Here is a 65,604-nt window from a genome sequence, read left to right on the forward strand (position 1 = left end):
TTTTTTTTTTTTTGGTAATTTTAGGAGAAACGGGGTTTCACCACATTGGCCAGGCTGGTCTTGAACCCCCGACCTTCAGTGATCCTCCCACCTCAGTTTCCCAAAATGATGGGATTCCAGGCATAAGCCGCTGCGCCTACCCAAAAATCTTGAATGCTTTTTCCACATAACTATTAGAATCTTGTTTAAAAATTCCAGGTACAGATATCCTCATTTGTTTTTCCTACATAACCAAGTTCTTTGATTTGCAGTTGACCAAAACTTGGTACAAGAATCTTTGTCTCTTCAAGGGAGTTCTGGAAATCCAAAATCCTGAACTGTTTTTCCAGAGCAATTTTACTAAGAGTTCGGCAGACGTTGGTGTTGCCTGAGTTTAGCCACTAGATGGTGATAACGCACAGATCCAAGTTTTCTTGTGACATTGTCAAGAAAATTAGCAGGTTAAAGAGGCAGTATTAATTTGGAATGTTTAGGCATTATTATCAGGAGTACACAGGCTAAATAGGAGGTGTGAAAGAAAGTTCTCCCTCTCTATTTGAGGAAGATACCTGGTGACTGGGTTATTTGCAGACTGTTGTGGAACTACAGTTAAAAAAAAAAAAACAGTAAAAATGAATTCCTAGACAAAGTAAGACCAAAGACACATAAAATACAAGCTCCAATTTTTTTTTAATTAGACCCAACAGAAACAGAAACACTCCAACAAATTGCTTTAAAAGTTTATAAAAGCTTCCTGTCAGTATCTGTACTTATTTCCTCACAGACTAGTAACATCTGGTTGGCAGGCACTGGTCTGAGGACCACACTTTGGTGCTAAAAAGCCTGTACTATAGTGCATCCAATTCAGTCAGCAGAACCTGGGTTCAAGACCTGACTTCATTACTACTAGCTGGGTAGCCAGAGAAAGATCACTTAGCCTTTCTAAGGTCCACTTTACTCATTTGGATCAGGCTAATTACATCTATGATTAAGCGTTCTATGAGAGCTCGGTAATAATGTACTAACCTCTCAGGAAGCACTTGAATATCAGCTGAAATTGAATCACATAATTGGTACATTTACATATTAAATGTGAATTGTTTTCTCCGATATCCACTCCATCTTCTTACTGACTGGTGTTTTATCCTTGAATAGACACGTGTTCAGTTGATCATCAAATACTTAAAGGACCTTGAAAGCTTGTCTGGCTCTAATTAAAGCACAGCTACTCGGACAGAAACCTGTCCTCTCTCGGAGATGTGCAACCTCTTCCACTGCGCTGACAGCTTTGTGGGAAGAGGGAGAACTACAGGAAACAGTGAAGAAGTCAGAAGCTGCCTGTTTACACAAATGTGTCTACAGCCATATACCTGCACACCCCGGCTAGAAGAACTGCGGAAGCACTATGCCATCAGCTTAAAGTCTAGGTGACTACCAAACCCGGGAAAGTCTGGCACATAAACTACATGAGGCAAGATCAAGGAAGACAATTTGTTCTTTGATATTATCACTGCCATTCACTGTGACCTGCCAAACATATACAACTTCCATCCTTACAGCAATCCTAAATCTTAGGATTTAGTGATGTTAGCTTGCTTAAATAACACAAGCCAGTTACTAGCTAGTTCCAAAATGCCAGCCAGAAATGTGTGTTAACACTGGATTTGCCACATCTAGAAGCACAACCACTCCAGTTACGGTTTCTAAACGAATCTCTAAAGTTATGTGAATGGACTGTAATCAGACTATACTAAACTTGGTTCCAAAAGTCATAAAAGTTGTAAAGTCAGTCTAAACTAAAGCACTTGAGTGAAAAAGTGTAACTGCCATACCAGAAAAAAGAGCTCCCATCATGAAAATGTCACTGAAGGTATTTTTTTTATTTTTGAAGGTATTTTAAAAATCTCGGCACATCATATCTATCCGTGGGGCCTTGGGTCCAAAGGTCCTACATAACTGATACGAACCATAATTCTCTGTATTAACAAAGGCTCGGAAATTGAAACCAACATCACTTAACTTGCTTACTTTGGCCAATATAGTATGAATTTCAGTTTCTTTCCAAGAGAAAAGTCCTGAGATGTTAATATGCAGCAGTTCTGCTGATGTGCATTTTAACTTCCTGCACGAAGGAAGAAAAGCTAAGAAATTCACAAAAGTAAAATCAGCCCCTGAAAAACAGATGCTGGTGATTGGCGAAAAAAGAGCAGTAGAATTAAGGTGTTTTATAAACCAGAGAGTGTTTTGTTTTTGTTAGGTAAAGGGATTTCTTCATATGTTACTTTGATAAAAGGGAATTTCATAGGTAAAAACCAATATTCAAAATTATAAAACAAATAGAACTGTCTGTGCACAATCACTGCATCAAAGATTTGCAAGAGATTCAACAGAAATTCTTTAGTTGACAAATGTGGTTTGAAGGGGTAATAAAATCTTTTTATGGCTAAACCAAGAGTCTTGTTTCCTGTTGGCCCAAAAACAGATGTTTCATTTCCCAGATAAGTAGGTTCTCCACTGTAAAGAAATATTCTTGTATAGTTGGTTTCTATGTTCTTGAACTCTGCTCCAAATTCAGCCAACTTGCTAAAGGTCCTTAACACAAATTGGGAACAGTCGTAGGAATCAAACCATGTCTCTGCCCCTTTTTCTGGGCTGGCTTTTACATTCCATGTCTCGTAATAAATTCCTGTTTCATTGTCCTGTTTCACCCACTTTGCCATTTGATTGAACATGTTTCCTAGTTCAAAAAAACAAAACAAAGTCACCTAGTGAACAAAGCTAATCATGTTAATTTTTTTTTTTTTTTTTTTTTGAGTCAGGTCTCCTCTGTTGCCAAGGCTAGAGTGCGGTGGTACAATCACAGCTCACTGCAGCCTTGACCTCCCAGGCTTAAGTGATCCTCCCACCTCAGCCTCCTGAGTAGCCAGGACTACAGACGTGGGCCACCAAAGCCAACTAACTTTTTACTTTTTTTTTTCTTTTAATTTGAGAACAGCCTGGGCAACGCAGGGTCTCGCTGTATTGCCCAGGCTGGTCTCAAACTTTCAGCCTCAAGTGATCCTCCTCCTTCAGTCTTCTAAAGCACTGGGATTATAGGTGTGAGCTACCAGGCCTGGCCTGATCATATTAATTTTAAGTAAAATGTTCTAACTTGATTAAGACTATGGATGCATGTGAGTAAACAATGGTTTTGGATTTCCACACCTGTGGAATCAAAAAAGAGCCCGCATTGCCAAGACAGTCCTAAGCCAAAAGAACAAAGCTGGAGGCATCACACTACCTGACTTCAAACTATACTACAAGGCTACAGTAACCAAAACAGCACGGTACTGGTACCAAAACAGAGATATAGACCAATGGAACAGAACAGAGCCCTCAGAAATAATACCACACATCTACAACCATCTGACCTTTGACAAACCTGACAAAAACAAGAAATGAGGATAAGGATTCCCTATTTAATAAATGGTGCTGGGAAAACTGGCTAGCCATAAGTAGAAAGCTGAAACTGGATCCCTTCATTACACCTTATACAATAATTAATTCAAGATGGATTAGAGACTTAAATGTTAGACCTAAAACCATAAAAACCCTACAAGAAAACCTACGTAATACCATTCAGGACATAGGCATGGGCAAGGATTTCATGTCTAAAACACCAAAAGCAAAGGCAACAAAAGCCAAAATTGACAAATGGGATCTAATTAAACCAAAGAGCTTCTGCACAGCAAAAGAAACTACCATCAGAGTGAACAGGCAACCTACAGAATGGGAGAAAATTTTTGCAATCTACTCATCTGACAAAGGGCTAATATATCCAGAACCTACAAAGAACTCAAACAAATTTACAACAAAAAAACAACCCCACCAAAAAGTGGGCAAAGGATATGAACAGACATTTCTCAAAAGAAGACATGCATACAGCCAACAGACACATGAAAAAATGCTCGCCATCACTGGCCATCAGAGAAATGCAAATCAAAACCACAATGAGATACCATCTCACACCAGTTAGAATGGCAATCATTAAAAAGTCAGGAAACCACAAGTGCTGGAGAGGATGTGGAGAAATAGAAATGCTTTTACACTGTTGGTGGGATTGTAAACTGGTCCCACCATTGTGGAAAACAGTATGGTGATTCCTCAAGGATCTAGAACTAGAAGTACCATATGACCCAGCCATCCCATTACTGCGTATATACCCAAAGGATTATAAATCATGCTGCTATAAAGACACATGCACATGTATGTTTATTGCAGCACTCTTCACAATAGTAAAGACTTGGAATCAACCCAAATGTCCATCAGTGATAGACTGGATTAAGAAAATGTGGCACATATACACCATGGAATACTATGCAGCCATAAAAAAGGATGAGTTCGTATTCTTTGTGGGGACATGGATGCAGCTGGAAACCATCATTCTCAAAAACTATCGCAAAAACGGAAAACCAAACACTGCATGTTCTCACTCATAGGTGGGAATTGAACAATGAGATCACTTGGACTCTGGAAGGGGAACATCACACACTGGGGCCTATTATCGGGAGGGGGGACGGGGGAGGGATGGCATTGGGAGTTGTACCTGATGTAAATGATGAGTTGACGGGTGCTGACGAGTTGATGGGTGCAGCACACCAACATGGCACAAGTATACATATGTAACAAACCTGCACGTTGTGCACATGTACCCTAGAACTTAAAGTATAATAAAACAAAACAAACAAAAAAATGTGACCCAAGTCACATAAGGAGTTACCAATGGAGGAGTTGCTGAACTCTTTTCATTACTAACCAACAATGCAGCATGTGCAACAAAATTCTAACTTTCAGCAACTTTCCAATACATCCAAAAGAAGCAAAAAATCTCAAAAGATAAAATATTTAAACTGCTCAAGAGGGCCTCAAATATAAGATCATATACATTTTGGGAGGCAATGTATCAAAGTAGTTAGGAGAATGGGCAATGGGGCGTAACTGCCAGGGCTGGAGTCCCACTTACTAAGCTGTGTAACCACTCTATGCCTCAGTTTCTCCATCTGTAAAATGGGCAAAATAATAGTAACTACCTGCAGAAGTTGTGATGATGAATGATGTGATATATGTACAGTACTCAGAACAGTGCCAGAACCAGTCTATATGAGTAGTAGCTATTATTTTTCAACATCAAAGTATCATCACAAATTTTTTCAGATATAGTTAACATATCCTTTAATCAGGCATTTTATGGATTTCTCTTACTATTTCGTTTAGAAAGTCCAATTTAATTGTACAAAATGTTTTATCATTTTATTCATTTTTATGATTGGAAAAGAGCATTTTTAGGGAAAAATTCAAAGATCAGAGATACACTACTCATCACCTACAGGTGAAGTTCTGCATGAGTAATAGTTTGGGTCAGAGTTTAGCAGTTCCACCAAAAGCAAATGTAACAAAAACAAAGATAAATAGATGAGACTTAATTCAACTAAAAAGCTTCTGCACAGCAAAAGGAACAATCAGCAGAGTAAACAGACAACCCACAGAGTGGGAGAAAAAAACAGACAACCCACAGAGTGGGAGAAAATCTTTGCAATCTACACATCTGACAAAGGACTAATAATCCAGAATCTACAAGGAACTCAAATCAGCAAGAAAAAAACAATCCCATCAAAAAGTGGGTTAACAGCTGGGAGTGGTGCTTCACGCCTTTAATCCCAGCTCTTCGGGAGGCCGAGGTGGGCGGATGACCTGAGGTCAGGAGTTTGAGACCAACCTGGCCAACATGGCAAAAACCAATCTCTACTAAAAATACAAAAATTAGCTTGGCATGGTGGCGGGCGCCTGTAATTCCAGCTACTTGGGAGGCTGAGGCAGGAGAATCGCTTGAACCCAGGAGGTGGAGCTTGCAGTGAGCCGAGATCATGCCATTGCATTCCAGCCTGAGCGACAAGAACAAAACTCCACCTCAAAAAAAAAAAAAAAAAAAAGGGTGGAGGGTTGCTAAGGACACAAATAGACAATTCTCAAAATAAGATACATAAATGGCCAAGAAACATGAAAAAATGCTCAGGAAAATGCAATGCAATGATGAGGGAAATGCAAATCAAAACCACAATGTGACACCACCTCACTCCTGCAAGAATAGCTGTAATCAAAACATAAAAAAATAATAGATATTGGCGGGATGTAGTGGAAAGGGAACACTTCTACCCTGCTGGTGGAAATGTAAATTAGTACAACCACTATGGAAAACAGTGTGGAAATTCCTTAAAGAACTAAAAGTAGAACTGCCATTTGATCCAGCAATCCCACTACTGGGTATCTACCCAATGAGGAAAAGAACTCATTATACGAAAAAGATACTTGCCCATGCATGTTTATAGAAGCACAGCACAATTTGCAATTGCAAAAATATGGGACCAGCCCAAACACCCATCAATCAATGAGTGGATAAAGAAAATGTGGTGTATATATACCAAGGAATACGACTCAGTCATAAAAAGGAATTAAAGAATGGCATTTGCAGCAACTTGGAATAATGGTCTCCAATTCCATCCAAGTGAAGTAACTCTTCAGGAATGGAAAACCAAACATTGTATGTTCTTACTCATAAGTGGGAACTAGGCTACAAGGATGCAAAGGCATAAGAATGATGAACTTTGGGAATTCGGGGGAAAGGGTGGGAGAGGGGTGAGGGATAAAAGACTACACATTGGGTACAGTGTACACTACTCAGGTGATGGGTGTGCCAAAATCTCAGAAATCACCATTAAAGAACTCATTCATGTAACCAAACATAACCTGTTCCCCACAAACCTACTGAAATAAAATAAATAAAAAATACAAATAAGAGATGAAAAAAATTCCCAAAGTTTAGTGGTTCCAGAAGTACATTTTACAAATGGCCTCTAAGTAAAACATTACTGAAATGTTTCCATAGAAGTATTACAATTTCTTTCATTTGGATTTTGATGTAATTATCAAATATTGCTATATTTTCAAAACTTACCTGATATAGTCGCTACTTTAACTAATGTCCCATTTTCCTTCCAGTGAACATCATCAATTCCTTCAAAAAAGCAGGCAGCGCCTTGATTACACCAGAAAGGGGCATCCATTTCAGGTCGGAGATGGGGAAATGTACAGTTTCCAAGTTGGAAGAGTTCATACCATTCCATTGTGTAGTTCTTGCCAGTTAATGTACTCCTGAATCCAATGGCATCATGCATAATTTTCTGTGTAAACACAATACATGTATAAAAGCAACTGTGACATAACCACGGGTCCAGGTAACCTGATAGGAGAAAATGTGGCACATCACAAATGCATATCAAGTAGAACAATTGTTCAGCTGTTCCTCCATGCTGCTACTGTCATATCCACTCTGTGGCCCCAATCTCCAGGCCCTCATCCACCCTGGCTTTGGTCACTAAGCTCATTTCAAATAGGAGGCATGCATATTATGTGGACAAGCTTGTAATTTCCTCAGAGCTTAGAATAAGTGTGAGGAGCCTCCATGCCGGTCTCCCGAAGGAGCTCTACAGACCTCGCATGGTGATGGGTTAACCTGGAAAAGTGACTACAACAAGGTCTGGGAATCAAGAGGTGTTTTCTGCCTACCCTGTCCCTTCTGGGCCTCTTCTCATCTTCCAGGAGCTGGATACAGGAGCTGGGTTCAGATTCATAATATTACAACGGATAATGGTGATTACATTTGTTGTTGTCAAGATTATAAAATCTAGTAGTAACTATTTTTGACTACTCATTTTAAATGTACTAAGAGAAACATCAACATGATCTAAAGTCAGCCATCTAAACAGTGATTACTCCCTAAAAATCAACTTAATAACCAAATCATTGAATTAACCAAAGTTGTAAGACCAAGATGCATCCTTACCAAGTGTCCCAGGAGGTCTCCATATTTAAATTCCCATACTGGGGCTTGTAATCGAAAGACTTCAATGTCATCATCACCCTCCATAACTGGGATAGGTGAGCCAGTTGGACAGAAAGTATATTTAGCTTGACAATAAGGATCAGGTTTTGGACGGGAATCAAAGCGTCTAATAAAGAAAAAGAAACCATCTACTTAGATTCCAACAGGAATTTGATTCTTCTCCCATCTTTTAGAATCCAGTAACATTTTTAGGGGACCATTCAAAGGTCAAACCATAGTTAATAAATATAAACATACATTTTGTTATCTTGTGAACAAACTTCCAATAATGTTTTTAACAGCAAATGATAAACTCAAAGCACTCTGATAAATCCAGGCTTCCCTGTTCCCTGATCCCACTGTGAAAATTTTGAAGACAGGAATCCTGTCTTAAAATTTTTATAGCTCCAGGTCATAGTAGACATGTGCAAATGTTTACAGAATAAATGAACATTTTTCCAGTGTGTTCAGTTTTACAAACAATCCATACATTAAGATTATTCAGATGATTATGAGTAATAGTATATATTTTATATTTACTTATGAATTAACATTCATTCAACCAATATGTATTGAGGTTCTACTAGGTATATAGGGAACTATAGTAAGAAGGAGGGAAACAGAAATTAAAACACTGCTGCCTTTCTCACAGAACTGTGGGTGGGAGCTGCAAAGACATTAAACAAGTGATGAGTGTGGGATGTGCTAGACTAAAGAAATGAGTTCTACAGGCACAAAGGAAGGACAAATCGTTGTTAACCAGGTATGGGATGAATGGGGTGGGAAGGACAAAGAAAGAGATGAAGGCCGGGCCTAGGTTTTTAACGTACTTGGCTAGAAGGTTAAGACAGAAAGGCAGAGGAAATGTTAAGTATTATAAGACAAGCCTGGCACATTTGGTCTCCGGTAGGTACGGAAGACTAGGATTCAGGCTTCAATGCACGAGTGGAGACAGAAGAGACTGGCAGGGGCTGTCATTCTGTCACTAGAAGAATGTGCATGGAATTCTATGCCTTACAACTGGGGAGGGCTAAGTTTAAAGGATGTTAAGTAGCAGATCTGATAGGACTGAATTTGCTATAAAGTAAACCTTATTTCATGAATTAAAAGAGGGTAGGGAGAGAGGCCAAATTAAACATGAGAGATCAGTTAGAAGGTGACCTCAACAACTCAGGCAAGAAAAGACCAGAGAAGCCCATAGCAATAGGACTCGAGGAGCACTGCAGTTGAATTCAGCTCAGCAGACACACTGGTTACCTACAATCTGGCACTGGGAAAGAAAGAAGTGGTGGTGACAACAGCTTCTATCTAAGAATCCTAGATCCCCAAGGTTGTAGCCAGATCTACTGTTTTACAATCCCAACAAATCAACAAAAATTTCTATTTTAACTTAAGAAGTTAAAATCTTTATGATGACCAAAAATATTAACAACGCTCCCAAAAGTTTCTGCCACTTGGGTACAGTGTTTTATAGGCACTTACCTGGTTTAAACAAATACATAATAATCACATACAGATTGCATTGACCCACAGCAAAATCTATTTTAGTTCAAAGGTAATTTAAATGTGACCTTAATAAACTTAAATATTATATTCAATTGAAGGGATTAGATGGGGGCATGTACTTAATATCTGAGACTTAAAAAAAAATCCACTAAAAAGCTATGGTCAACACCTTGCCCTAATGTTAAATCAAATCGTTTAGATTTACAATTCGTGTTCTATTGAGTAATTTTGACTTCTTACAAACATTTTATTAACATTTTCCAGAAAACTAGCTTCAACCACAAACTTCTCTTTCCACGTAGTATATCACACGAAACAAAAAAGTGTTGCAAACCTTTCAGTGAGCAGAACACACTATCTAGATTTGATAACAGCTGGCGTTCTGCTAGATTTAATCCTTCCAGCAAACCGGTGAGCTAAGTGCTACCACTATTCCTATTGTGTGACTCAGGGCATGTGGGCACAGAGATTCTGAGTAACTTTCCCAAGATCCCTAGTGATGATGGAGCCAGATTTGACCCGCAGCAGGCAGAACCTAAAACTCGCTCCTCACAAAGAGGAAATCCTGCCTTCCCACTCATACTGTCATGCAAAATAGCTGTTTTTATTTTTCAGGTTTGTTGTGTGCAGTTTTAGCTGTTGATTACTTATGCTGGTATGTTAAAATTATGTCCATTATAAATTGAACTAAAATAATGATGCTTTTGGTTTAAAGAAAAACAGCTGTTTTCAGAAACTGCTGGTCTTTCTCCTGCCTCATGTTGACACCATGTTTTCTCTCTCTGTGTTTAGCTATCTCTGACAGCCGGAGGCTGTGTGTCTTCTCTGTCAAAGGCTGGAATCGGCCTCCCAGGAGTGTGGGCCCTGTCCTCGACTTAGGACCGGCGTCCTACCTCCAGGCTGAAGACTGGACAAACGCGGTGACTATCTTCCCGGTCTAACCAGGACTGCAGGAGACAGGGATTCCGGGATGCGGGACTTTTGAGTGCAAAACTGGGAAGTTCCAATAAGGACTTCGGATCGGGTTTTGATCAGGTTCAAACCAGAGCGAGTTGGTCGCCCAGTAAATTGTACCAAATGTTCTGCACTAATAACTAATGACAGTGCATGATACAAATAAATGCGATAGGCAGTGTTTTTAAACTACTCAAGAAATCAGCTACTTGTATCCAGAAATCCCTCCATTAAATAACATTACTCTCCTTTTCTTCTGCCACGATTCGGGACTGTCCTGAGTCTGCCGCAAGTGGCCAGAGGAAGGAAAGGTCCCAGGGCTGTGCGTAACAAGCGGCTGCGACTCCCCAGTCCTCAACTTTGCTCTCAAGTGCTCTCCGAGCATCATCAGGCGCTGCCCAGCCACCGTCTCGTGATCCGACACAAACCACCGTGCGCGGGAGTCCCCGCGCGAGCACCCCGTCCCCCATCGGCAACGCGGACTCCGACCCCGACCCCGAGAGTGCGCGCGCCGCCGCACTCACTTGTAGGGCACCGGCCAGTGGCGCCGGGAGAGAACGCCCGAGGCCCGGGGCCAGCCCGGAACCGCCGCGAGCCAGAGCAGCGCCACGGCCCAGCACCAGGAAGCGCGTCCCCAAGCCGCGCCCGCGCCCCGCGGCATCTCGGCGCCCTTTGCGGTGTCTAACTCCGGCGCCATCAGGCTGCACCCAGTACTTCCGGAGCCTCTGGAGGCCTGCGACGCCTGAGGGAGGAGCATGCGCGGAGCCGCCAGCCCAGGACGCGGGCCGCCCTACCCCGGCGAGTCAGGCCCAGAGCTTGGCAGCAAGCGCAGGTTCCCGCGCGTGACGCCTCGCCGCACCCTGCCCACGGCGGCTGCCGCACTTTGCAGTCCAGGAAGGCGCTTTGGTCTGGCTCCCAGGAGAATTCGATCCAGACCTGGGGCCTCTTCTTTTATGAACTGACCTGTCCCTGCCCAGCAGCCACCACCAAAACCAAACCAAAACCGAAAATCTGTCACTGGGGCTCCTCCCAACACCGAACTTTTACCCCATCACACAGGGCCCGCGCTAGGTGTCAACAAACGTTGAGTGAATGAGAATGTGTATTTGGGGCTGAGGGTGCGGAGCTGGGGGTGCAGTGAGGAAGAAGAGACAATAGTGGGGAAATGGCTTGTCCTCACCCGACCTGGGCCAGTGGTAACAGCGGTTAACATTGACAATAATGTGGTCCCTCCACTCCCCAAGAGCTTAGTGGGGAAATGATTTGTCCTCACTCGACCTGGGCCAGAGATAACAGTGGTTAAACACCGACAATATGTGGTCCCTGCCACTACCCGAGTGCGGCCGAATCCACCCCCTCCCCTACCACTCCCGCCACCGGCAGGTGTTCCTTGCTTGGATCTGTCACTTAACTGGAAAGAAGCTTCTGCATCACCTTCTCTTCTCTGACTCTTCAACTACGTCAAGAAAACAATGGCATCAATTACCTGACTTTTGAGGAGCCTCTTATGGCCTGCTTTGCTGTTAGGCACAAATACTGACCTAAGTCTGTACGTAGTACATTCAAGGTCTTGCCATAGTCACTTGTTTTTACCAGAGAGCAGTTTTGCAGAGCCTTAGACCGGGACTTTCCAACTCTTTCACTTCACCCACAACTCGTGCGAAGCATTAAAATGTTTGTAAGGCTATGGGAATAAGCAAGGTGGCTTCGGTAGCCAGAGATGACCACCACAATCCATTGGAGGGTGTGTGCCTTGTGGGGGTGTCACTGACTTCCTCGGGCCCTCCGGATCTCTTGATTACAGGTGGGACTGAGTACCCTGCCCTGAACACACACTCCTTGGCCCACTTGCTGCACCAGGTGCGGGGCTTCTGCGGAGGTTCAGACCGGGCTGCATTTTACCACACATCTGTCTAAGCGTTTTGAAAGCTACCTAGCTCTCCTCCGTATACTATGGCCAAATTCAAAACTACCAAGGCTAAACTGGCTTCTTCAAAGACCTGACCAAGTAAGAGTGGGAAGCATTGTAGCCCTGAGAGCTGAAATGTAGTATCTGATTTGAAGGGCACCTGAGGTATTCCCTGTGGACCCATACTTGAGCCTGGCTTAAAGAGCAATTAGCAGGAACAGCTTAAAAACAAAAACAACAACAACAAAAAACAAAACAAAAAACATGAATTTTTTCCATGTACGGTACATGGAACCGTACACTAGAGGGCCACAGTAGAACCTCCCATTCAGTTCAAGACTTCCCAGAGCTACAAAAACAAATTCAGGTTGACCTTGTTCAGTGGTGGAGACCTCTGGTCCTGCTTCTGCTGTCTCTGTCTCCTCACTCTGTGTGCAGGGAGCTCTCATGGTAAGAAAGCACTTCCTAGTATTGGATTTATTTATTTATTTTTTTGGAGATGGAGTCTCCTTCTGTCACCCAGGCTAGAGTGCAGTGATGCCATCTCGGCTCACTGCAACCTCCACTTCCCAGGTTCAAGCAATTCTCCTGCCTCAGCCTCCTTAGTAGCTGGGATTCAAGTGTGCGCCACTTGTAATTTATTTATTTATTTATTTATTTATTTATTTATTTATTTATTTTTATTAGAGACAGTGTTTCACCTTCAAGTTGGCTCCTCAGTCCCAGGAGCACCATAGCCAGAGGCTCCTACCTCAGAATTATTTTCAGCTTTGAGAGCCAGATGTGGTGGAAGAGGCCCTCCCATGGTTGTTGGTAAACCTCCTTCAGCATTTGCTGTAGCGTCAGGAGTATCAGTAAGTGGGGGCAGAGATGCTACCCCCAAAAGCTGGAACTTCTTCACTCTTTATTTCATTTATTCGAACCAAATAGTTAACAAAGTCTCTGCCAGCATTGCTCTGTGCATCTTTTTCATTGGTGGAATTTCCTATGCCAGTGTAGTTATACCCTTCCACCTGAACCTCACACATGAATTTCTGCCTGTTTTTGTTCCCCATGCTCTAATTTCACAGGATGGGGTCATCTTCCTTTTGCCACACCAGGCATAGAGAAAATTTTTCACATCACCCATGATTGAAGTGTCTTCTTCAGATCAGCCTATGCTTCCCGGTGCGCAACTGTTAGGACCATGTGGCTCTGGCCTTCCACGGAGACAACAGAGACACACAGACACACACGGCAACTTGAATAAAGGAATCAGCAAAAATAAAAAATAAAAAATTTTAAGGAGAAAAGAAAGGACGTTGTTATGACACTTTATGATTTGCTGTGGTTTGAGAGAAATATTGTTTTCTGGTAATTTTGAGGCTGGTTTTATCAGTCCGGGCTAATGAATACCAGGGCAGATTAAAGTCCAAGCTAATTTTTAGTTTCTCACTTACAATCTCATTTTTTATTTTAGGCATTAAAAACATTATTCTGAGAAGGAGCTTCACCAGTTTGCCTAAGAGCCCCGGCCTTAGACACACTAATTTTCTACTCTTTTTTTTTTTTTAAGACAGAGTCTCACTTTGCCACCCAGGTTGGAGTGCAGTAGTGCAATCACAGTCACTGCAGCCACAGCCTCCTACCTCAAGTGATCCTCCCATCTCAGCCCCTATAGTAACTGGACTACAGGAATGTACCACCATGCCCAGATAATTTTAAATTTTTTTGTAGTAATAAGGAGTCTCACTATGTTCCCAAGCTGGTCTCGAATTCCTGGGCTCAAGCGATCCTCCTGCCTTGGCCTCCCAAAGTGCTGGAATTAAAGGCATGAGCCTGACCCTGACACAAATGTTAATGTAAGAGGTTAAGAAAATCTTGAAGGTAACCAAAAATTAACGAACCCCCAAAGTGTTTCTGGGAAACTTGGATATACTTACCTGTTGTTTACATGATTAACTGGGCTAAACAAATACATCAACTATATGTAGGTTCTATTTTCAGAGTTTTGACAATTTCACTTGCCTAAAGCATAATTTATTTGAGTTCAAAGATAATTTTATTTTATTTTCATCTTTATTTTGAGACAGGGTCTCGCTGTCTTATCCAGGTTAGAGTGCAGTGGCATGACTGTGGCTCACTGCAGCCCTGACCTCTCAGGCCCCAGCGATCCTCCTACCTCACTTTCTGAGTAGCTGGGTCTACAGGCCTGTGCTACCATGCCTGGCTAATTAAATACAATGTTTTCGGTAGAGTCAGTCTCACTTTGTTGCCCATGCTGGTCTCCAGCTCCTGGGCTCAAATAATCCCCTTGCCTCAGCCTCCCAAAGTGTTGAAATTACAGTCGTGAGCCACTATGCCCGATCCAAAGATAATTTTAAAAGCATAATTGAAGTGTGAATTTAATAAAATTAAAATTTATAATATTCACTTAAGGAAGAGATTAGAGTATGACATCTACTTATTAGGTGACACTTAAAAAACAAACTGTGGAGCCATAATGAATACCTCACCCTCATCCTACATCGAGTGATTTGGATTTATAATCTTTTGCTTGTTACATTACATTTTTTAGACAATTCTTTAATCTTGTATATATTTTTTAGTTCTGTTGTGATTGGTTTATCAATAGCCTCAAGAAAATCGGCTTCAGAACAGAAACTCTTTTCTTTGTGTTGTTAAATAAAATGTATGAGAGGCCATGGTTTTGGACTGAGCTCCTGCATTAGGTCGCAACAGATGGAACCAAAATGGGGTCACTTGTGCTAAGTGCCATGTAATCAAACTGAAACATAAACAAGAAAATTCCCAAATAGACTGACTTTTCCCCAAAACAAGAGATTTACAGCAAGCAATCAGAAAAGGCCCAGTCAGCCTGAGTCAGCACGATAAGGAAGTCCTCTCTCCTTTAACCCTTTATAGGGAAAGTAACCCGAAGTAACCTGATGTTAACTAATTCACTTTTTGTATTTCAGTTTCCCTATTTCTGTTCAAGTTACCTTAGGAAAACCAGCTGGTCTGCCAGGCTCATTGAAGCTCCCTCTATTTTGAATAGCAACTGCCTGTTTTATGAGTCACTAATAAAAGCCAATTAGACATTTTAATCAATTTTTTCTTTCTTTTTTTGAGACAGAGTCTTGCTCTGTAGGCCAGGCTGGAGTGCAGTGGTGCAATCTCAGCTCACTGCAACCTCTGCCTCGCGGGTCCAAGTGATATTCTCCTGCCTCAGCTTCCAGAGTAGCTGGGATTACAGGCATGTGCCGCCAGGCCCACATAATTTTTGTAGTTTTAGTAGAGATGGGGTTTCGCTACGTTAGCCAGGCTGGTCTGAAACGCCTGGCCTCAGGTGATCTGCCTGCCTCTGCCTCCCAAAGGGCTGGGATTACAGGCGTGAACCACCGGGCCCAGTCAAATTTTGTTTTTGTTTTTTCAATCAGCATATATCAAGGAAACTAAAGTGGTACAAACAGTGAACAGAAATACACTAGTATCAAGGTTTTGACACAGATGACATTTACTATTTTTAATCTTTCCAACAACCCTATGCAAAAGGTGCTACTTCCTACCTTCAGACTGAGGAAGTGTTGGTACAGATATTTTGAGTAACTTCTCGGGATCACATAAGGCAGTGAGGGTGGAGTGACATTTGATCTTGGGCACTCAGACCCTCACTAAGTTATCCTGCTTTTCAAATTCAGTCCTTGTCCTCCCTTTCCTCCTCATCTGCAGTGATGATGGATGCATGTGTGTTTCCCACAAGCAGTTGCTCTTTGCCCTGTCTGGTGTCGACACCATGTTTGCGTCTTCTTTCTAAATCTGGGCATCATTGACAGTAAATAGCCTACTGGGTCAAGGGCTAGAATCACCCTCGAGGATTTACAGTACTCCACCTGTCACTTATGAGCAGCAATCTACCTCCAGGTTAAGAAAGGCAGGTTTCTTCTTGAAAGCAGATGCAGGGTTTATTCGGCACCCAGGACATAAAGGCTTAGTGAATTTTTATTGGAGGAATATGGGACTAATAATTTAAAGATCCAGTAGGGAAAGTAGTGTTTGCTGGAGATTGCAGATTTCATCTTTTTATTTACTTTTATATTTTTCTTTTTTATCTTTTAAATTTTTTTACTATACTTTAAGTTCTAGGGTACATGTGCATAACGTGCAGGTTTGTTACATATGTATACTTGTGCCATGTTGGTGTGCTGCACCCATCAACTCATCAGCACCCATCAACTCGTCATTTACATCAGGTATAACTCCCATAATAAAAGAATAGTTCCTCGTTTCCCGCTGGAACCATGGAGAGTGTCAAAGAGAAGAAGAAGAAGGTTCCTGCTGTACCAGAAACCCTTAAGAAAAAACAAAGGAATTTCACAGAGCTGAAGATCAGATGCCTGAGAAAGAAGTTTTCCCAAAAGATGCTTCGAAAGGCAAGGAGGAAGCTTATCTATGAAAAAGCAAAGCAGTATCACAAAGAATATAGGCAGATATACAGAACTGAAATTTGAATGGCAAGGATGGCAAGAAAAGCTGGCAACTTCTATGTACCTGCAGAACCCAAATTGGTGTTTGTCATCAGGATCAGAGGTATCAGTGGTGTGGGTCCAAAGGTCCAAAAAGTGTTGCAGCTTCTTCACCTTCGTCAGATCTTCAGTGGAACCTTTGTGAAGCTTAACAAGGCTTCGATTAACATGCTGAGGATTGTAGAACCAGATATTGCAGGGGGTACCCTAATCTGAAGTCAGTAAATAAACTAATCTACAAGCATGGTTATGGCAAAATCAGTAAGAAGCGAATTGCTTTGACAGATAACGCTTTGATTGCTCCATCTCTTGGTAAATATGGCATCATCTGCATGGAAGATCTGATTTATGAGATCTATACTGTTAGAAAATGTTTCAAAGAAGCAAATAACTTCCTGTGGTCCTTCAAATTATCTTCTCCATGAGGCAGAATAAAGAAAAAGACCACCCATTTTGTAGATTTTGTAGAAGGTGGAGGTGCTGGCAACAGGGACGACCAGATCAACAGGCTTATTAGAATGATGAACTAAGGTGTCTACCATGATTATTTTTCTAAGTTGGCCAGTTAATAAACAGTACCTGCTCTCAAAAAAACATGGAATAACTTTTCTTCAAATATCGGGTCAATGAATGATGTTGTACAGAAGAAACTCAGGGAGCATCCTACCTGAAATTTTATTAACAAGCAACTTTTATTTAAAAATTATCACATAAAATGCAAATTATCTGCATTTTTCCTATTTATTTCCTGTGACCATATAAGAAAACTAGGCAACACATATGGCGTTTTGGACTTTCTAAGAACTTGCTAAGTTTATGAGACAAAATGTCATGAGGAGCAGCGGCATCCTAGCCAAGCTGCCTGCTTCCACTGCCCCTAGTTACAGCCCACGCTGCGTCCTGATCTCAGACTGTCCATGTTAAGTGTACTACGAATATTTTTTGCCCTCCAGCTCCGATGAAGATGCAATGGGGTCTTTTCTTTAGTCTTCCCTGTCAAAAACATCACTTCAACTTCCAGCTTGGGAACTGAGCAGTTAAAAAAAGTATTGCACACAATTAAATATTTTAAAACACTTAAAATATTGCATATCAAATATCGACATTCTCTGTTGAAATAAGTTGAATGGAAGTTACTTTTTAGTAGTCCAGCAAAGGATAGAATCCATTTTTTCCCCTTGCTCTTTCGTTTAAAGATAATTTTCAAATAAAAGTTATCTATTAATAAAAATCTAGTTTATGGCTCCCTGGCGCCCTCTCCCTTCCCTCCCAACAAAAAGGACAGAATCTCTGCAGCTTCCGCAGGGCCCGCGATGCGCGAGTTCAGCGGACAGATCTCTCTCCCACCTGGGACCCCAAAGCCAACACGCCAGCGCTCGAGGGGGGCTATGCGCCAGAGCGGGATCCGCCGCAAGGGGGCGCGCGGGCGCAGCCGGAGGTGGGAGCTGGCGGCTCTACACGCAGCTTCGGAAGTACTGGGATATGTGGGTCTGCGGGGCTAGGTCCGGGCTGCGCGGGGCTAGGTCCGGGCTGCACGGGCGTGGGGGCGCTTTCTCTTTCCTCTGAAGCCTGCGGAGTGGCGGGGGCAACCCGTCCCTAAGCTGTTTTCCCTCTCTCGGTCTTCTAATATGTTATGTTATGTTATGTTATGTTATGTTATGTTATGTTATGTTATGTCATGTTGTCTTTAAGTTCCAGGATACATGTGCAGAACGTGCAGGTTTGTTACATATGCATACATGTGCCCTGGTGGTTTGCTGCACCTATCAACCCCTCATCTAGGTTTTAAGCCCCACATGCATTAGGTATTTGTCCTAAAGCTCTCCCTCCCCAGGGGCTTCTAATTTATTTATTTTTTTAAAATGGAGTCTCGCTCTTGTCGCCAGGCTGGAGTGCATTGCAACGATCTGGGTTCACTGCAACCTCCACCTCCCCGGTTCAAGAGATTCTTCTGCCTCAGCCTCCCGAATAGCTGGGATTACATGCACCCGCCACCACGCCCTGCTAATTTTTTTTTTTTTTTTTTTTGAACAGGAGTTCACCATTTTGGCCAGGCTTGTCTCGAACTCCTGACCTCAAGTGATCCACCCGCCTCGGCCTCCCAAAGGGTTGGGCAGCGACTTACAGTCCTGAGTCACCGGCCCGGCCTGGGGCTTCTCATTTTTTAAACCATATCCAACAGGTCTCCGTCCGCACAATCCGTTGGATCTCCAGCGACCCAGCTGGGCTTCATACAAAAAACGGGCAGCAGGGATGTTCACAGTCCAGACCAGCCCGCCCTTCACCTGCTGCCCCTTTGCCAACAGTATTTTGTTTTTTGGAGGGGAGGGGTAGGGAGTAAAACATATATAACATGAGCTTTACCATTTTAACCATTTTTAAGTAGTGTGTGAGCGACTGGCATTAAGTGCATTCACAGTGCTGTGGAGCCATCTCCGCTGTCCATCCCCAGAACATATTCATCAGCCCAAACTGCAATGCAAGCGTGAAACACTCACTCCTCATTCTCCTTTCTCCCAGCTCCAGGTAGCCTCTATTACATTCTACTTTCTATCTCTAAGACTTTGTCTACTCTAGGTGTTTACTACAAGTGGAATCGTATACTCTTTGTCTTTTTGTTACTGGCTTATTTCACTTGACCTGTGTCCTTAGGGTTCATTCGTGTGGTAGCGTGTGTCAAAATTTCCTTCGTTTTTAAGGCGGAATAATATTCCCTTGTATGTATAACACATTTTGTGTACCATTCATCTGTTGATGGACATTTGGGTTGTTGCCTGTAGTGAATAATGCTGCTATGAACATGGGTGTACAAATACCTGTTTGAGTCCCTGCTTTTAATTCTTTTGTGTATATACCTACAAGTGGAATCATGGTAGTACTCAACTTCGTGAGGAACCACCACAGCCGCTGCACCCTTCTTTTTAATCAGTTAAAATATACAGTTCATTAATTTATTTGTCTACAGGACTTTAAGTTTGAAGCTGGAGGGCATCTCTGTTCAATTTCCTGGCTGAGTTTCCCTGGGAGAAAAAAATGACTTCTTTAAGGTCGTCACTGGGTAGTGACAAAGTCAGTCCTAGAAGTCAATTCTCTTTTCTCTAAAACTTAGGAAAGGAGATATCTAGCACCTGTTTCACTTGAGGGGTATTAAGATTAATGTGGGTGTTATTCATTCATCCTTTCAATTAGTAGTTATTGATTTCCTAATGGGTGAAGGGTGATGTCTTACACGCCGGGGTTTGTGAGTATTTAATGAACTCAGGTCTCTGTACGCGAGGTGAAGACCAGGAGAGGTACATGGACTTACTGTGTCTAGATTACAACCCAGTAAATGCGTCAGTGCTTTCTTATCAGTTCCAAGGGACATGCACTTGTCAAAGACGTGTTTCACTCCTTGAGCATGTTGATCTGATTATTCTGTTAAACAACTGAAGGCCAATTTGTTTGGAGAGTTCTTTAAAATCAAATCCATGGTTCTTAGCAATTTTTTTTTTTTTTTTTTTTTGTGAGCATGTTGATATGATTATTCCGTGAAACAACTGAAGGCCAACTTGTTTGGAGAATTGTTTAAAATCAAATCCATGTTTTTAGCTTTTTTTTTTTTTTTTAAACAAATGGAGTCTTGCTCTGTCACTCAAACTGGAGTGCAGTAGCACGATCAAAGCTCATTGTAACTTCAAACTCTTGGGCTTGAGCAATTCTCTCACCTCTGCCTCCTCAGTAGCTAGGACTGCAGCACACACCTCCATTCCTGGCTAATTTTTTAGTTTTAATTTTTGGAGGGGAGGGGAAGGGAGTAAAACATGTATAACATGAACTTTACCATTTTAACCATGTTTAAGTAGTGTGCAAGCGACTGGCATTAAGTGCATTCACAATGCTGTGGAGCCATCTCCACTGTCCATCCCCAGAACATATTCATGTTGCCCAGGCTCATCTCAAATTCCTGGCCTCAAGCAATCCTCCCACCTTGGCCTCCCAAACTGCTGCTATTACAGGTATGAGCCACCATGCCCAGCCTGTATCTGCATCTTTCTTGCCCTTCAGAATATTCAAAGTCTTTTCATATATGTGTGTGTGTGTGTGTGTGTATGAGATTCCAAGCACATATATGTATGTATATATGGTATGTCAGATAGGAGCTATTATTCAATTTTGTAAAACAGTATATGAAGAATGTTGAGAATCTTAGCATATGCTTTAGTGAAATACAAAGTTTAGTAACAAGAGGCTGAGTCTCTTGATTTTATGCCTCCCAGCCCTAATGCCACTCTTTCAGAGAGTCAAGGGACGTTTGATTCAGACCAACCTTGTGCACTTCCTGGTGAAGCTGACCTGTGAGTTTTAGGTTGGAATAGAAGCCAGTGAAGAAGGTGTGGCTCAAAGGCAACCCCCAATATACAGGTATCTCCCTTGAGCTTCCTCCTTTGCCTCCAAGTCCTCATGTTTCTCTAGATCAGGGCCCCTGCAGGATCCCAGGGTTGGGGATAGGGAAACTGGAGTGATGTCCTCCCCTCTCAAGTGTTTCTGAGGATGAACCGGGGGGTGACCCACAGCTTGGTGGGGCTGGATACATGGAGGTGAATCAAGCGAGAGCTACCAGATGCCCTGCTTCAGGGTCTTGGCATTGAAGCCTCTGGGGTTTTAACTCACAGTCCTGAGTTTTATCTCCCATTTGCTTTAGATTAGTGGTTGCCAGCCCTGACAAACAGAATCACCTGGGGAGATTTTAAGCTGGAGCAAGGCTCAGGCTGCCTCTTCACTCCCAGAGATTTCCACTGAATTCGCCTCGTTGGTGCCCAAGCTCACCAGGTGATTCTAACGTGCAGCCAGCTTGAGAAGCACTGCTTTGAAGGATCTCAAGGGCTGATTTAATCCTCCAGTGTTTTTGAGTCCTATATGTTCTTATCTATAAAATTATGTCCTCTTGTTCCCTTTCATCTATTTAAAGAATATATATATATATAGATATCTATAGATATCTGAAAATCCACCTCTTTGTGATCTATCTGATCTCCCTTCCTTTTGGAAGCTAATTTGTAGCTTTTTTTCCCCCTCTAGAAGGCCCCTTGCACTTTCTTCTTTGTGGTTGAGCTATAATATTTGTAGCTGATGTTGGCCCTGAAGTCATACAGAATCACTTTGTGGCTTTCGGTCTTGGCTTTCTGGTTTAGATTCTGAGAGAGAGTTGCTTGATTGTTTTCATAGCGGCAATGACATCATGTGTTTTCATTTCTATTTTTGAAGGTGAAGGTATTTGCGCCTAATGTCGAGCAGATGCTCATCGTTACTCACTTGAAAGAGAGCCCAACAGAAAGACGAGCAATGTGCTGGCGGAAAGTGCCAGGAGAGCCCGGAGGGACGTCCGAGACTTGGCAGACCTGAACATGAGCGAGCTTGATGCTGTCATTCTACCTGGTGAGTTAGCTGAAAACTGTGAGGCCAACTGTTCATTTTAATTAAGGCTCACTGACTCTAAAACCTTCTTTCCCAAGAAGTGGTGCAGGCTCAGCTGCCGTTTTGAAATCTTCTGTGCCTAGCTCCAGGTCTGTGGTTCTCAAACCGCTGTACATGAGAATTACCTAGAGCTTTTAAAAACTCCAGTTGCATGGGTCATACCTGAGACCAGCGACAGGAGACACTGTGGGGGTGGAAACCAGTATTAGTGTTTATGCTCCCCAAGTGATTTCCTAGTGCCCTATGTAGGGTGATCAGTGGGTCTCAAAGTTGGCTGCACATTGGAATCACCTGGTAGGCTTCAAAACCATCAATCCCTATGTCCCACATCCGGAGATGGTGATTTCGTCGGTCTAGGGTATGGCCTGGATTTCAGAATTTTAAAAAGATTCCCAGGTGATTCTCATGTGCAGACAAGTTTGGGAACCGCTGCTCTATGCCAGTACTTCTTTAACTTCAATGGACGCATGACTCACGTGGAGATCTTGTTACAATGCAGATTCTGATTCCGCTTCCAGGCAACAGGTGGGGTGTTGCAGGCAGATCACCCTTTGAGGCCTTCAGACTTTGAAAATTACAGTAGAGGTTTTGCCTGTTTCTGGAACTTTTCAGGGCAGAAATCAGTTTTAGATTGGTAACACTCCTTTTTCAAATAAAAGATTTAAAATTAGACTTTTATTTGACTTATGATCAGTAAAACCATAAATCAATCTTTTATTGAAATAAATTGAAATAAAAGATTGATTTACTAGGCTGGGCATGGTGGCTCACACCTGTAATCCCAGCACTTTGGGAGGCTGAGGTGGGCAGATCACTCGAGGTCATGAGTTTGAGGTCAACCTGGCCAACATGGTGGAACCCCATCTCTACTAAAAATACAAAAAATTATCTGGGTGTGGTGGCATGTGCTTGTAATCCCAGCTACTCAGGAGGCTGAGGCAGGAGAATCTCTTGAGCCCGGGAGGCAGAGGTTGCAATGAGCCAAGATTATGCAACTGCACTCCAGCCTGGGCAACAGATTGAGACTCCGCCCCACAAAAAAAAGAAAAAAAAAAAAAAAAGATTTATTTACTTAAATAAAAGATTCATTTATGAGTACAATTTTCTCAGATATTTTTCTTTGATTTCTTTTTGTTTAATTCCCATCATAAGGAATAGTATGCCCTATATATATCTTTTTCAGACTAAACGAAGTTAGTTTTATTGTCAGATTATATCAGTTCATTCACAATGTTTCTAAAGTTTTTGGAGACACTTTGGAGATGTCCCACAGTGAGAACTGGGAACCACGGTGTTGAATCAGGAGTGTGTGTTGCTTGTTGCTATCTATATGTATCTACCAAATAAGTCACTAACTGCTATTTTACATATATAGTGTTCTGGACATTTATTGCTTACATTATATGGCTTAATCAATAATTTATTATCTTTCTTGGTTCTGTGGGTTGAGTAACGTAGAGGTCAAAGGAAAGCTTCCTCTTTATCCTCTGAAGATTCTTGGAAAAATCAGCCCACGTAAGGCAGAGTAATTGGAGAAAAGGCATACAAATTTAATTAATGTGTACACCAGGCGAATCACAGAGTGATTACCCATCCCCCAAGGGAGTTCAAAAGCTTATACATCATCCTGGCAAAACAGGTTATAGGAAGGGGTGCAAGAATTCCATTGAGAGGATTTCTGGGGACAATGAATCAATGGATCAGGGAACAGATTAACTTGCACGTTATCTTGTGAAAGAGTCTGGTCAGGTATGGTGACATTCTTGGTCTTAGAGAGAGGGGGTGGAAATCTTTTGGTGCGTCTGGATCTTAGGCAGAAAAAGGAGCCCCGACACTAGCTGGGATAGCTGGACTTTGCTTGGGATGTCTAATGATGTTGCAGTGAGGTAGAGGCTGGGGCTGCAGCTATCTGATTGGCTTGGCTGGACGTCCACAACAGTGTCTTCAGTCTCATGTCTGGTGCCTGGGCTGGGATGGCTGAAGAGCTGAAGGCTGGCCATGCAGCCACGTGACCGTTCCCTGTGGCAATCCTGGGCTTCCGCATACCTCGTAGGCCTCAGGGTGGTTGGCCTTCTTCCATGCGAGTTTGGCATTCCCCAGGACAAGGATTCTAAGTGTGAAAAGATAAACTTAGGCACATTCAAATTTTAACAGTTTATTTGAATAGACAGCTCATGAATTGGGCAGCTCTAGATGTTCTTGGAAGCAAGGCAAAAAAAAAAAAACAAACAAAAAAAAACCCAACAACCCCACAAAAAAAATTTGAGTTGTTAAAGTGAAAAGTCACTAGTTAGAGGTTCATTGGCAATTTCTGATTGGTAAAGTCTCTAGTTAGAGGTTGGTTGGTGGTTTCTGATTAGTTAAGCTTAAGTGTCATTTTCCTGGGCTATGACCATGACCGTTCATTCTGAGTTGGGTTTCAGGTTGCTTTTGTAGGAACCCAAAGTGCTGAGCCCTCTCAACCTAATGTCCTCCCAATTAAGAATTTTAGCACAAAAGAATTGGGCTTTCCTCTTATGATCTAGCCAAGAAGTCTCTCTGCATCACTTCTGAAGCTTTCAATGGATCAAAAGTGAGATTCGATTCAAGGAGAGGGGACCCCAAAAGGGCATAAATACCAGGATGCATGGATATTGGATAACTGTCTTTGGAGACATGCTGCACATGATGAATAAAATGTAAGTTTAGATCTATCTACAAAACCCCAGAGACAGAAAGGACGAGGGAGATTCATTTTGAGTGGTGTTTTGAGAATTCACACTTTTCTTCAATTGCTAATATGGTTATCCTGAGAGATGTTTGTAAAGGTTATTGCTCCTGAGGTCTGGTGCTAATATTAGTGTTTTCACATTTAAGGCAGTATTATTAGCAAATTAATGTCAAAATTACTGCTACTTAAAAAATATTTTAGCACATAAGGATAGGTTTTTGTTTTTAAAATGTACGGAGTTATCTCAAAAGCTTTTTAAAAGATATGGTTCTACTTTGTTCCAAACTTGAAATATTTAGCAAAAATTAGCATCATGATAGGTGTCCCAGATTGTATCTTCAGAATTTCATACTCTTGATGCAAAATGGTTATTTATTATTATTAGGTTAATACAAGCCCTTTATGTCTATTGAGTCCACTTGCTATAAGGCTACGTTGAAGCTATGTAACATCTTTAATGATTGTGTGTGTTTTAGAATTTGTCATCGGTTTTTTACAAAAGATCTCTGAGGTATCTTGACTATTATAGGTTGTGATACTGAGACAGTCTTTGTTTGTTTTTGAGACAGACTCTCACTGTGTCACCCAGGCTGGAGTGCAGCGGTGCGATCTCGGCTCTCTGCAACCTCTGCCTCCTGGTTTCAGGCGATTCTCCTGCCTCAGCCTCCCGAGTAGGGTGCACGCCACCACGCCCAGCTAATTTTTGTATTTTTAGTAGAGACGGGGTTTCACCATATTGGTCAGGCTGGTCTAGAATTTCTGTCCTCGTGATCTGCCCACCTGGGCCTCCCAAAGTGCTGGGATTACAGACGTGAGCTGACCACGCCCAGCTGCGGTACTGACCTTTTAAAAAAAGTTAATGCAAAAGAAAAAAGCAAAGTTAATGAATTAATTCAAAGTTACCATCAACTCCAGAAGACGTTAAAGAAATACTATTTTTACATCCTAACCACATGTGTTGTGTGTTGCTCTTCTATACCCTCATTCTTTGCCCAAGATTTGTTCATCCATTCTTCTTGTCAGCTGCCTTAATCCTGGGTCGTCATCTTTGCTGGTGGCTTTGGAATAACTCAGCTGCCCTGGATGGGAAAGACTGCTCTGTCGGCAGTTCTGTGAAGGACCCTTCAAGCCTTCCCCTGCAGGAGGAAGCCCATCGCTGCTGCTGCTGCGTTTCCCCTGGGTTGGCAGCTGAAACCTTCCTGCTGGTGAAGTCACAGCAGGTCAGGATAATAATGTAGACAGAGGGAAAGAAAAGGATAGAAAGCTGTCTGCGGAGTAAGCAGGTCCTACAGCACTTACCTATTTTCCTTCCTGCAGATGAATATAGACGTGACCACTTTTCTAATAGCTTGACAAATTATTATTATTATTATTTGCTCTGTCACCTAGGCTGGCAGTGCAGTGTGCTGCAGTGGTGTTATCATGAGTCACTGCAACCTTGACCTCCTGGGATCAAGCAACCCTCCCGCCTTAGCCTCTCGAGTAGCTGGGACCACAGGTGTGCACCACCACACCTGGCGAATTTTGTATATTTTGTAGAGATGGGGTTTTGCCATCTTGCCTAGGCTGGTCTTGAATACCTGGGCTCATGTGATGCCTTGGCCTTGGCCTCCCAGAGTGCTAGACAAATTATCATTCATTACGGGGCTGCAGCATTTGGTGATTGGCATTAGGGTGGAGGTGGAGGTGGAGGTGATAAGGGGCTGTGGTTTAAGGTGATAAGACTAGATGGCTTGAATCATATGGAAGATCTATTCTTTCAAACTATTAATACATTGGCTTACTCTGAAAGAAAAAGAAATTCAATGTAGCATTTCTATTATCATTCAGCTGTAAGAATCAAGTGGCTCTTGCTTTAATTATTCCCTCTTGATCCTAGTACATTTACCCTTCCCTTATCTTACTAACTGGGTATTTAAGTGAAGCCTGATGTTGGGACAGATTTCTTATGTGCGTAATATCTGTGAGCTTTTGTTCTGAACTTTGCAGTGTTTGAGAGGCCAGTGTGAGCTAGTGATTTTAGCCTTCTTCACAGTCATGCTGCCAGGTGCCTAAGGAACATATTTTCCCCCCCTCAGTTATATCTTCTTTTCACAATATGTTTTCTGGTGATGACAAAGCCACTGCTGTACAGGGCCCTAGCTGTAAACATGGATGTGAGTAAATCCTATGGGGATGTAATCAACAAAATGACACCGACATGTGCATTCATGGCATAGCCCTTCTGCATGGTTTTTTTAAGGCAGAGGGTCTCACTATGTTGCCCAGGCTGGAGTACAGTGGCTATTCACTGATGTGATCATTGTGCACTACAGTCTTGAACTTTTGGGCTTAAGCCAGCCTCCTGCCTCAGCCTCCCTGAGTAGCTGGGACTAGAGCCACGCACTACTGCACCTGGCTCTTTGCATGCTGTTTCTGGTGGAATAGTAAAACTGGTAGGACATGTTTTACAGCAGGCTTGAGATAGCGTGCTTGACCTATAATATTTAGAAGAAATTGTTCAGGTAAAAATAGTTTAGCTCCTACCAGATGAATTACATACTCTTTCACTTGATGGTAGGTACTTTAATTATGGTCTTGACTCACAAATGAGGAGCAATTATACTGACATACATGGTTTCTAAAAAAGTACATCTTTTATTTTTTACAGTCAGAAGCAACACTATCATGCCATGCTTCTGAAAGATGGGCATTAGGCTGTTTTAAAGTTTTTATTGAACCTCCAGGTTGGCTCCTTCAAGGTGCCAGCTGTAAGTGGCATTGGTTGACTTGTTTGTAATAACCACACAAAAAGCCAGGATAACTTTTTAAGTGAGATGGAAATATCTGAATGTTGAATTCTGCATTTACAAATGTGCTGGAAGACTAAACTAATTTTATTATTACTATAAACGCCTTATTTCTTGGAAGGTGTTTATTTTGTTCTTTTTATTTTTTATTTTTTTGAGACGGAGTTTCGCTCTTGTTGCCCAGGCTGGAGTGCAATGGTGCGATCTCGGCTCACCGCAACCTCCACCTCCCAGATTCAAATGATTCTCCTGCCTCAGCCTCCCGAGTAGCTGGGATTATGGGCATGCACCACCAAGCCCAGCTAATTTTGTATTTGTAGTAGAGACAAGGTTTCTCCATGTTGGTCAGGCTGGTCTTGAACTCCCGACCTCAGGTGATCCACCCGCCTCAGCCTCCCAAAATGCTGGGATTACAGGCGTGAGCCACCATGCTTGGCCTATTCTGTTCTTTATGATTCCAGTAAAACTATGATACCCCCCACCTCGTTTTTTTGAGACAGGGTCTTGCTCTGTTGCTCAGGCTGGAGTGCAGTGGTGAGATCTCAGCTCTCTGCAACCTCTGCCTCCCAGTCTGTAATGATCCTCCCACCTCAGCCTCCCAAGTAAGCTGGGGTTACAGGTGCACACCATCATGCTTGGCTAATTTTTTACTTTTTTGTAGAAACAGCTTCTTCCTATATTGCCTAAGCTGTTTTTGAACCCCTGGGCTCAAGCAGTCCTCCTGCCACAACCTCCCAAAGTGTTGGGATTATAGGCATGAGCCACCATTCCCAGCTGAGCCATGAAACTTTAAAAAAGTTACCATGTATCATAAATTCTTTTGATGTGCCATACAGCTGCAAACTACTGGGCACCCAGGGTTTAAGCAAGAGCCCGAGTAGTTGGCTATGACGTATTCACTTGCTTTGGATGTCTTGAATTATTACTTTCTGTGAACTATTACTATGCTATTTTTTTTATGGTCAGAGAACAGAGGATGAGTAATTTTACTAATGAATAACTTTTTTAAATAAGTGAAGTATTGCAGGTAGATTTTGTATTGGGGGAAGATACTGCACACATATGTACATACTTGCACAACTCTGCTGGAATGAAAAGCAGCACATTTTGTCATGACTTTGCCCCTTTGCCCCTGCCTTGTTTTCCTATAGCTTTGTTCTGTGCAGGGAAGTCTTGCTAGAATTGACAAGAAAGCTACCTTTGTACGGTGCCACTGCTCTTTTGCAGTCATAGGTTATATCATGGCCCAGAAAGAACTGGAAGCTTTTAATTCCATTAAAGTGAGGCTCACATTCTTTGGACTCTTCTGGCCCCTGAACCTAACTCAGCACCAGAAGCTTACGTTCCTAGCAGGGGAGAGACAAAGCAAGCAGAGGCTGCCCAGAGCAGGCACAGAGCACTTTCTTCATCTTATTTAATTATTTTGCTTATTGTCTCACCACCCATAATAGATCGTAAGCTCATGAGAACAGGAGGTTTTATCTATTTTGTTCATTGCTCTATTACCTCCACTAAGAATATCCCTTGGCAGATAGTAAGCCCTCAATACACCCGTGTTAAGTTGAATGAAAGCCCGTTATTTACCCAGCATCTCCCAAAGAGTTTCCTTCACACAAGCTATCACAGTACTTATGGTGGTCCCTGGGGCCTATCACAGGAGTTATCTGACTATGATGTTTTTTAGATAAAACCTTCCAAGTGAAGTTGTTATAAAATATAATTTATAAACATTCCTTTAAAATTCACATGTTCTTATTATAAGCAGCTGGGTTAAAATCATCACAGATCTTCATTAGAGAAATACAAATCAAAACCACAATGAGATACCATCTCACACCAGTCAGAATGGCTGTTACTAAAAAGTCAATAAATAACAGATGCCAGCGAGGTTGTGGAGAAAAAGGAACGCTTATACACTGTTGGTGGGAGTGTAAATTAGTTCAAGCATTGTGGAATAGAGTGTGGCGATTCCTCAAAGACCTAAAGGCAGAAATACCATTTGACTCAGCATTCTCATTGCTGGGTATATACCCAAAGGAATAGAAATCATTCTATTATAAAGACATATACACATATATGTTCACTGAAATATTACTCACAATAGCAAAGACATGGAATCAACCTAAATGCTCATCAATGATACACTGGATAAAGAAAATGTCATACATATATACCATGGAATACTGTGCAGCCATGGAAAGAATGAGAGCTCTTTTGCCTGCCGCCATGTAAAACGTCCCTTTGGTCTTCATCTTCTGCCATGATTGTGAGGCCTCCCCAGCCATGTGAAACTATGGAACAGAGGTCAGAGGCTCCCATCAAAAGCCATAACAGCGTGCGAATCCTGCGCCAGCAACTGAGGTGTCCAGGTTCTATTATCAGAACTGACTAGGTGGCTGGCATGACCTATGGAGAGGAAGGAAGAGCAGTGTGGTGCGGTGGCCCACTTGAGAGCCACATGGGTCGGGGAGCCCCCACACCCCAGCCAAGGGAGGTGATGAGTGAGCATGCTACCTAGCCTGGAAAACAGTGCTTTTTCCTCAGAACTGTGCAACCCATGGATCAGAAGATCCCACACGTGAGCCCACTCCACTGGGGCTTAGGGTCTCAGCCATGGAGCCGTGGAGATTCTCAACAACCACTCAGCTAGAATCTGCTTAAGCCTGCCAAGTTCCCAGCTGAGGAGTGGCCAGCACCACAGCTGTGGCTGCCTGCTGTCTGAGCCATTTGAGCTCCTTGGAAGAGGCGCAGCAACCAACACTGGGACTGCTAGCTGCCTAACACACTAAGCTCTCAGGGTAGGGGAAAGGTAGCAGCCATCACTATAGCTCCGGGCCACGCTTTTCTCCCCGCTAAAGCCAGGGAGGCTGGATGGGTTGTTCCCAGGAGATAGTCCCCACAGCCCAGTACATTGGCTGTGGCAGACTGCTGCCATAGTGCCTCTACAGACCTGACCCTGGCCCATCCCTCCTCACTGGGTGGGGCCTCCCTGCAGGAACTCCAACAACTCCAGCCAGGGGCTCAAGGACAGAACCCTGATCTCCCTGGGTCTAAGCCCCTAGGGGAAGGGGGGTGGCCATAGTCTCCCCCTTCACGGCCTAGCTGACTTAGTCTTTCCTCCTGCTAGTTCTGAGGAATCCGGACAGCCCAGATGAGTGCATTTCCCCTGAGCAAAGCACACCACCTCCACCAAGGGACAGTCAAAGTGCTATGTTAAACGGGTCCTGCTCCCTGTGCCACCCAACTGGGTAAGACCTGAGACCTTCCAACAGGGGTTGTCAGACACCCTACACAGGAGCATTCCTACTGGCATCAGATCACTGCTCCTCAAGGTCAGAGATCCCACAGGAAGGAGCAGGCACCCATCTTTGCTGTTTTCCAGCCTCCTCGAGTGACATCTTCAGGAGTGGGAGTGACCTAGATGAAGAGGGCCTGAAGTGAACCCCCAGCAAACTGCAGCAGCCCTACAGAAGATGAACCTGACCATTGAAAGAAAAACCAACAGAAAGCAATAACAACAGCATGAACAAAAAAGTCTCCACAAAAACCTCATTCAAGGGTCAGCAGCCTCAAAGATTTGAAACTCATGAAGATGAGAAGGAATCAACGAAAAAACACCGAAAACCCGAAAGACCAGAATGCCTCTTCTCCAAATGATCGCAACACCTCTCCAGCAAGGGCACGGAACTGAACAGAGGATGAGATGGATGAACTGACAGAAGTAAGCTTCAGAAGATGGGTAATAACAAGCTCTGCTGAGCTAAAGGGGCATGTTCTAACCCAGTGCAAAGAAGCTAAGAACCTTAATAAAAGGTTACAGGAGCTGTTAACTAGAATAACCAGTTTAGAGAGGAAGATAAATGACCCGATGGTGCTGAAAAACACAGCATGAGAACTTTGTAACACATACACAAGTATCAATAGCCGAACTGACCAAGCGGAAGAAAGGATATCAGAGTTTGAAGACCATCTTGCTGAAATAAGGCATGCAGACAAGGTTAGAGAAAAAAGAATGAAAAGGAACAAACAAAACCTCCAAGAAATATGGGACTATGTAAAAAGACCGAACCTATGATTGATTGGAGTACCCGAATGAGATGGGGAGAATGGAACCAACTTGGAAATCACACTTCAGGATATTATCCAGGAGAACTTCCCCAACCTAGCAAGACAGGCTGACATGCAAATTCAGGACATATAGAAAACACCACTAAGATACTCACAAGTAGATCAACCCCAAGACACATAATCTTCAGATTCTCCAAGGTTAAAAAGAAGGAAAAAACGTTAAGGGCAGCCAGAGAGAAAGGACAGGTCTCCTACAAAGGGAAGCCCCATCAGACCAACAGCGGGTCTCTGTGCAGAAATCCTACAGTTTTAAGCCTACTGGGGATATAAGCTTTAGTTAATACTGTGATGAAAACATACAGCTTACAGGGCTCAAGTGCAAAAGAGCAGTGGCGATACCTAATGTGAAGGTGAAGTCCAACTTTTATATAACATTTTCCTACCCTACAAAGCTGCACAAACAGGAAAGGAAGGGGTTTCAGGTTTAAAAGCCATGCAGAAAAGAAATAACATAGCAGACCCGAGGCTGCTGCTTTAGGAAGGGCTTGCTCACGAGGCTGGCGCTTGGCTGGTGTCTGGGAGCATAGCACTTTAACCCACTCTCTAGCTGATAAGAATGATTCATTGTATCTAGATTGCGCAAGCAACTAGGTTTATGCTGAATACCTGCTTTCCTTCTTTGAGTTTGGAATTCTGATTATTTCTAGGCAGAGGGTGCCTACATAACTAACCACAGAAAACATTTGAATGCTGAGTCTCTTTCTAGGGCAGAAACATTGCACATACATTACTGCATTTTTCACTGCTGACAAAAGGAGCTCACTTCATGTGTCTCCTCAGGGGAGGGAGAGAGCATTAAAAGCCTACGCATGAATTTTTCCAGACTTTGCCTATGTCTTTTTCTGTTGCTCATCTTGTCATGTATCCTCGCACTGTAGTAAACCCTAGCCATGGGGCTACTAAATGCCGGGTCCTTCTCATGAATCACCGAATGTGTACATGGCCTCAGGCATCCCTGAAACATATGCAATAGTCAGCACTGGGGCTCTTTAAAGATGGCAAACATGTTTCTGGTGACTGAGGCAGTTTGACTCAGGGCCATGGATGTGTGCTAAGGATGCAGAAGTATAGGGAGGGAGCTGAAATGGAAACTTTCTCTGTGAGCCCAAAGCCTTTGTCCCAGGCTCAAGGTGGGTTTCTCCCTGGTGGTCTGGCCTGATCCATGTGGAGGGCTAATTTGCTAGTACATAAGGCCTATAACAATAAAGATGGACTGAGCAGCATCTTTGGTTGTCTCTCTAAGGGAATGAGAGGGAAAACACAAGCATTTGCCACAATTCCTAGACTTCAGATCAATTCCTAGACTTCAAATCAAAATTCTAGCCCCATCTCAGGCTTTCTCAGGGCAAGGCAGCTCAGAAACAGTGCTCGGAAGGAAGAGACAAGAGGACTCAGGTCTAACTCCAGCATTCCAATGCAAGGTCTCCACTGGCACTTTGGCTCAAAAATTCCCTAGCTTTTGACCCTCATGGAAAGGAGCCATGATCGGCTGGGCCTGGTGGCCCATTCCTGTACACGCCTGTAGTCCTAGTACTTTGGGAGGCTGAGGTGAGAGGGTTACTTGAACCTGGAAGTTCAAGACCAGCCTGGGAAATACAGTGAAGCCCTGTCTCTGCAAAAAATAAATTTAAAAAATTGGCTGGGCAGGGCGCGGTGGCTCAAGCCTGTAATCCCAGCATTTTGGGAGACCGAGATAGGCGGATCACGAGGTCAGGAGATCGAGACCATCCTGGCTAACACGGTGAAACCCCATCTCTACTAAAAAATACAAAAAGCTAGCCGGGCGAGGTTAGCTTTGTGGCGGGCGCCTGTAGTCCCAGCTACTCGGGAGGCTGAGGCAGGAGAATGGTGTAAACCCGGGAGGCGGAGCTTGCAGTGAGCTGAGATCTGGCCACTGCACTCCAGCCCGGGCGACAGAGCGAGACTCCGTCTCAAAAAAAAAAAAAAAAAAAAAAAAATTGGCTGGGCATGATGGTGCATACCTGTAGTCCAAGCTACTCAGGAGGCTGAGGTGGGAGTATTGTTTGAGCCTAGGAAATTGAGGCTGTAGTGAGCTATGTTCGTGTCACTGCACTCTAGCCTGGGCAACAGAGCAAAACCCTGTCTAGAAAAAAAAAAAAAAAAAAAAGAAGAAGCCAGGCACAGTGGCTCACGCTTGTAATCCCAGCACGTTGGGAGGCCAAGGTGGGTGGATCACCTGAGGTCAGGAGTTAGAGACCAGCTTGGCCAACATGGCGAAACCCTGTCTCTACTAAAAAAAATACAAAAAAATTAGCCAGGCATGGTGGCACATGCCTGTAATCACAGCTACTTAGGAGGCCGAGGCAGGAGAATTGCTTGAACCCAGGAGGCAGAGGTTGCAGTGAGACAAGATCGCACCACTGCACTCCAGCCTGGGTGACAGAGCGAGACTCTGTCTCAAAAAAAACAAAACAAAACAAAAAAACAAAGAACAGAAAAGAAAAAAAGAAATCATCACCTAGAAAGGAATGTGGAGAGTGGATCTCCCCTCTCTTCCTCTCTCTGTCTCTTCGGTTTGTATGTGTGGGACTGCCGGTGAAGAGGAGCCTTCAGCTCTCTATAGGCCAACATTTCCGCAATATATTCTCCTGCCTTCAGTTTACTCAGTGGGCGTAATGACCAACATCAAGGTCATCCTGAGTACTCTTGTCTTCTGAGAGAGTGGCTTCCCCAACCACTGCTGGTGGTCTGAGGCATCTGTCAGGGCTTATCTGAGGATGTTATTAATAGTCCTTAGATGTTGCCCCTAGAAACATCTGCAATGCATCAAGAAAGTAGAACAATTAAATTTACCTCAGGGCTATGATAAAAGAAACCTTTTGTACCTTTTCTTTGATCAGCTGTATTCAGACAAATCCATCAGGGATTTGTGATGTGTCCTGTGGAACAGCATAATCCAAGTAACAAGAGAGAGCCAGTGATTCTACATGTTTCAAAGTACTGCTTCAGTTACATCCTACCCATTCTGATTTGTAGTATTTTGTTATTGGTTAGTCATAAATATTTTATAATTTTCATTATTTATTTTGTGATGCAAAATATAAAATAAAAAAATTTGTGTGTCTTCATTTACAAACACTTTGGGCTTTTCTTTTTTATTTTTTAGATTAAATTAAATTTTATTGTTTAAAGACAGGGTCTTACTTTGTTGCCCAGGATGGAGTGCAATGGTGCCATCATATCTCATTGTAGCTGCAATCTCCTGGGCTCAAGTGATCCTCCTGCCTCAGCCTCCTGAGTAGCCAGGACTACACGAACATGCGTGCCACTGTGGCTGGCAGCTTTTCTAAGTATCTTGTTTACATTATTGATCTTTAACTTAATTGCATTGTGATTAGAGAAAATAACTCTATGATCCAGTACTTTGAAGAGTTGTTGAGACTTGCATTATGGCTCAGTATTGGCCCACTTTTGTAAATGTTCTATGAGATTTCTAAAAGATTGTGATCTCTAGTTGTTGGGTAGAGAATTCCTATTGTATAAACACGTGGATTGTGTTTAACTATTATGTAGTCCATTTATTTTTGGTTTCCTTGAATATCAATTAATAGGAGAAAATGTTAAAAATCTCAGTATGGTGGTAGATTGATTTATTTCTCCTTGCAGTTCAGTATGATTTAGGTGCAGGTAAGTTTAGGATTATTTTAGTTAGCTAATGATTTGAATTTTTATCATTACGTGGTGACACTAAATAGTGTCACTATATTACTATAAATAGTAATGCTTGGTCCAATACTAATATTTATTTGTCCAGCTTTCTTTTGTTAATATTCTATCCGTATTTCCCCCATCTTTTTACCATCAACTTTTCTGTATTTTTTATTTGTCTTGTATAAAGTATATAATTGGATTTTAGAAAGTCTCCTGATGACATCCAAAGCTAGAGTGATAAATTTTTTACAAAAAATAAGACAAACCACAGAGTGGGAGAAAATTTTTACAAAACATGTATCTGATAAAGATTTATACCCAGAATATATAAAGAGCTCTTATATATTCCAGGTGTAAGTCCATACCATAAGAAGACAACACAATCAAAAGAACTGGGAAAATTCTCAGTTCACTCACTAGAATGGCTGAAATAAAAATGACTGACAATTCTAAGATTTGATAAGGATGAGGAGAAACCAGAACCCTCATATAATACTGGAGAAAATGTAGCATGATAGAGCTACTTTGGAAAATCATTCTTTATAAAGTTAAAAATATAATTACCCAGTGACCCAGAATCACTCCTAGGTATCTATCCAAAAGAAATGGAAGCATATGTTCACACGAAGACCTGTATGGGAATCTCATAGAAACACTATTTATAATAGCCCAAACTGGAAGCAACCCAACTGTCTATTAAATAGTGAATGGTAAACAAACGTTGGCATATCCCTACAATGGAATGCTGTCCAGTAATGAAAAGCAAAAAAGTGCTGACACACATGTGGAAGAATCTCAAAACCATTATGCCAGTGAAAGAATGCAAACACATATGACTGCTTATTATATTATTTGATTAGTATGAAATATCTAGAAACAACAAAATTATAGAGATACATCACTGGTTACTATGAGCTGGAGGTAGGAATGGGGATTGATCCCAGATAACATGAGAAAATTTCCTGGAGTAATAGAAGTATTCCAAAACTGAATTATGGTGATGCATCCACAACTCTATAAATTTACTAAAACTTACTGAACTGTACACTTAAAATGGATGAATTAATATGTAAATTAAGCATCAATAAAGTTGTTAAACATTTGAAAAACATGTTCAGGCAATCTTGGTCTTTTTAAACTGGAACATTTAGTCCATTTACTCTTTTTGTAATTATAGGTATATTTGAATTTTTTCCTACTATTTTATATTGTGCTTTTTATATGTCCTTTTTTATGTTTCTTTCCCCCTTATTTTTGCCTTCCTTTGGATTTTTTTTTGAGACAAGGTGTTGCCCATCTGGAGTACAGTAGCATGACCGTGGCTCACTGTAGCCTACGCCTCTGGGGCTCAAGCAGTCCTCCACCTTTAGCCTCCTGAGTAGCAGGGACAACAAATGTGTGTCACCATATTTGGCTAATTTTTAAATTTTTTTGTAGAGATGAGGTATCACTATGTTGCCCAGGCTGTCTCATCAAACTCCTGGGCTCAAGCAATTCTCCTGCCTTGGCCTCCCAGAGTGTTGGGATTACAGGCATGAACCACCATGCCTGGCCAGATTATATTTTTCTAATTCAGTTTTTCTCCTTCTATTAACCTGGAAGTGGTACATTCTACTGCTGTTCTCAAATGGTTATCCTAGAAATTTCAGTGTGCATATAGTATGATTTGGCTGTGTTCCCCACCCAAATCTCATCTTGAACTGTAGTTCCCATAATCCCCATGTGTTGTGGGAGGGACCCGGTGGGAGATAATTGAATTATGATGCCATTGCCTTTCATGCTGCTGTTCTCATGATAGTTAGTGCATTCTCCTGAGATCTGATGATTTTATAAGGGCTTTTCTCCCTTCTGCTTGGCTTTTCTCCTTCCTGCTGTCATGTGAAGATGTACATGTTTGCTTACCATGATTGTAAGTTTCTTGAGGCCTTCCCAGTTATGCAGAACTGTGAGTCAATTAAACCCCTTTCCTTTATAAATTACACAGTCTTGGCTAGTTCTTTATAGCTGTGTGAGAATGCAGTAATACAGTAAATTGGTACTAGGAGTGAAGTACTGCTATAAAGATACCCCAACATATGGAAGCGACTTTGGAACTGGGTAACAGGCAGAAGCTGGATAAGTCTGAAGGGCTCAGAAGATAGAAAGATATGGAAAATTTGGAACTTCTCAGAGACGTGTTGAATGACTTTGACCAAAACGCTGATAGTGATATGGACAATGAAATCCAGGTCTCAGATGGAGATGAGGAACTTCTTGGGAACTAGAATAAAGGTGACTCTTGCTACGTTTTAGCAAAGAGACTGGTGGCATTTTGCCCCTGCCATAAAGATCTATGGAATTTTGAACTTGAGAGAAGATTTAGGGTATCTGGTGGAAGAAATTTCTAAGCAGCAAAGCATTCAAGAGGTGACTTAGGTGCTGTTAAAATCATCCTATTTTATGTATTCACAAAGATGTGGTTTGGAATTAAAACTTATGTTTAAAAGAGAAGCAAAGCATAAAAGTTCAGAACGTTTACATCTTGATGATGTGACAGAAGAGAAAAACCCTTTTTCTGAGGAGAAATTCAAGCCAGTAGTAGAAATTCACATAAGTAACAAGGAGCCAAATGTTGGTCACCAAAACAATGGGGAAAATGTCTGCAGGGCATGTGAGAAGTCGTCACAGCAGCCCCTCCCAACACAGGCCCAGAGACCTAGGAGAGAAAAATAGTTTCATGGGCTGGGCCCAGGGCCTTGCTGCTTTCTGCAGTCTCAGGACTTACTTGGTTCCCTGCATCCCAGATGTGGCTGAAATGAGCCAAGGTATAGCTCAGGCCATGGCTTCAAGGGGTGTAAGCCCCAAGCCTTGGCAGCTTCCATGTGGTTTTGAGCCTGTGGGTGCACAGAAGTCAGAATTGAGGTTTGAGAACCTCCTTCTAGATTTCAGAGGATGTATGGAAATGCCTGGATGTCCAGGTAGAAGTTTGCTGCAGGGGTGGAGACCTCATGGAGAACCTCCGCTAGAGCAGTGCAGAAGGGAAATGTGGGGTTGGAGCCCCCACAGGAAGTCCCCATTGGGGCACTGCCTAGTGGAGCTGTGAGAAGATGGCCACTATCCTCCAGACCCCAGAATGGTAGATCCACTGACGGCTTGCAATGTGTGCCGGGAAAAGCTGTGGACACTCAATGCCAGCCTGTGAAGGAAGCTGGGAGTCGGGGCGGGGGCTGTACCCTGCAAAATCACAGGGGCAGAGCTGCCCAAGGCCATAGGAGTCCCACTTCTTGTATCAGAATGACCTGGATGTGAGACATGGAGTCAAAGGATATCATTTTGGAGCTTTAAGATTTGACTGCCCTGCTGGGTTTTGGACTTGCATGGGGGCTGTAGCCCCTTTGTTTTGGCCAATTTCTCCCATTTGGAATGGATGGATTTACCCAGTGCTTTTACCCCCATTGTATCTAGGAAGTACCTAACTTGCTTTTGATTTTACAGGTCCATAGGCAGAAGGGACTTGCCTTGTCTCAGATGAGACTTTGGACTTGGACTTTTGGGTTGATGCTGGAATGAGTTAAGACTTTCAGGGACTGTAGGGAAGGCACGATTGTGCTTTGAAATGTGAGGGCATGATATTTGGGAGGGGCCAGAGGCAGAATGATGTGGTTTGACTGTGTCCCCACCCAAATGTCATCTTGAATTATAGTTTCCACAATCCCCATGTGTTGTGGGAGAGACCTGGTCGGAGGTAATTGAGCCATGGTACCAGTTACTTTCATGCTGCTATTCTTATGATAGTGAGTTCTCCTGAGATCTGATGGTTTAAAAGGAGCTTTCCTGCCTTCTGCTCAGCACTTCTCCTTCTTGCCATCATGTGAAGAAGGAAGTGTTTGCTTCTCCTTCTGGCGTGATTCTAAGTTTCTTGAGGCCTCCTCTGTAATGTGGAATGTGAGTCAATTAAACCTCTTTCCTTTATAAATTACCCAGTCTTGGGCAGTTTGTTATAGCAGTGTGAGAACGGACTAATATAGCATACTTATTAATCAATATCTAGAGTTAATACGTTGCCCTTTTATTGAACAATACCAGGGATTTGTAACACATTAACTATGATTGTTAGTGTTGCATTTTTAATCCCCATGACACTTCTATTATTTTCTACAGTTTAGTATTTATATAATTACTCACATATTTACTTCTCTTTTTTCCTTTTCATTCTTTATTGCAACTCTGATTCAAATATTTTTTATTGAAAGGTGATATATTGTAGTGCTTAAGACCATAGGTTCTAGAGCCAAAATGTGATTTTTCCAGACTGCTTTTTATTTCTGCTTGACAAATAGGGAAACTGAGGCAGAGGGATAATGGTAACATGCTCAAGGCTACATCTAGTAAATGGCAGAGGCAGGATTTAAACCCATCCATTCCCCAGTAGCACCCCTTGCACTGTGGAGGGCTTGGTAGTAAGCCATGGTCTAGGAGATCTGTTGGTGACACAACGCACCAGAGCCCTCTCCACTGTCAGAAAATATACATGCAGGTTCACATCCTTCTAAAGCCTTGGGGCTCATGAAGTCCACACATAATTCCTATGAAAAGGTTAATTTTATAAGTAAATCACAGGTGAGTTGAATTTCACCCTTGTGAATGCTTATAAACTCATTTTTGTGTGTGTGTGTTTCTCTTGATTTAAGTAATTGGAACTGTTCTGCAAAATTTACAGGAGAAATCTCCTTCCAGATATATATAGTTCTTTCTGGACTCTCTCCATCTTGGTTCATTTTTCCTGGGCAAACCAAGCAGCAGACCCTTGCTTTATAAACCAAATCATTGAATCTCCCCAAATGCAAAGTCATTTAGATGTTGGTAAGCCTCAGGAGAGATTTGTGATAGAATTATTATATGCTGAAGAGTTTGAAGCCACCTCTGGTGAAGAGGGTCCTTTGAGAAGTGTAGTTAACACAGAACAGTCTTCTAGGTCTTCTAGATTTTCGACTGTCTTTATGAGGCTTTCCACCATGTCACAGGACAGCATCTTGGAGGCATTGGCTCTGAACTTTTCCTCTAGGTCCTCCTGGCTCAGTGGTTTTCTCCAGTGCCCATAGAAGGTATCAGAGCGATGTGTGAAGGTGGCTCCATCCTTGCAGGTGACACTTATTTCACAGTACAGTGTGTTGAAGCTTGGCAAGTTGTCCGGAGGGTACTCCAGCTCCACCTTACTGAGCAGCTCTCTCACCTGTGGTCTGTTGATCTGGCATTCAAGGAATGAGGCGACAGTGATGCCACCATCAAGCAGCATGGCACAGGCCACGTACTGGAATGAATGACGGGCTTCATGCTCCGAGTCTGGAAAGGGCCTGTTTACATACTGGACATTTGGTATCCTGAGCACAATTCTCTTAATGTAGTCAATTGGAAGCAGGGCTGTCTCTGCTACAAGGTTCTTTCTCACAGATGCAGCTGCGTCTGCCACCCAGTGGGTAGATAAATGTGCAGGAAAATGCTTAAAGGCCACATCCTGCTGGTCCAGCAGCCAACTGTAGGAATCTAGATTTGGAAGGACTTTTGGGGAATAGTTGGCATAAAAGGCCCCAAATCCTGCCTCCAAGTCCAAGACCTGCTTGTTTCCTTGGAGACCTAGCATTGCCAGAAATGCAGCTTCTATCCCATGCTTGGCAGCATTGCCAATGTGGAGGGGCTTGGTCTGAGTGGCAGCATTGGCCATGGGTGCCCCAGCATGGGAAACAGCAATGGCCAGGGCTTCTTGGCACTTTGTCGAGCTAAGTCCTAAAAACTTGGATGCAGCAGCAGCACTACCCAATGTTCCTACCACGGAAGGGGGATGGAATCTGAAAAGCAAAGAAGCAGAGTTGGAAATGTACAAACCTTAATCACCAGGAGGCAGGATAGCATAGTCATCAAGAGCGTTGATAATGGAGTCACACTGTCCAGGTTCAGATCTCAGCTCCATTACTTTATTAGCTATGTGATCTGGGGAAAGTTATTCAACTTCTCTGTAGATTTTTTCTTACACAAAATGGTGATAGGTCAGGTGCAGTGGCTCATGCCTATAATCCCAGGACTTTGGGAGGCTAAGATGGGAGGGTCATCTGGGGTCAGGAGTTCAACATTAGCCTGGCCAACATGGCGAAACACTGACTCTACTAAAAATACAAAAATTTGCGGGACGTGGTGGTGGGTGCCTGCAGTCCCAGCTACTTGGGAGGCTGAGGCAGGAGAATTACTTGAACCTGAGAGGCAGAGGCTGCAGTGAGCTGAGATCATGCTGCTGCACTCCAGCCTGGGTGAGAGAGTGAGACTGCCTCAAAAAATATAATAATAAAAAATAATAATAATAAGGCCAGGCACGATGGCTCATGCCTGTAATGCCAGCACTTTGGGAGGCCGAGGCGGGCAGATCACAAGGTCAAGAGCTCGAGACAATCCTGGTCAACATGATGAAACCCTATCTCTATTAAAAATACAAAAATTAGCTGGGGGTAGTGGTGCATGCCTGTAGTCCCAGCTACTTGGGAGGCTGAGGCAGGAGAATCACTTGAACCCGGGAGGCGGAGGTTGCAGTGAGCTGAGATCACACCACTGCACTCCAGCCTGGCAACAGAGTGAGACTCCATCTCAAAAAATAAAATAAAATAAAACAAAATGCTAATAATAATAGCGTTTACCTCTTAGAGTTTTAGGAGCTTTGAATAAATTAACATGTTTACGATAGTGTGTAGCACATAGTGAGTTCTTTATAAATGGTACCATTACAGTTATTGCCAGAAAGGCAACAGCTATTGATTGCTGAAATCTCACCTAAGTAACTGTGAGAACTGTGGGCCTTGAAGAAACTGTGAAACTTCACTACCCAGTATTTCAATTAACTGCTCTCCTAGCAGGCTGGCCAAGTGGCAACATAAATCTGAGACTGAGCCATATGATGTGGCCGACATTTGACCATTTTTTATCTGCAGGATGAACAGTCAGGGTAAGGATATTCTGAATGTCCTCGTTAGTCTGAGGGACGCTAGCCAGTCTCAGAATAGATTCTGCTCTGAGGATGAAATAAGGAATACTCAGTACACCCATGAACGCCAGAATGACATGAATCACCTTGCGACGAGAGGCCCAATTTATCTCATGGTCCAGGTTGCACTCTCGAAGTCACTTCTTTAAATGTGGATAGAGGGTTTCGTATGTGACTGGTGTATTGACTTATCTACCTGTGCTAATGTTAACATCTTCCCCTGAGCCGGCCTCTAAGTGAGAAAGCTCTACAGAGATAATGATTGACAGATGAAGGGGATATGACTACCTTTTGATGGGGTAAATTCTCTCCATACCTCTTTGGTATGTCATTGGCCTCCTTGGCAAAATGCAGTAATCGGCCTTGCACTTCAATACCAACATTGAAAGCCAGCAGCAGGTCAAGGCCAGAAAACTTTGGACTCCTTGGCAGGGCTTCTGCTAAAGCTGTGAGGACAGGAAGGACAGCCCCAGAAGGGTGGGTGGCAGGGTGCCACGTGTCATCAAAATCCATGGAGTGAATCTATGTAAACAGACACAAACAGCGACAAAAAACCTTAAATTTTCCCTTACTGCAATGGCTTTTGGAACACTAAGGACTTAGTTTAGTGATAACCTTGTTTTATGTGAGATTCTTTTGATCTGATTCTCAGAAAAGAAAATCTGAGAACTGTCTGTGATTTTTTTCTTTTTCTTTTTCTTTTTTGAGATTGAGTCTTGCTCTGTCACACAGGCTGGAGTGCAGTGCCATGATCTTGGCTCACTGCAACCTCTGCCTCCCAGGTTCAAGCAATCTTCCTGCCTCAGCCTCTGGAGCAGCTGGAATAAAAGGTGCCCCCTGCTCCCCTGGCTAATTTTTGTATTTTTAGTAGAGACGGAGTTTCACCATGTTGGCCAGGGTGGACTCGAACTCCTGACCTTGTTATCTGCCCACCTCAGCCTCCCAAATTGTTGGGATTACAGGCGTGAGCTACCGCATTTGGCCTGGCAGTGATTATTAGTCACGTGGCCGGCCCATGGGAAATGCTGTTCCTCTGCCAGAGGAGGGGAGTACCTTGGAGAGCAGCTTGTGAGCCCCAAGGAGCTTGGGTCTTGCCCTGGTGGCCTAAGGTCCCTCTGCCATGGACCCTGGAAAGATCTATAATCCCCTTTAAAAACAAAGCTGCAGAATCAGGTGGCTGGCGATTCCTTCCTCTTCCACCCTTTAAATAAGTTGCACTGCAAGTTTAATGTCATTTATTCCATATGAGGCCATACGTTTTTGTACCTTTTTATTATGAACTAATTTCAAACTTTTAGAGAAGTTGTAAGAATAGCACAAGAACTCTCAAATCCAGATTAACTTTTCAGCTATATATTTAAAAATCATTATTTTCTGCTTTAAGATTTTATTCCTCTTTCTCCCAGCCATTTTCTTTTTCCTTATATTAAAACAGTAATCACCAGAAGTTCATTTAAAAATAGATTTTCATATCTATTTGCTGTCTCTGGTGCACTTCCCACTGTTTTCAGGACATTACTTTGGAATGCACCATTGGCTTTAACTTTCAATCTCCTGAGCTATTGTCCCCATAAATCATAAAAATATCTCAAAAATCCCAACATGTCTGTTTCCAAGTTACATCTTGTAGAATACTTCCCCTGACACACAGAAAAAGCATAAAAATCATCCGTCAGATGAGAAGTATAGATTTTTGGTTCAGAAAATACAGACACTATATGGCTATTGTTCCTTTCTCAATAACTATCTGTTGAATGGATGAATGAATGAATGAATGAATAAAAAGCACATTACTGGAGAGAAACTGGCCCCAAACAGGAAAAACTGAGAAGAAATTTGGTCTGGATGTTGGATTTTGTATTTTTTGCTATTTATATTCAAGGTTTCAAATTGGGATACCTTAGGGTGTTTTTATCTAAATCCTTCCATCTTTTTTCCTCTACTATACAATCTGTTTGAAAAGCATCAATTTACTGTAAAAACATGAAAACCGAATTACTACATAGGGGAGAGGGTAAGCCACTTTATCTCTCTGACTTTCAGTTCTTTCATCTGTAAAATATAGAATTTGGGCAATTTCTGAGATATTTCCTGACTCTAAAATTAATGTGATTATCTAATAGTTGAAAAGATGTGTAAACCTCCTTACAGCCACTCCGTTCACAAAAGCAGCATATGTAGGTGGAAGCCTGATGTCTGGCCGACCCCAAACAGTGCTGGTTATGTTGGAACTGTAGATCTGGAACAAAAGCAAATCAACCAGTGATAGTGTGAATACAGTATACCAAGTCACCATTTCAAGAGTTATTCTTCATCTTTGGAGGCATTATTCATGGTTCTTACTTGAACCTTTGCCACAGATAGAAGCCCTAGTTATTGAATTCCTCTCATCCTTGTAGAATACACAACTTTCCTCCATGAAATGGAGAGGAGATGTTGCTTGATCCCAGATCATGATCCGGAAGTACTCGAGGGAAGGACATCTGAAGTTACTCTTATTTACTCGTTGGGGTTAATACCAGGAGAGATGGACTAACCGTCGATCTCAAATACACCCTATGGAGAGCAGGGGCTCTCATGTACGTCCCTACTCTGCTCAGAGTACTTGACCAGGCTTTTCTCCAGAGAATAAGAATAATAAACTGTGAAATATTACTAGTGTATGATTTTGTTTGTTTGTTTTTAAGATATGATCTTGCTCTGTTGCCTTGGCTGGAGTGCAGTGGCACGATCTTGACTTACTGTAACCCCAACCTCTCGGGCTCGAATGATCCTCCCACCTCTCAGCCTCCCAAGTAGCTGGGACTATAGGCGTGTGCTATCACACCTGGCTAATTTGTATGTTTTGTTTTTGTTTTTATAGAGATGGGGCTTTGCCATGTTGCCCAGGCTGGTATTAAATTCCTAGGCTCAAGCAGTCTGCCCACCTTGGCCTCTGGAAGTGCTGGGATTATAGGCATGAGCCATTGTGCCTGACTGTGTATGGTTTTAAGACAGTGACTTAGTAAAGAATATGGATGACTATGAAAACTCAAATAATGGAACATAGAAAATTATTAAAATGATATAAAACAGTGTTATGTACATCAAGTGCTATCTATAAAAAGAAGTATAGATTAAATGTAACACATATATATGCGCTGGGTTTTATCTCTAACATAGACTTTGACCTTCTTACCTTGCTATATTGGCTGGCTTTGTGAAACACTTCCGTACTGGTTCCCAGGAACCCAGCACCCAGAGTGTCTAGAATCATCCTCTTGCTCCTCTGAATAATGCGATCTGTCAGGTGTCCCGCTTTCAAGCCATGGATAGTTGTGGCAAAGCTTTCTGTGACAGACTTTAAAGGGAAGAGTGTTAGGACAGGGCTACACCCCACTCTGTACTTACACACTTCTGTTCTATAAAAAACCTTGAGGCACTTTTGTGTAAGGAGTTTTGCTCCACTACAAGAAACCCAGTTGATCAGATTTAGTTTAATTTCTAAAAAAAAAAAGATGTGTACTAAGCATCTATTATGTGTGAGGCAGAGGGATGTGGGAGCACACAGCAGCCAGTTTCTCTTCTCAGTCGAGTTGAGGGGCAGCATAGCAAGTACAGGACACAGTATTGCGTGATGGATGGTGGTGGGGGGAAGCACAGAGAGTTGTGGGAGGAGGATGCAAGGGACACCTCGTCTGTGTAATAGGGATTTCTGTGGGTGCAGTGCACAGCTGCTATTATGAGATACCTGCCAGGCACTGTGCTGAATGCCTCAAATATATTACCCTTTTAATACCCCCAAGTCTCCAGGTAGTTATTTTTGCAGGTAAGGAGACTGAGACCTAGAAAACTAAAGTCACTAATTTTCATAGCTTTTAAATGGTGGAATCTGAACAGAAGCCCCTATAGGTCTAACTCCACAATCAGGGCATCTAGCTATCAAGTCCAAAATGGTCTGATGAACATGTACCTCAGAACCACCTGGGGTTCTTGCTGAAAATGAACTTTTCTGGTCCCCACTCTAGACTACCAAAATTAGACTCTCCCCAGAAATGGAACCGCTGGAAACATAGCTCAGGATTCTGTTTTCATTAGGATCTCTAGGAGGCTCTCAAGTGTTCTGGTGCTCTTATGTCCAATATGGCAGCTACTCTCCAATGTGGCTACTGAGCACTTGAAATGCAGCAAATTGAGATGTGTCATAAAAGTAAAATAAAGACTGAATTTTGAAGGCTTAGTAGGAAAAAAGGATATAAAGCATCTCAATAATTTAAAAATATTCACTACATGCTGAATCAATACTCAATTCATTGACCAGGTGCAGTGGCTCATGCCTGTAATCCCAGCACTTTGGGAGACTGAGGCAGATGGATCACTTGAGGTCAGCAATTCAAGATCAGTCTGGCCAATGTGGCAAAACCCCATCTCTACTAAAAATACAAAAATTAGCCAGGTGTGATGGTGGGTACCTGTAATCCCAGCTACTCAAGAGACTGAGGTGGGAAAATTGCTTGAACCTGGGAGGCGGAGGTTGCAGTGAGCCGAGATCATGCCACTGCACTCCAGCCTGGGCAACAGAATGAGATTCCTCTCGTCTTAATAGAAACATATTCAATATATTGATATCAACATATCACTAATATATGGGATACGGTATAAATAAAACACATTATTAATTGATCAGTTTCTTCTAAACATTTTCTAAAATTTAAATACTAGAAAATTTTAAATTACATATGTGACTTAAGAACCACTGCCTGCTCTTCCCTGTTGGTGGAGACATTAATACTTGATCTGGTTATGAAAACTTAAGAGTAGTCATCAGATAATAGCGCAGGGTGATGAGAATGGAGGGTAAAGGTAGAAGTGGAAGTGAGGGCCAAGGCTGGGAGGTGCGAGAAAGTGGAGGGAGTTTGTCTCCCTTCAGCTGCAGAGTTGAATACAGGAGACAGAGGTGACAGGGAGAATGGATTTCCAACTTATGACTGAATGATGAACATTACATCACGCTAAAGACTGGAGCCAAAGTGCTATCTTAAGAAAAGTAGAGTTATGGTCAGAACTAATGTTTTGGAAAGCTTCCTGTAGGCAATTGTATAGAGAATGGATTGGAGATGGGTAGACAGGGGCAGTGAAAGGACTGCTGCAGTAGCCCAGGTTCTGGATGGGGAAATGGCAGTGCCATTGGCCAAGAGAGAGAACACAGGAAGAGGAGCAGCGTTCCAAGCAGTGATGATGGGCTCAGTGTAAACTTGTTGAGTATGAAGTGTCTGTGTTCATCCTACTGGAGAAACTCATTCTGCTTCTACCCATAAGCTACGAAACTTGAATTTCATAAGCAGTGGAGTACTCTGCAGTTCCTTTAAAATTCAAATTCTTCAATACATAGACAGTTATTTTGTTTTCTACACATTTTTGCAAGAGAGCATTTATTATGTAGAGTTAAAAACATCCACTCTTAAGTCAGGTTTCACTATCTGCTCACCACCTAGTGAATGTTGGATTGCGTCCCTTTCTTGCTCTGGTTACTACATCATTGCACAACTTTATTTGTCTATCTCAACATCAGATACTTCATTTTTAAATCTTAACTGTAAGGTGAGGGGCTACTGGATTAGGGGACCTGGGGTATCTGGGGTTCTCTGATACTGAGCTCAGTGCCAGGACAGAGCTACAGAGATGGAACCCATGCCTAGCTGAACGTCCTTCAACCTGGCCACTGACTAGTCCCATTTACAGAGTCTCAAGTCAGATTTATCAAGTCAAGGAACACTTGCCATTTTCAAGAGGATGGGCTACTTTTTATGTCTCTGAGAGCTTTAATGGAAAGGTGGAGGGGGGTTTGGGGTGGGGGAAAGCAGGAGAGAAGATGGCTGGTAGAGAGAAAGGATGCTGGCACAAAAGTTTCAGATTAGGGTGGAAGAATAACAATCATGTTGATTTTCACACTGCTAGAAATTTGAGTTAAAATATTTTTAGGGGCAGAGGGAGAGAGGTAGAAAGGGTTTAAACTTAAGAGTTTCAAATATTGATTGGATCCCTGACTCTAAGCAAAACTACCTCTTTTAAACCTCTCTTCCAACCCCCACAAATCCCACAGTTGGGGGCATGTAGTAATTGATCATTCATCTCTTCAGGGCTAGATCTGACCCAGGGGTGTCTTATGGAGGAATGTGAGACTGGGGAGCAGGTGAGGGAGGTGGGGTGGTGACATGGAGCCCTGGAGGTAATTGCACCGTCCATCCATAGGAGACCGTGCTGCTGGTGATACAGGAAGGTGGAGCACTGGAATCCCCTGGAAGTCCTGAGCAGCACCCTGTGTGCCAAAGAACACATGGCTCTCCCTGGCCTATGAAGGAGTGAAATGTGAGGGAAATAAACACACAGCTGCTCAGCTGTCGGTGGGCCTTGCATTCATCTATTTCTAAAATATCTTTCTGATCTGCTTGATCTTCTTATGGCATTTGCATCTCTTTTTAGTTAGATACAGTGATTATTAATGTACAAGTTAAGGCATAACATAAAGCCATTGAACAAATCAATTTCACAAGTTCTTTTTTTTTTTTTTTTTGGTTTAGAGAGAGTCTTGTTCTGTCGCCCAGGCTGGAGTGCAGTGGCAAGATCTCGGCTCACTGCAAGCTCCGCTTCCCGGGTTCACACCATTCTCCTGCCTCAGCCTCCCCAGTAGTTGGGACTACAGGTGCCCACCACCACGTCCAGCTAATTTTTTTGTATTTTTAGTGGAGACGGGGTTTCACCAAGTTAATGAGTGTGGTCTCAATCTCCTGACCTCATGATCTGCCCACCTCGGCCTCCCAAAGTGCTGGGATTACAGATGTGAGCCACTGTTCTTACTATGAGTCCAGCACTATTCTAAGCTCTCAAGAATGCCAAGTCAATATTGGATCATTCCTACTTCAAAAAGCGTGATCACATGACTGCACTCCAGCTTGGGTACAAAGCATGACCCTCTTATCTTCTACAGACGGTGGTGACAGTAAATAGATTAACAGAAACACAATCTGGCAGTGTCATAATGGACACATAAAACTAGGGGGTGAAAATTTAATGAACTTGTCGTGATTCATCCCCTTCCTAACTTCATACAATAGAATCATGTATCTCATTTGTAAAACAGTAATGAAAGCCACCATGCAGTTAATTAGGAAGCCCACAGGTTATAAGAAAAGTTAAAGCAGAGGCAGGTAGTTCTTAAAAGAAGAGGGCAACTGAAGAAATTGAGAAAGGAAGAAGTCTGCTAGAAAAGCAATTTAAGTAAGTCACATAAAATGTCACAATACCTTGAGCATCATTTTGTTGTAAAGAGGAAGTTCAGTTCAGGAGGAGTGAACCAGAGGAGTAATTTGTTTGCTGGATGTCTGACTGCCTTTATACCCTTTGCTCCTCTCAAACCCATTTCCTTTCATTTTGTTCTAACCCTAGAATTTCTATCATTTCAACACCTCCTGACTAGACTCACTTTAACTTCCCCTTTAAGGGACTGTTTAACTCTTCCGTGGATGAAGAATTCAGTGAGGCTAGGATGTACAGTAATCTTGATCATATGATTCCTCACAGGCATCAGAAAAAGTAAAGTTATAGTGAAACTAGGATTGCCTTTTGTGCCTACATAGCTTATGTCAATACTAGAAGAATATCTACACTCTTTTAAGTAGGTATTCTACTTCTCAAAATGTATCCTAAGGAAGTAAGTATGGATGTATGGAGAATTTTAGGGGAAAAAAACTCCACCTGCACACAAACAAAATTCATACCCTTGCTTATAAGATCAAAAACTGGAAACATGGCCATGTGCATTGGCTCATGCCCATAATCCTAGTGCTTTGGGAGGCCAAGGTGGGAGGATTACTTGAGGCCAGGAGTTTGAGACCAGCCTGGGCAACAAAACAAGACCTTGCCTCTAAAATAAATTAAAAAAAAAAAAAAATAGCCAGGTGCAGTGGCGTGTGCCTGTAGTCATAACTACTTGGGAGGCTGAGGCAGGGGGATCACTTGAGCCCAGGAGATTGAGGCTGCAGTGAGCTATGATCACACGACTGCACTCCAGCTTGGGTGACAGAGCGTGACCCTCTCTCAAAAAAAAAAAAAAAAAAAAAAGAAAAGAAAAAAGAAAACAATAAAATGCCCTCAAATTTTGGATCAGTTAGGTAAAATGTGGCATGTGCAATATTTAAGGTACACTCCCGTTTTTCCCCTTCCACTTTACCCTGTTGGTCACCATTGTCTAGGGACAAATGTGCTGACCGGAAGTTTCTGGCAACTGAGATTAAGAACCTGGAAGGGCACTGGGGGTTAATGACACTTTTCCCCAGCTTGTACCCTTGCTCATTCCTGAACTGCTCTTTTCATATTTGCACATCTCTGATTCTTGGTCCTCTGCCTGGTTTCTGGAATATAGTGCCTTCCTCCCTGCCATCCTGCTATTGCTGGAGTCTGCTTCAACACAGCTTGTCCAGGCCTCTTTGCCTATAATCAATCACTATGATATGGCTTGCCTGGAATTAACTCTGCTCCTCTGGGCAATTGCCACTTCCCCTGGATTGCCTTGTCCTATCCAATTGGTTTGCAGGTACAGTGGGTACCAAAAACAAGTGATTTCAAATGTGAACTTGTTCTAGATATGGTGGCAGAATTTGTCTTTGGAGAAGACTGCATTTAAATTATGGAGGAAATCTCCATGAGCCTTGAGGCTCCATTTCAATCCTATTACAGAAGAGTTTGGGACAAAAGAGTTAAAATACTCCATGTAAAAATGCAAAAGTCCATCTTTCTTGTGGGCAGGAGATCGCTCTGCGAGATGGGTTAGGTAATTGTGCTTGTGTTAGTCGAAGCCTGTAGAGAAAGAATGTTAGGGCTCTGGAGACGGGGCTAAGAGCAGGGTCAGTGGGAACCCCCATGGATTGATTGGGGTGGTATGATGGCTATAGGCTAGGAACTCCAGGGGGAGGTGGCCAGCAGGAAACCCTTCATGAAAGGACATAGGCAGACAGATTTAAAGAGCTGCGAGATCAAATACGTAATTTGAAGTTTATTTTTCAGCATAATAATTCCCTGATGCTATTCTTATGTCTTTAGGAAAATTTGTTACATACTACAACCCAATGTTAACCATGTTTTGGGAAATGAAAGCAGAGGAAGCTGACAATGCGTGGAGTAGAAAGGGCTGGTGAGAGAAGCTCAGGGTGCCAGTCAGAGGGAGAAGAGACCAGCAGCAACTAGGGGAATGTAGGTGCTTTTTGGTTATCCTAAGTAGTTAATGAAGAGTCGATGGAAATCAGGGTGTGATTGTACATACTTGGTGTACAGAAGAAGAATGCAGAAGGATGGGCACTTGGGGATGTTTGAAGTCTACTCATTAGCCAACTGCTACCTCAAGTGGGTTTCCCAATCATGCTGCACACTGGGGAAAGCCAGACCTAGGCTCTGTGTTGACATAGATAGTTCTTTTGTGCATCAAGATGCCATTTCAGATGATCTTTATTTTATATATATATTTTTTCAAGTTGAGAGTGAGGTTTGGAGTTGAGGCTCCTCGGATCACTGTTACGTGAAAGTGAAGAATGGACTGTGATGGGCTCGACCATCTCACATGGAAAGGCTTCCCAAAGGAATGATGAGCTTTATCAAGTCCCTTGAGCTTTAATGGAAGCTCCATCATTTAGTTTCTCTGGGCCTCCAGTTTTGCCACTGTTGCATTCAGAAGAAGAATTAGTTCAATTACTTGGTAGTTTAATTATTTACTTAGTATTTTTATGTAACTGTGATCAGCTCAAAGACTAAGACTCTTTGTAATCAGAGTCACTTCCCTTAATAAATTGTATATTGATAGCAACTCTTTAGTCAGAAACAATTGAAGATGTCCTGTTGCCTTTTGCTTCTAAGTCTAAATAGAAGCCAGAGCTATTGTGTTTAAATGCAGGTCTTCTCTTTGATCATTCCACCCTGGAGGAAGCAATATGTGAGTCCTATGGAGAGGCCCACATAGGGAGGAATGGAAGGCTCTTGTTAATCTTTCCATAGCAAGTCAAGTCTTCAGAGACTGCAGCCTTGGTGGCAGCTTGACTCCAACTTCATGAGAGATCCCCAACGAGTCACCCAGCTAAGCTGCTGCAGGATTCCTGACCCTTAGAAACTTGAAGAGTTGAGATAGTAAAGCTTTGTTGTTTTAAAAGAAGAAATTTTGAGATAATTTGTTACACAGTGTATTAGCATTCTTCAGAGGAACAGAACCAACAGAATGTGTCTATGGAGTGTGTATATGTGTGTGTATGCATATTACAAGCAAGCTGGACACCAGTGGAGTGCCAGTCCACGTCTGAAGGCCTGAGAACCAGGAGAGTCAATGATGTAGTTATAGTCCAAATACTGGCAGGCTTGAGACCCAGAAAGAGTAGATGTTTCCGTTTGACTCTAAAGGAAGGAAAAAACCCTTGTATCAGCTCAAAAACAATGGGTAGGAGGAATTCCCTCTTACCCTGGGATGGTTCTGTCTTTTTGTTTTATTCAGGCCTTCAACTGATTAAATGAAGCCCATTCACATTAGGGAGGAAAATCTGTGTAACTCAATCTATGATTTAAATGTTAGACCTTCTCACAGAAACACCCAGAGTGATGTTCGACCAGCTATCTGGGTACCATGTGGCCCAGTTAAGTTGACACATAAAATTAACCATCACACATAGCCGTAGATAGTTAATAAAGCTCCAAGCTGATAATATGACTTATAAGGGCCCTTATAAGACTGTAGTTATCTCTTCATGCTCATGTCAAGCTTAGCATCTACCACCCACCACCCATTATGGGGCCATGATTTTTATTGCCTAAGGGACCTTTGTAGCAGTGATTCCCTTTTACTTCTTATATCTTCTCTCCTCACGCTTCTACCTTTTTCTTCTCCTTCACGCTACAACTTCCCTCTCCTTATCTTTCTTCTAAGCCAGTGGTCTTAACTGGGGATGAGTTTGTTCCCAGAGGACGTTGGGCCATGTCTGGAGATATTTTGGTTGTCACCAAATTGTGGCATTTTATGGGTAGAGTCCAGGTATGTTGCTAAACATTCTACAATGTACAGTACAACCCCAACAACAAAATAATTACCAGGCCCAAAATGTTAATAGCACCAAAATTGAGAAAACCCTGTCTAAAGTTTTACACACTTTTTACTTTAGGAAGTTACATCCAGGGCTGGGCTCATGCTTGTAATCACAGCTTTTTGGGAGGCTAAGGCAGGAGAGTCACTTGAGCCCAGGAGTTTGAGACCAGCCTGGGCAGCATAATGAGACTCCATTGTGGCAGGTCAGGTCTCACTAACCCAGGCCTCCATAACAACTGTTCCAGCACGGACTGAGTGGTTAGATTAAACATTAAAAGCTGTAGAGCCAGTGCCCTCGTACAAAGGCTAGAATGCAACAAAAGCCCACCAAGAGTTTTGTCTAGGCCTTTCCCAGGTTTTAAAGCATGACAAAATAATGAAGGAATTATTAACAGGACCCATTTAGGATTAAACAAGTTTTATTGGGTCCCCAATAAAGCTTGTTTGTGGAGGTTTGGGGACTAGAGGAACTCTCCAGACCGCCATGATCTTGTCTCCATGAGACAAAATAAGAGTAGTCACTCCAGCACCTGAACGCATTTAGATTAAGTAAATTTACTGAGGCTCCAGAGGAAGGTCTTCAGGACTCAGATCTTAGTTATAGATTACAAGAAGTTAATCATGTATGTCTGTAGATGAATGCACACTTACACACAGACATATTGCTTAGAAGGTATAAAAGCTCTAGAAAACTTTGTAATTTTGAGTTGATCTGGTGATAATTTCCAGGCCTTCTCCCTATAACTGGTTACAGAAATAAAAATCTCTCTTCTTTCCCAGTTCATCTGCATCTCATTATTGGGCCATGAGAATAAGCAGCCCGACCCTCAGTTTGGTCCAGGAACACTGTCTCTACAAGAAAAAAAAAAGAAGAAGAAGAAGAACTACATCCAAGAGCCCTCCACAACATCCTAAGTTTAGGTTATGTGCCCTACCTGTATGTTCCCATGGGATATAAGGTTCCCCTCTTTGTACCCTTTGTTAGACAGGAACATTCTTTCTAGGCAGGGAACTGATCTACCCTGTTGATCACAATATCCCAGGGTCTCACACAGGGCTCCACACATAGGAGGTGCTCAGTAAATGTTGAATAAATTAATGCAAACCTGATGCTTTCAATTAGTCAGTCATATTAACACATGAATAAATTTAACCCCTTTTCATCCCCAACAGAAATGTGTCAGGAGGATCTATTTTTTATTTTATTTTATTTTTGAGATGAAGTCTTGATCTGTCACCCAGGCTGGAGTGGAGTGGCACGATCTCGGCTTACTGCAACCTCTGCCTCCCGGTTCAGGCAGTTCTTGTGCCTTAGCCTCCGAGTAGCTGGGATTACAGGAACCCACCTCACACCTGGCTAATTTTTATATTTTTAGTAGGGACAGGATTTTGCCATGTTGGCCAGGCTGGTTTCGAACTCCTGACCTCAGATGATCTACCTGCGTCAGCCTCCCAAAGTGCTGGGATTACAGGCGTGAACCACCACACCCAGCCGAGAACCTATTCTTTAATGGCCATGGCTTTTATCCTGTTCTGGAGTCCTGGTCTGCCAGCAAATAGAATGCAATTAATAGATCTTTCTCTTCATCCTGATGACAGCAGCTCCCCTGTAGGGGATGCTCGTGGGAGAATGTGAACTGTCAGAGTAAACTGGAAATACTTGAAACAACAAATCAGGAATGTGAGAATAGAGACTATTTTTAAAAAAGAAAAGCCATTTTATCTGTTTAATTTTGTCCAAAATAGCTGATTACAGTCTTTGAATTTCAGTTTCCTTTTTTTCTGACTTGCCCTTCTTTGCCACTATTGGGTAACATCGAATGAGTCAATCTCTGGATTGTTATGTTTAAGTTTCATTTGATTGTAAACCAATGTTTTAGGAGAGAATACAGCGGTAGCAATCAGGGTTCATTTCCCTGACTAATTTTTTGTTAATTCATTTGGGACATTGAAACATACTTACCATGAGAATGGTTTTATAAAAGATGAAACTTGGGGCAAATTGTATTTAATTTCTTTTAAAAAACAACAGCAACAGTTATCAGAATTGTTTCCACCGTAGGCCATTATCTATCTGCCATTGTTCTGGTTCCATTTTTCCCAGCCCTTAGGACAGCATCACAGTTTTCTTTTGTTTTCTTTATTTCTCTCTCTCTCTCTCTCTTTTTTTTTTTTTTTTTTTTTTTTTTTGTTTTTTTTTTGAGTCAGAGTTTTGCTCTTCTCGCCCAGGCTGGGGTGCAGTGGCACAATCTTGGCTGACTGTAACCTCCACCTCCCGGGTTCAAGTGATTCTCCTGCCTCAGCCTCTGGAGTGGCTGGGATTACAGGCCTGCGCCACTACGCCCGGCTAATTTTTGTATTTTTAGTAGAGATGGGGTTTCACCATGTTGGCCAGGCTGGTCGACAGCATCACATTTTAACAAGGAAGTTGTAAAACATTAAGAAACTATATTTAAAAACAAATATTTAGGAGAATGCCTCACAGAGTCAATGTTTATTTTGTATGTATATGCACATCCTGCCTTTGTTTTCTTTATTAAACTTTGTATGGAATTTTGTAAGTGTACAGGAAGGGATTAGGTTCCAGGGAGTATAAAGTGAGGAATGAGTACTATTGAATGGATGTGTGGCTGTAAAAGCATTGCTTAAATATGACCGTCTCAACATATTTTATTGTGAAGAAATCTTTCCATTTGCAAAAGCTCAGCATGGTTATAATGCATTCTCCAAATCATTCTACCTCCAAGAAAAGTATTGTTTGTAGCTTTCTCATAAGCATCAAATAGACTGTTAATGTTTTTAGTTAACTAGCAAACACTGAGTGATTATCCACGGGCTGTATTACCCTGTACCAAATGTCTGCTAAAAACAGAGTAAAATGGGTTGATGCCTTATTTGAATAAATCCAGCAGACTTTAAAAAATATTCCATACAGAAATTGTTTATGCACATTTAGCAGACAGAATAGAATCGAGATAGTTTGTGCTCTTTTAAAGTTAAACTTAAGTATAGAATTATCCGAGACTTCAAAAGCAATATAGTTAAATATCTCAACAGTAGAAATCTAGTTACATTCTTTTGATATTCCCATTTCAAACCAGAGACTCTATTGGTCAAGTCTTTTTTTCATCTCAGAGCAATTTTCTACAATTTTCTGGATTCCGTTTCTTCTTTATTTCTCTTTCTGAATATAGATTATTATGACTGCATTTTTTTTTTTCTGTGTCTCCACTTGAGTTTTGTAATCTCCATAGTTTTGCATAGAATTTCTGTTCAGTGTTCTGGTAGAATTGTATGACTTGGTCTTCTAATTACTAATTCATTCTTCAGTTGTGCCCATTTGGCTTTTCAACTTTTAATATGGTTCTTATTTTGGCAATCATGTTTTTCTTTTATACGAACTCTTGTTCTCTGATGAGCATTTTACATAGCAGTATTTTCTTGTGATATGTCATAATGGTTTGTGATCCTAATGTCTCAAAAGGGAGTCACTCATGTCAAGCAGCATTAAGCCCACAGTGAAGCTGCTCCTGCCTCAATGCAATAAACGTACATGTAATGGACTGAGGTAATAGCACCTGTTGTTGCCAGGTACAGCTCAACACCTGGACCAAACTCAACAGAAAGTGAAAAGTAGCTGAGGATTGTTAAAGCAGCAAAGACCAGGCCTTCTCAGAGATGCCTTTGGAAACTCTGCCCGGAGTAAGTCTGAGGGCTTCTCCTGTCTTGGGTGGCTGTCAGCAGAGAGAAGCAGCAACCCTATCAAGGACTCAGGACCCACTTGACTGGTGTGTTAGCCATTGGTCACCAGCACCATTGCGGCGGTTTGTTACCTGCCTCTGATTACTCCCTGTGCATTGATATTAATTGCATGGTTGGTGGTGCGTGAAGGCCTCTGCATAAACACTGAATTTGAACACATGTAATTGGCTATTGAGACATTCATTGTGAAAGCGGAATCTTCTGTTGGAGTTAGTGCCCGTAAGTGTGAACTTAATTAACATATCCATTGGCATGGCCAGTAATGTCTTGTTTTATGAATCTTGTAACTTCTCAGTGTCTTTGAGAAAATTGTTTCAAATATTAAATACAGGTTTTCTCCTGGGACCTTTACAAGGCGTCTTCATCTTGGCAGCTCTCTTTCATGCTGTTGGTTTTACTCATGTCAAGTGATTCTGCGTTGTTCTTTCATATTGACAAATAACAGACTAAGTCAGATTGTAGTGTAGGGACATGACCCTCAACTGCAGTATTCCTCTGACTGCTGTCGACATGCCTCTGTGCCCTCAATTCCCCAAGCTAAAATGACCGCCCCTAGGCTTGGAGATCATGGGGTCTGCTAGTCATTTCTTAAGGAAGCTCTTAAACTCAGCTAAAGTGAGAGGCATTGGTCAGGGTGCCAAAAGAGCAAGGCTAACTGTTTAGCCATGCTTTCATATTACAGTGTTAACATTAAAAAAAATCTGCAGGTCACAGACCCTACAGAGAAAGCTTCAGATTTACTCACTATTATCTCATTTTATTTAATTAATTAATGTATTTGTTTTTGAGACAGAGTCTTGCTTCATCTTCCAGGCTGGAGTGCAGTGGCACAATCATAGCTCACTCTAACCCCAAACTCCTGGGCTCAAGTGATCCTACCACCTCAGCCTCCCAAGTAACTGGGATTATAGGTGTGAGCCTCTACCCCGCCTCTGTCATCTCATTTTGGATTACACCAAACGTTAGAATGTTCATTGTCTGCTGTGGCTCCAATCGGCTGTGGCCAGGGCTGCTGGAGTCTCGTGGGACCTCCGTGGTCACTTTGTCTTCAGAGGGGACCGTGGCATGCCACGCATTATTGGGCTTGGCTCCTCAGGTTTGATGATATTCCCTTAAGAACTGTCATCATCTGCTTTTCTTTTTCTTTCTGTTTTAACTTTTTTAGAGACAGAGTTTTGCTCTCTTGCCAGGCCTGGAGTGCAATGGCGCGATCTCGGATCACTGCAACCTCTGCCTCCCGAGTTCAAGCAATTCTCATGCCTCAGCCTCCTAAGTAGCTGGAACTACAGGCGTGTGCCACCACACCCAGCTAATTCCTTTTGTATGTTAGTAGAGATGGAGTTTCACCATGTTGCCCAGGCTGGTCTCAAACTCCTGAGCTCAGGTCTTGAACTCCTGAGCTTGGCCTCCCAAAGTGCTAGAATTACAGGCATGAGCCACTGTGCCCGGTCTGCTTTTCATATTTTTCATGTGACTTTGATTGTCTCATTTAGTAAATCATAGATCATAGTAAAGCAAGATATTTTGTTGCTATCTTGGTGATTTTATCCCCTTCTCCGTTTGTATTTTTATGGTGGTTGGGGCTCTGAAAACAATACCTCCAAATGAAAACCTCAGAAGCAGCATCAGAAGCAAAGTCTTGTCTCCAATCTTCTGCCCTCCTGTCCTTTACTCCTCACTCTCCCTGAGGCAAAGCATAGAAATTAGAACCTCTTTTCCCTACAGCCAGCCATGGAGACTAAAAATTCCCCCACATTTCTGTGTAACAACTGGCGATAAAGAAATTAAGACTGTCATTTCAGGCTGAGTGCAGTGACTCATGCCTGTCATCTCAGCACTTTGGGAGGCCAAGGCAGGAAGATTGCTTGGGTGCAGGAGTTCAAGACCAGTCTGGGCAACATCATGAAATCCCATCTCTACAAAAAATACAAAAGTTAATTGGGTGGTGACACACACCTGTAGTCCCAGCTACTCGGGATGCTGGAGTAGGAGAATCGCTTGAGCCTGGGAGGCAGAGATTGCAGTGAGCTGAGATCGTGCCACTGCACTCCAGCCTGGGTGACAGAGTGAGACCCTGTCTCAAAAAACAAAAAAAGGCTTCTGTTCAGAGTGGTTCTACCGAGGAGAAAGGAGTGCTGCACAGAGAAGCCAAGAAGAATCTGGACATGCAGGCCTTTCTGAGTTTCCCCAGTTAGTCTATTCCCGTTAGCTCATACCCTTTTTGTCCAATCCCCTTTCTAAATGGTTGTCCCTACTTCGTAGAACCTAAGCACAAAAACGGACAGTTTTCCCTGTATTTTTAGGCCTCCATCCTGAAGGCTTCCATGTCACATAAACTTATGATCAAGTATGCTTGTTAAGCTTTTCTTCTGTTAGTTTCTCATTTGTTATAGGTGTATAGGTTACAACCTTTATGATGGGAAAGAGAGGGATCACCTGGGTGATAAGTGAGAATTCTAAAAATTGCTTTGTGAAATTAGAGGAGAGGGAGTAAGGAAGGGAGAGAGAGAAGGGGCAGGAGAGAGAGAATCACAAAGAGCCATCGGCTGATTGCTGAGGCTGGACTCCATGGAAACATTACTCATGGGATTATCCTGGCGAGTGACCACACATTCACAGGACTAGTTATCAGCTTTGCAGGGATTGATTCAATCCCAAAGTTGACTAAAATCTTGGGGACTGACTCTATTAACCCGAGTCACATGAGAATGAAGAATCAATCAGAATTCCAATTTATTAATTTACATTGATCCGAATTTTATCATTTTTAGTATCTACAGGAGTCTGTTCTTGAGGCCCTTCCCTGTATCAAGGTGCCCCTGGGAAGGCAAGTTAACAATGCTCACTTGGTTAGTAGGGAAAAAATGAGTGCTGAGGGTTCTTTCACACAGACCACTGAGAAGCCATGATATCGTCCGTCTCCCTGGTCCCCAAAACATATGGGTCCACGAGACTCTCTGCTACATGTACTTTGCCAAATTCTTATCTTACTCCTCATAAATTATCTCTATTTTGCTAACCTTTTAGCCTTTATGAAAACATGGCGTGAACTTACAGCACAATGCAATCAGACATTCCTGGATTTTAAATTTATACCCCAACACATTATCCTTGTTTTTTGAGTGAATAAGTGAGATCTGTACCCTCCAAGTAAATTATACAAAACAACACAGTCTCTGAATGTTATAACGATGACAGCTAATACAAAAAGCTCACTATCATCATGTTTCAATGAGAAAAATTCTTGTCAGTTGAAATATGTCATGACTCATTCAAAGTACGCAAATTAGCTATGCATTTCAACATCTTAATACTTCCTCCAAATTCTAGGAAAAGAGTTAGAATTAATGTAGCCTCTTGTGATGTTTCGAAGACTTGGTATTTCCTACGTGACTACTTGGGTTCTGCCTTCCAGAAGTCCTACTTTATGTTGCTCCCTTCCTCCTTCCCTTCTTTTATACCCCTTGGTATTCACAAAGAACATATTTCCCCACCTGCCACTGTTTAATATCATTAATAAAATCTGGTTTGCAAAGATTTTCAAACTTTCTGACTGTGGCTTTATATTTTGAATTAGTATTACCTTTTTCCCCACTAACTAAAAAAAAAAAAAAAATTCATCTTGCTCTTACATGTGTGAAAATGGGAAAAGGAATGGTAGAAATCAGCAGAAAATCTTTTATACATGAGAGACACTGTGCTGAGGACTGTGGATGTGGAAGAATACGATGGTAGGGAAATATAATTAAAAACAAAATCTCCTCCCAACCCAGAAATCCTCTCTATTGAGGAAGCAGAGAAAGAAAACACATTTATTATTGAATAAATGTTAAACCAGAATGTAATGCACATCACAGGCAATCCTCTAAGAGACGGCAAAGACAGAAGTCTCATCCTTTTATATAACCAAGCAGATACAACCCACTACATGCATGTTGTCAAGATAAACAATAACTAGTTCTCAAGTAAGAAGACATGACAGGACCATTTGTCACACAGCTCATTCTAACTTTACTTGATAATTAGGGTGACCATCTGTATTAGCTAATTTTCTAGAGGAAAAACAAATTTTGTATCATGATGACAGGATTGCTATAAAGATAGTAGTTTTTCAACATGGAGGCGTCCATCAAAGTTAGGCATTCCCGTGTTGGGTGTGAGGTGGCCCTCAGCATCTATTCTTCCCTTAATTAACCGAGTGAATGTTGATAACTTGCCTTTCCAGGCACCTTGATACAGAGAACAGCCTAATAGCAGACTCCTTATAGTCACTGGAAATGATAAAATTCTGATCAATATAAATTAATAAATTGGAATTCTGCTTGACTCTTCATTATCAGATGACTTGGGTTAGTGAGAGTCAGTCCCCAATGTGCTAGTCAACTTTGGGTCCACTGATTGACTCAAGCCCTGCAAAGCTGATAACTAGTCCTGTGACAATGTGAGCCCAAGGGTAATGTTCCATCTCATTTTCCTCTCTATCTATAGTATCTATTATCTACCACATTCTGGGTGCTGAATGAATAAATATGGATCCTGGGTGCATATGGCAGTTCCAAGTCCTCATCGCACTCTGGTCTTTAAACAGTTAAGACATAATATTTCAGTCTTGAGAGTGACATTCTGCTTGCATGCCCTAAATTGGACAATAGGGACTTCCATGAAGGGTTTAAAATTGCCCTGTCTCCGTAGACTTCTGGAATTTTAGGGACCAGTTTCAGCTCAGACGCTCACCTTAGGGTGGGATGAAACCTGGGGGTGGGACCAGTTGCTATCAGGGAGTAATGAGGGGGAATTTAGAGAGGCCTGGTGGCCTTCCTGGGAAAATGCCTTCATGTGGTCCTCTGCATGTCCATGGCTGGATCCAGCTTTGGTACTGAGGATTTAGAGGCAATTTGCCACCGGGGAAATGACAGTCTCACTAACAAACTTGTGAGAGTCTGATGCGTAGGTCAGAATGCCAATGTATCATTTTAGTTCCTTTATATTACAAGGCTAGGTTCTTTCATTATCTGGGGTCCTTTCCTATAGCAACATGGCTGGGAAGCCAGATGAGTCATGGAATGTTGCTTGCCAAATGTGGAACTGGAATGAAGCAGTGGGAGGGTGTATTAGTCATGGTTCTCCAGAGAAATAGAACTAATAGGATATATGTAAATATATCAGAGATTTATTATGGGGATTGGCTCACATGATTATGGAGGCCAAGAAGTCCCACAATCTGCCATATGTAAGCTGGAGAACCAAAAAGTGGTGTAATTCAGTCCGAGTCTGAAGGCCTGAAAAGCAGAAGCTCCAGCATCCTAGGGCAGGAGAAGATGTAAGTGCCAGCTCAAGAAGGAAGAGAGCAAATTTGCTCTTCCTTTGACATTTTATTCTATTTGGGCCTTCAATGGCTTGGATGATGCCCTCCCACATTGATGAGGGCGGATCTTCTTTGCTCAGTCTACTGATTCAAATGCTGATCTCTTCTAGAAACACCCCCACAAACACACTCAGAAATAATGTTTTACCAGCTATCTGGGCATCCCTTAGCTCAGTCAAGTTGATACATAAAATTAACCATCACAGGATTGGAGGGACATTTACCAAGGCCTTGGGAAAGCCAGTTGGAAGTCCCTGCCCCAACATAGCAGATACTTCTCTGTTGGTATTTGCCAGATACAAATTCTCCCCAGTTTATGCTAGTTAGCCTCTGTTCCTTCTTTTTCTTTGTTCCCCTTTTAAAATTCCATACTAATCATTCGCCTGTTGTTGCAACACTCAGACACGTGACAGCACAGAGTTGTTAGGCCATCTTTTCAGGATAGTTCTTGCAAGAGATTAAACTTGAGTTCTTGTAGCTGGTAAGATGGCAGCTTCACAGTTACAGGACATCTTCAGACATTGTGTCTCCCTGAGGCCATGCCAATTTTTGGAAGTCTCTTATTTCATCTAATACTTGGTATGGGTCATTTATACACAACTCAGTCATTATCATGGATTTGGCTAGTTTAATCTGCATTTCTCAGTTCTGAGGTGGCTTATGTTGCTTCGATGTGCCAATAACAAGGATTAGGCCCAGTAGTATATGAAATGGATCATGTCTTAAAGTATCAAAATCTTAGGGTAAATAATTAGTAAAAAAGTTGAAGTACAAATAGGAAATCATCTGAGGAATGAAATGATTAAAAAAAAAAAAACAAGTCCAAAAGCAAGGAGTCTCAAGTCTTCTGCCACCATCCATGAAACTGCGATAGTCTTACTTGTTAGTTTGCACGTAGGGCACGTAGGGCAACATCTCAGACCATTCTCAGTTCTTGACGAAGCATCCTGAAGAAGGAAAACATGCTTCTGAATTGAACAAAGCCACCCTATGTACTAGCAACAGCTTGGAAGGAACTAAGTCCAGAGCATAAATATAAAGAATAAAGAACCTGGGCCAGGCGCAGTGCTCACACCTGTAATCCCAGCACTCTAGGAGGCCGAGGCGGGAAGATCACTTGAGGTTAGGAGCTTGAGACCAGCCTGGGCAACATGGTAAAACCCTGTCTCCACCAAAAAAAAAAAAAAAACATTAGCCAGATGTGGCGGTGCACACCTGTAATCCCAGCTACTTGGGAGGCTAAGGCAGGAGAATCACTTGAACCCGAGAGGCGGAGGTTGTAGTGAGCCGAGATCGTGCCACTGCACTCCAGCCTGAGTGATAGAATGAGACTCCATTTCAAAACAAAAAAAAGGACATGGAGATGATGAATAAGCAGGGACAATGTTTTCCTATCCTTAAGTTTCTCATTTACCTGCAGTTGGGCCCATTACAACTTCCAGCATCAATGCTGACAAACTTAAAAGATGCAAGTCACTCAATCCTGGACACTAATAAACTCACTTTCAGGAGATTTTGGAACTCTGATGCCTAGGTAATGCCCCAGACCAATGAAACAGACTCTCTGGGGGTAGAACCCAGGTATCGGTATTTTAAAAACTCCCCAGGTGATTCCATTTGCAGCTAAGATGAAAGCCAGTGGTGTGGCCTTAAGTTCTGAGAGTTACTGATGATGATACATCCTTGTGGGTGGCCAGCACACACACATCTCCTAATGTGTGTTTATGGTGTGTTCCTTTTTCTGATGTGCACCTGACTGTGGGCAGAGTCCTGCCCTTTCCCTAGTTCTATCCTACTCTTGCTTGGTCTTTCTCTAGGACCCATAGATCTCTTCAGATGGCTCTTCTTATCTGCTTGCATTTCTGACTTTTGTGTAATCTCTCACAAGTTGTGTTAAACTTTATTGGTTTATTGGTTAATTCATTCAATTAATTCTTTCAAGACCCTAAGCACTGAAAAAAATGTGGAACCCTTATTTTCTTTCCCCCAACTTATAATAAAAGTTAACATTTATTAAGCAGTTACTATATAGAAGGCATTATTCTAAGAGCTTTGCAAATCTGCTGTAATATTTAATTCTAACAAAAAATGCATTATCCCCATTTTACAGATGATAAAACTGAGGCAATGCGAGATGAGTAAATTCCAAAGTCACCTAACTGTTACATGGTAGAGCCAGGACTTAGAGACAGGCAGTCTGGCTCTAGAGACTACACCAAGTCACACTAACCAGTAACATGAATATAAAGAAGCTGAATAATGTGATTTTCAACATGATGTCGATTTTCATGCTTTCTTGAAAAAATGTTGTATTCTTCACAATTTTTTTTCTCATTATTTTAGTGTCCCTGTTTAGTGGACATGCCTGTCTCTGTGTTGGGCAATCCAGCACTGCTCTACTAACCCCTGTCAGACTTCCCTCCTGCTGTGACTGCTGGTTTCAATGCCATCCATTCTTCAAATGTAGGGAATGCTCCTGCCTGGTGAAATTTCAGCCAGAGCTGGTGGCAGGGTCTGCTTTTCCAGGGCCCACTCACCAGCATGGGCAGATTTGTTAAGTGCTTCTTTCCTGCAGTTAACTTAGCCATGGCCAGACTGTCCTGGATGCCTCAGACCCAAGACAGCCTTGATTTCTGTCTTAATAGAAAACAATAAAATCGGTCCATATTGGCAGGAAATTTACTTTAGAGCAGGGTGTTAGCTGTTTAGAGCAGTGGTTCTCAAACGTTTTGTGCATCAGAATCCTCAGTCGATCTAGTGCAAACACAGATTACTGGGCCTTAACCCAAAGTTTCTCATTCAGAATGTCTGGGGTGTGCCCTGAGAATTTGCATTTTTGGATAAGTTCC

At 42.3% G+C, this 65,604-nt stretch overlaps 2 protein-coding genes and 1 pseudogene across 2 annotated transcripts; 1 reads left to right on the forward strand and 2 right to left on the reverse strand.

The window, feature by feature from the left end:
- Window positions 1-650: 650 nt before the first annotated feature.
- CLN5 (CLN5 intracellular trafficking protein) lies at window positions 651-11,345 on the reverse strand. The gene is made up of 4 exons (XM_023186111.2): window positions 10,882-11,345; window positions 7,859-8,024; window positions 6,971-7,196; window positions 651-2,716 (listed from the first exon to the last, which is right to left on the reverse strand). The coding sequence occupies exons 1-4, from the start codon at window positions 11,112-11,114 to the stop codon at window positions 2,205-2,207; spliced, it is 1,137 nt and encodes a 378-aa protein (XP_023041879.1). The 5' UTR covers window positions 11,115-11,345; the 3' UTR covers window positions 651-2,204.
- Window positions 11,346-16,546: 5,201 nt separating this feature from the next.
- On the forward strand, window positions 16,547-17,301 carry LOC111521891 (annotated as a pseudogene).
- A 22,788-nt stretch (window positions 17,302-40,089) lies between these two features.
- On the reverse strand, window positions 40,090-49,876 carry ACOD1 (aconitate decarboxylase 1). Its single transcript, XM_026446630.2, has 5 exons — window positions 49,817-49,876; window positions 45,712-45,873; window positions 44,683-44,772; window positions 42,850-43,055; window positions 40,090-41,352 (listed from the first exon to the last, which is right to left on the reverse strand). Exons 1-5 carry the CDS (start codon window positions 49,826-49,828, stop codon window positions 40,377-40,379), a joined length of 1,446 nt encoding a protein of 481 aa, XP_026302415.1. The 5' UTR covers window positions 49,829-49,876; the 3' UTR covers window positions 40,090-40,376.
- Window positions 49,877-65,604: the final 15,728 nt, after the last annotated feature.

Source organism: Piliocolobus tephrosceles, chromosome X, assembly GCF_002776525.5.
Source record: "Piliocolobus tephrosceles isolate RC106 chromosome X, ASM277652v3, whole genome shotgun sequence".
In the NCBI taxonomy this organism is placed as follows: domain Eukaryota; kingdom Metazoa; phylum Chordata; class Mammalia; order Primates; family Cercopithecidae; genus Piliocolobus; species Piliocolobus tephrosceles.

What these genes read in the sequence shown, in the direction of transcription:
- ACOD1 (XM_026446630.2), bottom strand. An exon ending in CTTTTGTGAACGGAGTGGCT is followed by an intron (nt 43,056 to 44,682) that starts GTAAGGAGGTTT and finishes CTGTTTACATAG; the next exon opens with ATTCACTCCATGGATTTTGA. An exon ending in GCCAATGACATACCAAAGAG is followed by an intron (nt 41,353 to 42,849) that starts GTATGGAGAGAA and finishes TTTGCTTTTCAG; the next exon opens with ATTCCATCCCCCTTCCGTGG.
- CLN5 (XM_023186111.2), bottom strand. Translation starts at nt 11,114, where the DNA reads ATGCTCCTCCCTCAGGCGTCGCAGGCCTCCAGAGGCTCCGGAAGTACT. An exon ending in GAGACCTCCTGGGACACTTG is followed by an intron (nt 7,197 to 7,858) that starts GTAAGGATGCAT and finishes GTGTTTACACAG; the next exon opens with AAAATTATGCATGATGCCAT. An exon ending in TAAAGTAGCGACTATATCAG is followed by an intron (nt 2,717 to 6,970) that starts GTAAGTTTTGAA and finishes TTTTTGAACTAG; the next exon opens with GAAACATGTTCAATCAAATG.